General features: G+C 33.2%; 6 protein-coding genes and 1 long non-coding RNA gene across 11 annotated transcripts; 3 read left to right on the top strand and 4 right to left on the bottom strand.

The window, feature by feature from the left end:
* Window positions 1-11,662: 11,662 nt before the first annotated feature.
* On the bottom strand, window positions 11,663-13,587 carry LOC120165820 (ankyrin repeat-containing protein At5g02620-like). The gene is made up of 3 exons (XM_039175257.1): window positions 13,158-13,587; window positions 12,658-13,070; window positions 11,663-12,585 (listed from the first exon to the last, which is right to left on the bottom strand). Exons 1-3 carry the CDS (start codon window positions 13,498-13,500, stop codon window positions 11,710-11,712), a joined length of 1,632 nt encoding a protein of 543 aa, XP_039031188.1. The 5' UTR covers window positions 13,501-13,587; the 3' UTR covers window positions 11,663-11,709.
* Window positions 13,588-33,429: 19,842 nt separating this feature from the next.
* LOC120165758 lies at window positions 33,430-33,981 on the bottom strand. The gene is made up of 3 exons (XR_005519857.1): window positions 33,877-33,981; window positions 33,609-33,613; window positions 33,430-33,441 (listed from the first exon to the last, which is right to left on the bottom strand). It is a non-coding gene; the product is annotated as an uncharacterized LOC120165758 (long non-coding RNA).
* Window positions 33,982-41,341: 7,360 nt separating this feature from the next.
* On the top strand, window positions 41,342-44,045 carry LOC120165757 (histone H2A-like). Its single transcript, XM_039175203.1, has 3 exons — window positions 41,342-41,613; window positions 41,685-41,933; window positions 44,010-44,045. The coding sequence occupies exons 1-2, from the start codon at window positions 41,404-41,406 to the stop codon at window positions 41,922-41,924; spliced, it is 450 nt and encodes a 149-aa protein (XP_039031134.1). The 5' UTR covers window positions 41,342-41,403; the 3' UTR covers window positions 41,925-41,933; window positions 44,010-44,045.
* On the top strand, window positions 43,450-44,166 carry LOC120165756 (histone H2A-like). Its single transcript, XM_039175202.1, has 2 exons — window positions 43,450-43,674; window positions 43,757-44,166. Exons 1-2 carry the CDS (start codon window positions 43,465-43,467, stop codon window positions 44,018-44,020), a joined length of 474 nt encoding a protein of 157 aa, XP_039031133.1. The 5' UTR covers window positions 43,450-43,464; the 3' UTR covers window positions 44,021-44,166.
* Window positions 44,167-56,725: 12,559 nt separating this feature from the next.
* Window positions 56,726-59,902, top strand: LOC120165766 (THO complex subunit 4A-like). 2 transcript variants are annotated; one of them, XR_005519859.1, is made up of 6 exons: window positions 56,726-57,008; window positions 57,100-57,246; window positions 57,539-57,607; window positions 57,698-57,879; window positions 58,602-59,136; window positions 59,337-59,902. XR_005519859.1 is itself a non-coding variant. In XM_039175208.1 (5 exons), exons 1-5 carry the CDS (start codon window positions 56,847-56,849, stop codon window positions 58,759-58,761), a joined length of 720 nt encoding a protein of 239 aa, XP_039031139.1. In that variant the 5' UTR covers window positions 56,726-56,846; the 3' UTR covers window positions 58,762-59,902. The 2 variants fall into 2 exon arrangements, 1 of the variants encoding a protein (XP_039031139.1); XM_039175208.1 differs by having other exon boundaries at window positions 58,602-59,902.
* Window positions 59,903-67,541: 7,639 nt separating this feature from the next.
* On the bottom strand, window positions 67,542-69,052 carry LOC120165770. Of its 4 annotated transcripts, XM_039175215.1 has the most exons (6): window positions 68,723-69,052; window positions 68,591-68,645; window positions 68,396-68,480; window positions 68,243-68,306; window positions 67,972-68,105; window positions 67,542-67,848 (listed from the first exon to the last, which is right to left on the bottom strand). In XM_039175215.1, the coding sequence occupies exons 3-6, from the start codon at window positions 68,441-68,443 to the stop codon at window positions 67,831-67,833; spliced, it is 264 nt and encodes an 87-aa protein (XP_039031146.1). In that variant the 5' UTR covers window positions 68,444-68,480; window positions 68,591-68,645; window positions 68,723-69,052; the 3' UTR covers window positions 67,542-67,830. The 4 variants fall into 4 exon arrangements, 3 of the variants coding, with proteins under 3 accessions (XP_039031146.1, XP_039031144.1, XP_039031143.1); XM_039175213.1 differs by having other exon boundaries at window positions 68,396-68,645; XM_039175212.1 differs by having other exon boundaries at window positions 68,396-68,779; window positions 68,880-69,052.
* An 86-nt stretch (window positions 69,053-69,138) lies between these two features.
* On the bottom strand, window positions 69,139-70,500 carry LOC120165798. Its single transcript, XM_039175239.1, has 3 exons — window positions 70,443-70,500; window positions 69,979-70,154; window positions 69,139-69,282 (listed from the first exon to the last, which is right to left on the bottom strand). The coding sequence occupies exons 1-3, from the start codon at window positions 70,498-70,500 to the stop codon at window positions 69,196-69,198; spliced, it is 321 nt and encodes a 106-aa protein (XP_039031170.1). The 3' UTR covers window positions 69,139-69,195.
* Window positions 70,501-72,089: the final 1,589 nt, after the last annotated feature.

Genomic DNA, 72,089 nt, shown 5'->3' with positions numbered 1-72,089 from the left:
TTAATAATACAGATATATCCAAAACGATAGCAAATACATGTCACCAAATATAACCGAAAAACATATAGAGCTATATGTGCGTACAAAATAAGTAGTTGATCTCTCCTGATGCCAAATCTGTTAGTTTACGGTATGTTGTTATCTGAAAAAAGTAAAAACTACAGAATGAGCTAAAAAGCCCAGTGTGCTCCATATAGTGTATAAAAACATATTAACAAAATATTTTAATAAAATTTGTTTATGCAACATGTTTTGAAAACATGAACACTACCCCCAACCTTTCACAATCTGTTTGTGTAGGTTCACCAGAACCATACACCCCGCACAACCAGTAAGGCCCTGAGCACACAGCCGAGGAGCCTACAGATAATCTTCCTCCAATAATATCTCCCCCAATGATTGTAATTAACATGAATGTATTCGCGTAAAATAATGAATAATTCTTTTAAAAACATAAGAATGTTTCAAGCTTAAAAACCATAAACAGAAATACAAAAATCAAAAATCAAATCAGTAATGTATGGTAATTCAGATGTTGGGTAATCAGTATTCATAAAACGGTATAAAATACCGTAACCAGAAATCATATCAGAAATATGCATTAAATCAGAAATCAGATACACGATATTCATATATTTATATACTTTAAAACAATAATATAACACTATCAGGAAACACACATGTAACAGTCTGAGAAATCATATAGGGAAGCCTATTACTGCTTTTGTCGATCACGCTCTGCTGTAGCGTTAGATCCTACAAATTGAAAAAAAAAATCCATATTGGAATCCTAATATAACTAATCTAAATAATATTTAAATAATTTACGGAAACCTACGGGTAATTCTCGTAGTACGCAGTTCAGGCTGATCTAACGAACGAACATCTCCGGACCTAACTGATTCTCGCTCAGGTGAAACACGAGTACCTTTATAAAATATTTTTATTGAATCAATTCCTTAACCAAAACTCAAATAAATAATCAAAATACTAAAATACTAAGCCTTTTTGGGTTCACGTGCTCTATTTGGGAATTTTTTGTCAGAATTTGGCAAAACGGACTTCGGAATCAGATTCAGGACGTCAAAAAACATAAAGTATGACCTTCCGGATATTTAAATTATTGGTCAAAGTCAAAGGGTTTGACTGACAATTTGGAGACTTTCGGATTCAAATTTGGTGAAACGGACCCCAAAAACGGATTCAGGACATCGAAAAATGTTAGGATAAGTATTCTCGGAAAAGATTAACGGCCGTCCAATAGCCGGTCAAAGTTCGGGTCAAATGAGGTCAACAAACTGTCAACCATTTTACAGAAATATCACCCTTTTTAAATTAATTACTAAAATAGTACCTATTTCGAATTAATTACTAAAATAGCACCGGTCAACGGTCAACGGTCGGGTCGGGTCGGGTCGGAACCGGTCAAACCAGTTATTTTTGCCTTCCCCACGTGCAGTGGGGGCATGTGCGGCGTCGATAAGTGTCAGAATATTTATAGAAAAATTTCTAAAAATTATTTTGAGTGATTTCGAGATACTTACAAAGCTCGGTTCAAATTTTTGAATGGCGGAGAGCTCGATTTCAACAAATCGAAAACTTTGACCGCTTCACCTCCCCACGAACCGCCGTCGACGGAGACCAAGGTTGACACCGGCGGACTCGGAACAGCACAAGGAACACGATAGATAATAGAATTTTGATGTTAAAGAGGTGATTAATGAATAGGAATGAGTTTAAATATGAGTATGTAAGTTAAAAATAAGAAAGGGGATGATATATGAAGTATTAAGCTGAAAATAGTGGATTTTCGGGCATAAAAGAGGATTCTGGGCAGAGTGCATCGATGCACATTCATAGTGCATCGATGCATCAAGGTTAAAACCCAGAAATTACTTGAAGGTGTATCGATGCATTGGTAATGCATCGATGCACTCTTTTAAAATAGAAACATCGAATGCAATTAGTGCATCGATGCATAAGGCATGCATCGATGCATCCCAGTAATAATACAACATCGAATGCATTTTATGCACCGATGCATCAGTAGTGCATCGATGCATACCTTCATTAAAAGATGAAATTGGCTTTTCTCTGAGCCTAAGGAGTGATAGTTTCGAATATATCAATCAGTATACTGATAAGTATTAATGTATTATTATGTAGATATAGAATGAAAGCTTATTCCGGAACAAACTAAGGATTAGGACTGATTCAAACAACGAGGCCCAGGTGAGTGCAATTTAAATTGTACTTATGTATCAAATAAACATTGGCTTGCGATGAGCGAGTGATGGAGTCACTATGGTAAGAAGGGACTCCTAAAAATGTTATTTGAATTTTGATTCTTATGTTTGCATGAGTGCATGAAAATGGGTACATATGTTATATGTATTGCATATGTTACATGAATTGAATGAATATATGTTAGTGTGATAAGCTATATGAACGGGTTTAAATAGTATATGTGATTATATAAGTTTATAATATAAATATGTGATATAGGACATAAGTTAAAGAACTATATGATATTAGATAAGATAAGCATATGCTATTATAATTGACTATAGGATCACGAACTATGTAAAAATAGCAAGGACTTATGTGATAGCAAGAGAAAATGATATAAAATAGATGATATTGATATAAATGATAAGTTAAACGACATAGACATATGTGATTATATGAAAAAGAATATAAGTTATGTGATTATGAACATGTGGATATAGGTCTAGTTGAAGATATAATACAAGATATAAATTACACGAGTTAAATATATGAAATTAGTATAACCAACTTATGAAATGAATGAAAAGTGAGACAAGTTAAATAACATTGACCTATAGGACAATATGAAAATAATATATAAATTAGGAGACATTGACAGAAGTGATTATATGAACATGTAAGATAAGCTATATGGGAAGAGTTATGGGCTTAAATGAACATATAATATATGAGTCATATAGTAAAGATCTATGAAGCTATAGGAAGATGTTATGGGAGTTATGTGATGATAAGTTATAAGAATATATAGGTAACAAGTTATGTGAAATTGAATTAAGTAAATATATGAAACTAGGATATAAATAATGTGAGATAAGTTATAGGGCATTGATATACGAACTATATGAAAGTATGTACATGAATATTTGTATAAGTTTATATGTTATTCTATGTGATATATGATGTATATATGAACATATGTGAATAAGATATGACATGTGTGTTTAGAGGAAAAATGAGAAATGATATAATCCATATGAAATGATCTACGTGATTACATGTAATACGTGATTACATACACTTGACATAAAGGTTATATGATATGAAATGTACGTTCACACATACATATGGTATGTGACAGAAGAAAAGGAACAAGTGATATGAAACATAAGAATAATGCCCATAGTATATGATATGAGAGCTATAGGTATAGTTGGCATGCCAAGAGTCGAGGGTTCTACGCGGTCCTTCGGGATATATATATATTCTGTGGAACATGTGTGAAGTCTTGTAAGACACATACTTGATCCCTAGTATATGTATATTATTCTTAAGGAATAATATGTGGTCCTTATGGACATTATTATATGGCACTACGGTGCAATTCTACGCGGTCCTTCGGGATATATATATATTCTGTGGAACATGTGTGAAGTCTTGTAAGACACATACTTGATCCCTAGTATATGTATATGATTCTTAAGGAATAATATGTGGTCCTTATGGACATTATTATATGGCACTACGGTGCAATTCTACGTGGCACTTCGGTGCAATTATACGAGCTGTGGTGACAGCATTAGTGCACAACCTCAATGTACTCACATACCTCTATTCTCAATAATATACATGGGCAATTGAAATACAAACTTTAAAGTGAAAGTGGTACAAGAAGGTAAGTTTCGTATGTGCATGATATGATTATATATGTTATCATGTAATAGATACATGCATATTGAAATGTCATGATCAAATATTTAGAATACATATTCATCTGATGAAATGGGTATTGATTGGAAAAATGTATGATATTATATGATAGATATGTTAATGATAATGATAGTATTTGTACAGGTATGTGTTTTGTTATATGAAATGTTCTATGGTTTTTATTATATGTTTATATGCCTCACTAAGTCAACGACTTAGCGTGTGATTGTTTCACACGTAGGTTTCGAGAAGAGTAAAGAGCAATATGGAGCAAGACCGGTCAGTTCTCCTTACCAAATGTCAGATCAGAAAAGAGGTGAATAATACGTATTTTAATAAATAAAGTTTTAGTTGGCATGTAATCAAAAGAATATATATTGTATAAGCTCTAAATAGTTTTGTAAACGTTTTGAATAAGTTCAATGTTATAAAAGTTTTTAAATTACTCACTATTTTATATGAATAAATGTTTGAAAAGACAATGTGATACATCGGACTCGTATCCGGGTCGGATACGGGTTGGGGGTGTTACATTTAATGGTATCAGAGCTAAGGTTTAGCCGATTCTAGGCTTAAACCGAAGTCAAAGGAGGTTTAAAAATGTGTACATGCCAACTAAAGGTGAAAATTTCTGATCTGATAGTATAAGGAGTATATTGTCTTGCTAATAGAATAAGATTTGTATGAGATAGTAAGAATTGATTATAGAAAAATTCAAAGTAAAGTAAATTGATAACTGACAAATCTGATGCTGATAGCAATTCACCTGCCCTGGCCAGGCAGGATGAAGAGCAGAAACCTCAGAAAGTGTCTTATAAGATTAAAGGTTGATTTCAGAAAGTTGAAATCATATTAGAATAGTGATAGAAGATCTTTATTGTTTTGAATCGGAAAAGTTATATGAATTAGTTTTGTTAGTATGTGGATAAGATAGAATATGGTGAACAAGTGTCACCATAAGAGTGTTAAAAGATCAAATGATGCAGTGAGAATTGCAAAAGAGTTCCAGGATAAGTGCATCAGTGACAAGTGTATAAGGTATATGAAGCTAGAGTTTATGATTTTGATACAGGGGGAAATCGTAATGTGTATGGACAAGAGTACAGTTTGATGAGTAGAGTGAAAGGTTGTGAAGCTAATTTAAATGAAATGATGCATGCAAGTGATGTGTAGAGGGCTGGTGCCTGGATTAAAAGGAGTGTTGTAGGTGTTGAAATGGGTCCCTTTTCAAAAAGTGGTTATTGTGTTAAGGTTTTGGAGAAAACTCAGAATGATTAAGGGAACTAGTATTTCATAAATTAGCACTACCAAAGAGAGATAGAGATTATGATTTTCAACTACAAACTTGATTGGAATTGGTGGTATTTGAAGATAAAAGATCAATTGGAGGAAAGTCAGACTCATTTAAGTAGTAGAGTCTGGTTATGGATAATTGAATGAAAAGTTAAAGATATATATATGAAATTGGAGGAATGAATTCAGAGTTTTGCTAGAAATTATATAAAGTGAAGAATAAGAAGTATTTTAAATGGATCAAGTGATGTAGATACTGTTTTGCATTCTAAAAGGAAAAAGTTAGCGTTGGCTAACAAGAATATGTGATGGGAATGTACGGGAAGTATAAGAATGTAAGATATTGTCGGGATATGATAATCAAATATGGAATGGATCTGGATACAATTGTATATTTGAGTAAAGCTGGGAATTGATAAGAAGAGTTTGAGAATGTGTATATCGATAATTAGTTTATAAGACAAAGAAAGTCATAATGTTGAGTTTGAACAACGGAAATTTCGGGATTTATATGATTGGATGATTAGGACTTGTGCCCTAGATTGAACAGATGTTATTGAATAGTTGTCATAGTAAAGGTGATAGAGTTATAAGATTGAAATGAAAGATAAAGTTGAGTTAATTGATTATGATGTGAATTTGAATATAGTTGTATATTCTGAGCAGATAGCTATGATGTAGAAACAGAGATAAGTATTTGCATGGAACCTTCAGGAAGGAAAATACAAGTATAAGAAATGATAAAGAATGAAGTTATGTATAAGAAATGGGTTATCAGAGTAATGAGGATGCAATGAACATTGGTACATAAAGATGAGTATAAGTGATAAGATAAGAGTATGTGAATATGAAAAGAAATATATGATTTGTGTATAAGGAATAAATAAAGGAAAAATGGAATAAAGAAAGGAAATGGATTGAGGTTATAAGTTACTGTGTTTATGATAAGTAACAGAAAATAAATGTATAAAGGAAAAAGACAATTGAAGAAATACAGGAAGGAAAAAGTAAGTAAATGAGGTAACATGAGAACAATAGAAGATATGTTCTTATTGATTTGTTCAGTGAAAATTCGAGGACGAATTTTCTTTAAAGGAGGGGAGATTTGTAACATCCTCAATACCGGGTTAGTGACCAAATTATAAAATTTTAGAAATTGGTGATTAAAGTAGGATAATTGAATAGTTCAATGACTTATTGGAAATATGATGAAGGTTATTCAATAATTATTAAAGGAAATAAAGGGTAAATTGGTCATTTGACCAGAAATATTTTTTTTATCTTTCTTTTAGGGTTATAAAACACGTGGGAAAGGAGAGAATTATCCAGAGTCTTCTTCTCCAACTTCTTCTTCTCCCCGTAAGCCTCATTTAAAGGTGAGTTTAATTTCAACTGTTTAATTCTTGGATTTATAAGTTGATTTTTATTCTTGGAGTATTATATAAGCTTAAGGAAAGCTTATATAAGCTTTAAACATCAAGAATAGAGAATTAGAAAGGAAATGATATGAAGGGTGTAGAAATGAAATTTTGTTATAGAAAGGTTTTTGTAGTTCTAAAGATGGATTTGACTTGTCAAGGGTATAATTAAAAAGCTAGAAGCAATAGAATTGAATTTGGAACATGTTGAAAATTTAGTGTAATTCTTGAATTACATATGGAGAATAGAATTTTGATGTTAAAGAGGTGATTAATGAATAGGAATGAGTTTGAATATGAGTATGTAAGTTAAAAATAAGAAAGGGGATGATATATGAAGTATTAAGCTGAAAAGAGTGGATTTTCGGGCATAAAAGAGGATTCTGGGCAGAGTGCATCGATGCATATTCATAGTGCATCGATGCATCAAGGTTAAAACCCAGAAATTACTTGAAGGTGTATCGATGCATTGGTAATGCATCGATGCACTCTTTTAAAATAGAAACATCGAATGCAATTAGTGCATCGATGCATAAGGCATGCATCGATGCATCCCAGTAATAATACAACATCGAATGCATTTTATGCACCGATGCATCAGTAGTGCATCGATGCATACCTTCATTAAAAGATGAAATTGGCTTTTCTCTTAGCCTAAGGAGTGATAGTTTCGAATATATCAATCAGTATACTGATAAGTATTAATGTATTATTATGTAGATATAGAATGAAAGCTTGTTCCGGAACAAACTAAGGATTAGGATTGATTCAAACAACGAGGCCCAGGTGAGTGCAATTTAAATTGTACTTATGTATCAAATAAACATTGGCTTGCGATGAGCCAGTGATGGAGTCACTATGGTAAGAAGGGACTCCTAAAATGTTATTTGAATTGTGATTCTTATGTTTGCATGAGTGCATGAAAATGGGTACATATGTTATATGTATTGCATATGTTACATGAATTGAATGAATATATGTTAGTGTGATAAGTTATGTGAACGGGTTTAAATAGTATATGTGATTATATAAGTTTATAATAAATATGTGATATAGGACATAAGTTAAAGAACTATATGATTAGATAAGATAAGCATATGCTATTATAATTGACTATAGGATCACGAACTATGTAAAAATAGCAAGGACTTATGTGATAGCAAGAGAAAATGATATAAAATAGATGATATTGATATAAATGATAAGTTAAACGACATAGACATATGTGATTATATGAAAAAGAATATAAGTTATGTGATTATGAACATATGGATATAGGTCTAGTTGAAGATATAATAACAAGATATAAATTACACGAGTTAAATATATGAGAATTAGTATAACCAACTTATGAGATGAAATGAAAAGTGAGACAAGTTAAATAACATTGACCTATAGGACAATATGAAAATAATATATAAATTAGGAGACATTGACAGAAGTGATTATATGAACATGTAAGATAAGCTATATGGGAAGAGTTATGGGCTTAAATGAACATATAATATATGAGTCATATAGTAAAGATCTATGAAGCTATAGGAAGATGTTATGGGAGTTATGTGATGATAAGTTATAAGAATATATATAGGTAACAAGTTATGTGAAATTGAATTAAGTAAATATATGAAACTAGGATATAAATAATGTGAGATAAGTTATAGGGCATTGATATACGAACTATATGAAAGTATGTACATGAATATTTGTATAAGTTTATATGTTATTCTATGTGATATATGATGTATATATGAACATATGTGAATAAGATAAGACATGTGTGTTTACAGGAAAAATGAGAAATGATATAATCCATATGAAATGATCTACGTGATTACATGTAATACGTGATTACATGCACTTGAGATAAAGGTTATATGATATGAAATGTACGTTCACACATACATATGGTATGTGACAGAAGAAAAGGAACAAGTGATATGAAACATAAGAATAATGCCCATAGTATATGATATGAGAGCTATAGGTATAGTTGGCATGCCAAGAGTCGAGGGTTCTATGCGGTCCTTCGGGATATATATATATTATGTGGAACATGTGTGAAGTCTTGTAAGACACATACTTGATCCCTAGTATATGTATATTATTCTTAAGGAATAATATGTGGTCCTTATGGACATTATTATATGGCACTACGGTGCAATTCTACGCGGTCCTTCGGGATATATATATATTTTGTGGAACATGTGTGAAGTCTTGTAAGACACATACTTGATCCCTAGTATATGTATATGATTCTTAAGGAATAATATGTGGTCCTTATGGACATTATTATATGGCACTACGGTGTAATTCTACGTGGCACTTCGGTGCAATTATACGAGCTGTGGTGACAGCATTAGTGCACAACCTCAATGTACTCACATACCTCTATTCTCAATAATATACATGGGCAATTGAAATACAAACTTTAAAGTGAAAGTGGTACAATAAGGTAAGTTTCGTACGTGCATGATATGATTATATATGTTATCATGTAATAGATACATGCATATTGAAATGTCATGATCAAATATTTAGAATACATATTCATCGGATGAAATGGGTATTGATTGGAAAAATGTATGATATTATATGATAGATATGTTAATGATAATGATAGTATTTGTACAGGTATGTGTTTTGTTATATGAAATGTTCTATGGTTTTTATTATATGTTTATATGCCTCACTAAGTCAACGACTTAGCGTGTGATTGTTTCACACGTAGGTTTCGAGAAGAGTAAAGAGCAATATGGAGCAAGACCGGTCAGTTCTCCTTACCAAATGTCAGATCAGAAAAGAGGTGAATAATACGTATTTTAATAAATAAAGTTTTAGTTGGCATGTAATCAAAAGAATATATATTGTATAAGCTCTGAATAGTTTTGTAAACGTTTTGAATAAGTTCAATGTTATAAAAGTTTTTAAATTACTCACTATTTTATATGAATAAATGTTTGAAAAGACAATGTGACACTTCGGACTCGTATCCGGGTCGGATACGGGTTAGGGGTGTTACAAAAACTAGTTGTAGTTTTCTGTCTTTTACTCCTCCTAGGTTCATTAACAAGATTAGTATCTCTAACATGTTTATGTGACGATGAAGGAGTAAGATTGTCATGCACCGAAATAGATTTCTTCAAAGGAAATATTTTCAAAGAAGACATTATCTCTAGATTCACAGATTAAATAATCATGCAAAGACATAAATCAATAAGCTACACTATTCAAGGCATAACCAATGAAAACAACTTCAAAAGTTTTAGAACAAATAGAAGTCTTTTTAAAAGATGGCAAACCTACTTTAGCTAAACACCCTCACACTTTCAAGTAATTCAAATTAGGGTCATAACCTTTTCATAATTCAAAAGAGGTACATTCTAGTTTTTTTTATAAGGTACTCTATTAAGAATATGATTTGCACTAAGAACAGTCTCATCCCACATATTATTCGATAAGCCTGAGTTTAATAAAAGAGCATTCATCATTTCTTTTAATCTTTTATTTTTCCTTTCAGGTATAGCATTTTGTTGTGGGAAATAGAGGGCAAAAAAAACTCTTGAATAATTCCATGTTTTTCACATATTTCTTTAAGAAAGTTAGAACCGTATTCTACTTCTGTCTTGCTTTAGTATTTTCACTGTCATTTTCTTACTAGAGATAGCTTAGAAACGACTTAATAAACTCTGACGAACAACGTATTAAGGGAAGGTGTTAAACATTTCTTTAGGAGAAGTCGTAGGATTCCATAATAAACTCAACATTTTATCCTTCTTAAGTATTTAACATATGTGAGGTCTTGTTGAGTTGTCGTATCTTGTAAATTCAGTTATCAACATTCTTTTGCTGCAACATTTATTATTTACTTCAAAATAATATACACTCGAAATATAATCGGCTCTAATCGTCCATAACTTTTCTCCCACAGATTTCATCTCTGAACGACAGCTTGTAAAGGGCACTACACATTGAAATGTCAATGCAAACATCTTTCTTAATATCTTTGTATCTACGACTTCTTTCATCCTCCGATCCACCAGTTCCGCTACCTATCCTTCATTATACTTCTGGAATCCCTGCATTGACAGTAAAATAATGAATTCCAAGATGCAAATACGAGCTAGTTATTGTTTTTGAAGACCGAATATCTTAAGCTTTGAGTGACTTAAAACCCCAAGAACTCAACTTCACTATCTGTATGGGAATCCTATTTCGTAAACATGAGAAAAATCATTTAACATGGAACTAGTTAGACTCTAATATATGCTCATACTGAAACCCATTTCAAGACTTCATGTGGGGTTGGCCTGTGTGTTTTCGCATGTTTAGGGTTTGTTAACAATTATGATGAGAGCTTGTTTAAATGTGATTTTCGTTTGTTTAAGGAAGGTGGTTCGAATATGGTGGAAGTGGTGGGTGTTTAGAAAAAATAAAAATTAGAAAGTTTTAAGAGATATATTTAGATATAAAATCATCATTCATGGATTATTTGATGTTCTAGCCGTAGTTTTGGAGTAAAACTAGAAATTGGAGACTAAGTCATAACATATAGGATATGTGCAGCAGCCTCAGGAAAAATATATTGGCGCGCGCGGCATTCAGAGACTGAATTCTACCCAGGAATGAGATGATCTTCAAATATAAACCAGTTTCGACTGTTCAACAAAACCCATAATAATACCACAAGATTTGTGAACTCAGCAATAAACATTAAAGGAAGCAAGGAAGCAAGATTTCCAAATCATTTGTTAGAAATTTGGAAATGAAAAAATTATCGGTTATAATTTTAGTTAAAAAATAACAATTTTTATTCAAGTATTTATATTAGGTCATGAAGAACCTTCAACTACATGGAAAACAGGAAAAAACTTTTTTTAAAAAAGGAAGAAAAAAAAGTACAGAGCATACACGAACTAGTGCGGCATTGGTTCAAACCATAAATTTGGGATTGAGAGCAAGTAATCTTGTGTTGCCTAAGAATAACAGTTAGTGGTTAAGTTATAGCCAGGAGGAGACGAACTGTAATGCCATAGGTAATGTGGGTGAGCATCGAGTCTTATTAGATGGCATACATTTTGTTGAGCTCATCGTTTAGTATTTCACTATCTGACATCATAGACAATGGATAGGATCGTGACACGCTCTCCATTGACGATCTTCGATTATTTCGTTTGTTTGAAGCCTCGATCCGATGCCTAATCACCCAATAGCACATAGTGCCTAAAGTCGTGAGCATTATACCTGCTCCGATAATGGTAACTCCGATAGCTAGCCATCTTTGGTCTCCGACCACGACAAAACACAAGGCTAAGTATGCCACCGAAACAAGCACACAAGCCAACCACATCAACTTGTTGATAACAGCCATCATCTGCTTCTTTGCCTTGCTCTCAATGACTACAACCGAGGTTTGAACCACCACAACTGCCAGGGAAATGAAGAGGGAAATGGAATCGAAGATGAAGAATATTAAGAAAGCAGGGTTTTCACCGATATTTGCTTCTCCGAGGGAGAATCCAGGAGGGATGTCTTCTTCATCGTCCACAAACTGACCGGGGACTTGGAAAATGGCAGCAAAGGCAACTGTGGCAATTAAGACGGCAACAACAGTGGTGGAGTTTATTGCATTGTTGAGGCCTTCGGAATGCATTTTGTGGAGCCTTTTGGCAATGCCTTGGACATGTTTTCGAGTTTGTCGGGTGTGTTCTAGTTGATTGTGCACTTCATGCTTTATGTCGCTCACCGTCTGTTTCAACTCCCGGGCAGGATTTTGTGGTGCAGGCTTGATCGATCGAGCACTTTGAACCCCATGCTGCTGCAGCGTCGCAGCTATCTCAGGTTGCCCGGTTTTCTCAGCTGTGTCGAAAGCAGTTTCATTACTCTTATTAACAGCTTTCGTGTCGGTTTCTTTGTATCCAAGCAGAAACTTAACAATCTGCACTAAGAAAAAGATTGCTTTATTTGCTAATCAAACATGAATGGATGAAGGCAAAAAGGGGGTGATTACCTCAGCTCTTCCCTTCCTGGAAGCTATATGCAAGGCCGTATTTCCTTTGGTATCGACCATGTTTATCATCAATGAAGGATTCACTTTGATCAGTTCTTCCACCACCACAAGATTTTGGCCTTTCACCGCCATGTGAAGCGCAGTCTGACCTTTTTTATCCGTCCTCGGTGCAATCCCGGGTTCACTAGCCAAAAGGGCCCTCACAACTTCCACGTGCCCATTTCTTGCTGCGGAATGTAAAGCTGTTTTGCCATTACTCCTGGCTATGGTAGCCAGCCCACTACCTGCCTCCAATAAGAACTTCACAATCTCTATATGGCCTTGTGTTGCTGCCGTGTGCAATGCGGTGGTGTTCGATAAATCAACGGTCATTGCCAACTCTGGATGGACTGCCAGAAGCACTTTCAATATCTCTGCAACAATGCCACAATAAAACATCATATTCACCTCCAAAAACCAAACATTTTCAGACACAGCCTCCTCTTAATTGGAAAACCTACCTAAATCGCCTTGTTTAGCAGCAATGTGGAATGCATCAAAGCCACTTCTAGCTTTCATCCCAGCGTCTGCAAGATCATAATACTTGATCATCTCCTCAACCAATTCGACATAACCGTATTCGGCTGCGACATAGAGGGCGGTTTCACCGGATGAATTCTGTTTAGGCAACAGTTTCTTCAGCTCATCCTCCTCGGTATTTGTTAAGATTTCTGACACCACGGCAAGGTTCCCAGCTCTTGCCGCAGCATGAAGGGACGTATCATCACGTTTTCCCGTTAATTGTTTGGTCATCTTTTTCCTACGAGCAGGAACAGATGGCTGCTCGCTTGAAGGTCCCTCCATTGTAATCGAAATCAAGATTTCTTCTTAGATTATCTTTATATATGAATTGAAAGGTTGTTTTTCATCTGGAATAAAAGAAAACCCGGATCAAAAGTTAAAAAATAAGAACATCATTCATCAAAAACCAACTAGTGAAATGAGATTCTAAACAAGTCTTGAATCCAATGGAGCTTGATTCCTTCCTATAGTGTAGTGTTTTACAACAACAACACCCAACACGAGCTTTCCAAAAGCACAAAATGAGGTTCTCTTTGAATGAAAAGGAAAAGAAAACAGGTTTAGAAACCAATCTAAAGCATAAAAGTAAACAACCCCAGAAACCAAAAGGAAAAGAAAAAGGAAACCTTTTTCATCCATTTTGCAAAGAGAACAAGCATGATAAATAACAATTACCCTAGTTTGAATGAAGGAGCTATTTTTTCTCCCGTTCGTTAAAAAACAAAGCACCCATTTAAGTTAGAAAAAACTAGAACAAGAAAAGAATGTTGAAGCTTTGGCTCTTCGACTTATGCGAATCTAAAACTCGTCCACCCCACAAACTATTCCAATCTAACCAATAAAATGGAGACTTATGTAACGGTGATGATCGAAAGAAATATATGGAAAATGATTCCTTTTTCTTCTTCTGGAAAACAAAAACAGCTAAAGCCTAAATGGAGCCATGTTGGCTTATGAGACCAACGGAATTAACAGAAGCCACGCGCCTCTCCAATCGTTTGAATTAGCTATGCCATTTTAAGATGCTTTTCTAGAGGCAGAATTGTAAAAAATAAAAATAAAAATAATTCCACCCTTAGACTTTTTTTCTTTTATAATTTAAACTTCAAATTATCAATTTTCTTTTAAAAATACCAATTTATGGGCGTTTTTATTGAATATCACCCCAGCAAAATTATTTTAGAGATTAACATTCATTCTACATAATTTCTTGAATCGACACTCTTTTAGCAAAGATGCACCACGTTCTATGTGCTTTTCAGGAGACGCTTTTGATATTCAATACCTTTTGTTGACACTTTAAATAATATCATGGAGTAGACACTTTGAAAGGTGTCCATCTCAAGCTTATAACTTGATGCCATACTTGCTCATTGGAAGTGCAACGACTTGCAGCTAGGAAGGTTGAACAACATTACATAGTGTAGGAGAGTAATATAATTGGAAACACAAACATGCATGGATCTGCTCTTCTTGGGTCGGATTGCCAAAACACTAGTGTGAATTGGACTTCCATTTTTCTTGGGCTGCAGTTATGAAGCTCTTTGAGTATTGTTCTGAGCTTTATGAAAGCCTATCTCTGTGCCGAATTTAAATGTCCCAATTGGTCAAAAGGACACGAATTGAAGAACCCAGAATTTAGATTGAAGTTAAAATGGAGTTAAGCACATCATAAAGCTGCAGTAAAGTATATTATAAATTATTAAATCATGCTCAAATAATTGTTTCCGTTATTCGTTTCAAAAAATTATAAAATAATCATTAAATTTTAATAAACGGTTATAAAATAATCATTGAATTATTATAAATTGATCATTAAATTTATCAAAATTTTACAATTAATATAACACCGCCATGGCCCCCAAAAATATCTAAGAAATAACATATATATATATGCACGAATCAATTTATCTCAATGGTTAAAAGAATTGTTGTTCTTAGGAGTCATGAGTTTGAGCACCAGTTGGTGCATCATGGTGATTAGACATTCATTGTCAAATGGTTTAAAGTATTTAGAACAAATACTACTTCGTAATCACTATATATATATAGGGATGGCAGACGGGTACAATTTTGTGGATTTCGCACCTTACCCGCTCCAATTGGGGCGAGGATGGGTATAACTTTAGCGGGTAGTGGGCGGGTGTGGATTTAGAAAGTGGCACCCGTCACGGGTAGTGGGCGGGTGATGGGTTTGAGACCTTACCCGCCCCACATCCACCCGCCCACTAAATACCCATTAAATTTGAGAATGTACCCGCTTGGACGGGTGTGAATTTGAAAAATTTTACCCATCATGGGTGGTGGGCGGTTGATGGGTTTGAGACCTTACCCGCCCCACATCCACCCGCCCACTAAATACCTATTAAATTTGAGAATGTACCAGCTTGGACGGGTGTGAATTTGAAAAATTTTACCCATCATGGGTAGTGGGCGGTTGATGGATTTGAAAATATTAGGTGGGTATGGGGATGGTGGAGGAGTTATCCGCACCCGATCCACCCGTTTGCCATCCATATATATATATATATATATATATAAGTTAATTGCATTATATGTCCTCAAATTATATTTCTTATTTTAAATTCAACTTTAAACTTTTAAATATTCAAAATTCATTCCCAAACTATGAGTCTCAATTTTAAATTATTCCTTAAACTTTTGTACATTCTAATTCCACCCCTAAATTATGACTCTCTTTCTAAATTTATCACTAAACTTTTGAATACTTCAATTTTATCTCTAGTTTTATCCAAATATCTAATTAGTTTCAACCATAGTTTAAAATAAATTTTATTTTTTTCAAATGTATAATAATAGAACTTGGATTATAACAAGGGATGTGATTAGTATATGCATATAGTTTGGGATGAAATTGGAATGTTTAAAAAGTTCAGGGATCAATCTATAATGAATGTCATATTTTGTTGATGAAATTGAAATGTCCAAAAGTTTGAGGATTAACTTAGAATGATAGTCATAATTTAAGAATAAAATTTTATTGTATTAGTATGATATTTTGATGTATAATTGACATCGACAAAAATATTAAGCTATTTTAATTAATGTATACAATTTTTTTTTTAAAAAGACCACCTCAAAATATAATATTAAGTTCCATCACTGAAAATAATTACGGACCTCAAATATATTCTACTCACAAATCTAATATTTAACTAGTCATTAGTCAATGGTAATAACGTGAGGCACATACATATTTTAACCCCTTTTGTAAACAAAACACACAAAAAAGAAAGAGGCGCGAGGTGGAGAAATAGACTTGGTGTGCTTTAACTGATGTGCACAGTTCATAATTCGTATCCATTCACAACAATATAACTCTCGAAGTTCCAATTCCATCATATTAGTTTGATATGTTGAGATCATTTTCACCCCCTAAATTCTAATCGCAGAAGAAGCAACCGGTGCGAATTCAGACCTGAAGATATCAAGCCATCTCTTTCACATCCATTTTGTAGTCGTTGCATAACTCTCATAGACAGTAGTTCATGCAAAACTAACTTACCATTACAGGTATCAATTTTGCACACTTACCAAGGGTTTGAACTGGAAAGCTGACATACTTGAGGCCTGCATCACAGTGATGTCGGTATTAAAATCAACATTCAAGCACAGCATCTAAATCTGCTTCTTCAGAAAATTTATGTTCAAATACAAATATTGCGGTGATTAAAAATTGTGTGTATGAAACATGATTGTATTATAAGCTGATGTAAGGATACTGGTATATAGTTTACCTCGTACTCACATGTTGCGATTAGGATGTTTGACACTGATATGAGGCAGTACTTGTAGACTGGTGCAACAAGATCCATAGCTTTTTTACTTGCATATGACCCAAAAAGAACATCAATATGTTAGCCAATCTTGCCATCTGTTAGAATATGAATAGAATTAGTTAATATTTATTATTTTGTTATTAGGTAGTTACACTTTGGTTAGTTTGTTAACAAGTCTTAATGGACTATATAAACCTCCTATAGATCCGTTGTAATTCATTTTTACAATTAGTGAAAAAAGCATAATACTCCCCATTTACTTGTTATCGCCTATTACCTTTCTCTTCTTCAATAAGTACTGCCGTGTAGCAATGTTTGGCCGTTGTACCGGAGTATCAACATTTCATCACCATCTATTATGCAACATAGTACATCTCTAGCCTATTTTATATGGACAAGGCATGCAACTTGCAATATTTCGGTCGAAAAATGAAACATGTAGAATCTTCATTAAAGGATGGATGATCATGCAGCTTGAAGATACTAAATTTTTTTACTAATTTTATTATTATTATTATTATTATTATTATTATTATTATTATTATAATAATTATTATTATTAAAAAATAATTACAAACATGCCCAGATTGGACCGGCCCAATTACAAAGGACCCAACTGGCCCAAATCAGAAACCCTAAAACCCAATTAGGGTTTTCTATCCAGCTGCCGTCGCTTTGCTTCTCCACCGTTGGATCTAGCATTGATCCAACGGTCCAAATGGCGCCAGACGAAACCCTAGGGTTATGATACCCTAGGGACTACACCAGCTGTCGCCGCTCCACGTCGCTCCAGCCACTGCCACGCCCCAACCGAAGGCTCCAGAAGCTCCAACGCCAGCCGTCCACGTTATGGCTATGGGGTGAGTCACCACTGGGAGTCCGGTGACTCACCGAAGGGTATTCTTTTACCCGGTCCGATGGCCATACCGGTGATGGCTATAAAGCCATCACCCCATCTGCGAACAAGAAAAAAACAACAGAGACGGAGAGAGACAGAAACAGAGAGCAAAGATACAAAAACAAAGAACAAACAACCCACAACCAGCAGTAAACCAAAACAGAAACAAAAAGAAAGGAAATAAGCTTACCGAGGAAGCCACCAGACCTTTCAAACGTCACCAAAACCTTCGGAAACCGAAGGTATTTCTTTAGATTTGCTCCGATCAAGAGCTATTTAGGAGAAAAAAGCACCGGAACCGTCCTTAGGACGGTCCGATCTACATAATGATAAAAAATAAAATTTTCCGGCCACCGGATGCGGTGGCCGGCGGTGAGGGTCACGGCGGCAGACGGCTGCCGTCTGGTGACCAGCTTCCCTCCGATGAGGGAAGCTAGAGAGAGGGGAGAACGTTTATTTCTCTCTCAGTTAGAGAGAGAAATAAAAAAAAGAAATGAAATATGGCCCGAAGGGCCAGCTGAATTCGGCTTTAAATAGCCCTTCTCGAACGACGTCGTTTCGGGGAGGGCTATTCGTGTAATTAAATAATAGTTAAATCCTTTCCGCAATCAGCCTAATTTGTAAACTTTACATTTTAGTCACTAAATCGAGTTTATAATCCTTTTAATTCAGATCTTTAATTTTAATTTTATTTATTTTAGTCCTTTATATTAAAATAATATATTTAGGGTAAATAACAGATTTAGTCTGTTAATTTTAATAATTAATATTTTAATCCCGAGTTTATATTTTTAATTTATTTTAACCTGATATTCGAATTTTATATAATTTTAGTTTAGTCACTAAATTAATAAATAAAAAATAGCATGTTTAATTCCTATAATTTTGATTAATTATGAATTAGGTTTTTAATTTTAATTTTACTATAATTTAGTCACTAATTTTAAATGTTTTCATTTATTTTACTGCTTTTAAATATATCGTTCTAATTGTATTTTTATTGTTTTAATTTTACTTGTTTATATATTTAAATATTTTTATTATTATTATGTAGTCATAAATATATATAATAAATAATAATTTATATTTTTCAATAAATTATTTTAATATTTATTTTTCAATATCGAAGAAAAGGGCAGTCTTAATACAACTGGATGTCCTATTCTGGTATTTTAAAATTAAATATTATAAAAAAATTATTATTTAATTTTATTTAAATTAATATTTATTAATATCAAAGAAAAGAGCTGTCTTAAGGCACCTAGAAGTCCTTTTCCGATATTTTTAAATAAATAAATATTTTTTATATAATTTTGAAATAATAGGATTATAAATTAAATATATTTTGAATTTTTTTAAATTTTAATAATAGAGACAATTTATAATTAAAAAGTACCAATTTTGGGCGTTGTTGGGGTGCTAATCCTTCCCTAAACGTAACCGACCACGAATCCCTTTTTACTATTAAAAAGAACGAATTTTTGGTTAAAACGCAGATCAGTTTATCTTTTAACTGATGTTTTCTTAAAAACTCTTTTAAAAGATAAATTTTTTAGGTATTCAACCTACCTGACCCAAAAGGCCGATGGCGACTCCCAAATTATTTTCAAAACCATTTATTCACATCAATTTTCCCGCCAAATAAATATTTTCGTGCCCGGACGAAATCCGGTTACGACAGCTTGGCGACTCCGCTGGGGACCAGTCAAACTTTAAAACCAATTATTAATTGTCTCTATCAATTAAAAAATTAAAAATTCATATATTTAATTTTTAATTATTTCTTTTCAAAAAATTTTTATATATACTTATTATTTTCATAGTATTTATATATTTTCTTATTAATATTTCATTTTATTTGCAAGTATTTTATTTCATTATTTTTTCTGTTAGAGGTTTGAACATTTCTCCTCACACACAACACTTGCATTGCATAACATAAAGCTCTATAATTGAGTTTGTCCCTTTTAAGTGGGAGTGAAAGCGACGTCTTCGTGAGAATTTATTCTCCGTGTCAGACCTAGCAAGTAACTTTTGGGGTTCATATACTTTATGTCTTCGTGAGAATTTATTCTCCGTGTCAGGCATAGAGAAATGTATCCCCTCGAATTGAACTCGATCCACTTTAGTCTGTGATGGATTAGGATTGAGGGTTAACAGCCCAAGGGGGCATTAACAAGGACAATTCGGGTACCTTTATTCTTAGATCTAAAACCCTGCATATAATAAACCCTAGAAACTCTTCCGATCTGAAGCCATGCTGAAATTTTGTCCAAAATAGATGTACACACAGGAGAAATGAATTCTATCTTTCCTTTGTTTATTTTTCTTACTTATTAAGTTACATGTGATTTTAAATTATGTAAATAATTATGAAAAAGCATGTTTAAATAAAGATATTTAGGTAGATATTATTGTTAAATTCTTTATTATGTAAACTAATTCATTTCTTTTTGTGTGTTCTTTATTTTTTTATTTTGCATAGCATCATACAGGATAAAAGGAATTGATCCTCGTGTTAATTGTCTCATTGGAAAGCCTTCATCCATGGATAAAAAGTGTTCAAATCAAATAATTCTAAACTCAGAAGTAAGACAGTGGGCTGAGGACTTACAAAGACAAGAAGGAGACAGTCTGCAGGATGATTATGTATCTGACTTGGCCAGTTATGCTCCAGTTTCGCTAAAAAGAAATGATATGCAAGATTTGCGAAGCATTTGGAAAAGTTGGGATTCAAACAAAAAATTGCAGTTTTATCAGACTTATGGAGACATCCCATATTTACTCTATGTTGAAGTTGATGATGAATTACTCAGAGCCCTAATTCAATTTTGAAATCCAGGGTACAATTGCTTCACTCTCAATAAGGAGGACTTGGTCCCTACTATTGAAGAGTACACAACTTTGCTACATATAGAAGGGGCTTTGGAGAATCGAATCTATTCAAAGTCAATTAAAACTCAACCCTTTCGAGTTAAATTAGCAAAGATTACCGGGGTACGAGAAGAATGGGTGGCATCCCGTACAAAACAAAAAGGCGAAAGCGAAGGCATTGCTTGGACCAACATTAAAGAACTTATTCAGAGTCATCCAGACACTAAAGTACGATTCGATCTATTTGCTCTGGGTATATATGGTATGGTCATCTTCCCAAAAGTATTGGGATATGTTGAAGCTGCAGTGGTAGATTTGTTTGAACAGCTACCGAAAAATATTAATCCTGCTTCTGCAATTCTAGCAGAGACCTTCAGATCGTTAAATGCTTGTAGAAAGCTAGGAGGTGGACGATTCTCAGGATGTACCCAGTTGTTATATGTTTGGGTCCGTAGCCATTTCTGGAAGACAGAAAAGGTTTCATACCGACGCTTTAATACGGATTACTCACCATTAAAAGAATTTCTGGAGCAAGAATGGCCGAAAGAAATTAAGAAAGATATGTGGATTAATGCCTTTCGAAATCTGCAAAGCAATGACATAGTTTGGCGAGCCCCGTGGAAAATCCAAAGGGAATTCTTTTACAAATGTGGAGATTACAATTGGATAATGCTGCTCGGATTATGGGGAGGAATTGGATATGCACCACTTCTGGTCATAAGACAGTATGAAGGTCGTCAATTTGTACCTGTCACCGCTGGATTACATTCATCTGAGTTCGCATTCCATAGCAAAAATTATAAAAGAAATATCATGGAAGCCGTTACAGCTTGGAAAACAACTTTTTGTATCTGAGCTAAAGCAGCAAAAGAAATGCTAACTCCTGATTATGAGGAATGGAGATCTGTCAGGAAAAATGAAAATATTCCTCTACCAGATCAAAATGAGGATATCTCTATGGAAGATCGCATTAAGGTGGTTCCATCAGAAATTGAAATCCTGAGAGCTGAGTTTGAAGCAGAAAGAGAAGGCTGGTCAAGAGAATTAGAGCAAATGAGACGAGATAAAGCTATGTTGGGTGTTGATATTGACTTTCATTCATCACAATGTGCGATGTTGAGAGAAAACAAAGAAAAAGTTGATGGTGAATTTAGAACATTAAAGAAAAATTACCAAGAGTTATATAAATCCCGGAAAGCATCAGGACCAAGCCAATCAACAGTACAGATGACCAGAGAATTGAACATCGAGAAAAGTCGAGTTGAAGATCTGAAAGGAAAGAATAGCCGTCTACTCAAAAGCCTTGAGAAAGGAAAGCAAAAAATGGAAGATTTTGAGGTTGACAGAAGAGAGCGAATTATAAAACACAAAGCTGAACACCGTGAAATCATGAATGAAATGCAAAGAGAAAGGGATTGAGCCAAAGATTTAGAAGAGATGAAAAATGACATCTTTGATAAATTTGAAGGTGAGAAAAATATCATGTTCAAGGGATTTGAATCTGAAATGAACCAGTTGATTGCCGAACTTGAAACCAGAGGCCAAAAGATTGAAGAGTTCAATATAGAAAAAGAAAAATGGGAGTTGGAAAGAAAGAATTTCAACACCAAAATTGAGGTAGAGCAAGAAGTGGCTAGCAATTGGATGCAAAGATGCAGAAACAAGAATGTTCAAATCCAGAAGATTAATCAAAGAACGCAAGAAGCACGAACAAAACTTGAAGAAGATCTGGATCAGTCTAGAAACAAAAACTCAGAGTTTAACGCTTACATTTTGCAACTTGAAGAATCATTATTTCAAGAAAAGGTTCGTCTAGGACCTAATGATCTCAAAGAAAGTAATGAGGAAAGTGCTTCACTGCGAAGACGCATTAGAGATCTTGAAAAAATTCTGCACAATTGTCAAGTCAGAATCACTGAGTTGGAGCAAACTCTTGAAGGAACTAATGAACAATGGCAAAAGTCAACTGATTTTTATGTTGAAAGAAGTGAAGAAAGAAGTAATATGGTGTTCGAGGCCATTGTACAAATGAGCGAAGTTGCTAGATATGTTGGGGAATTAGCTGTTGAAGCTAAAATAATTGAGCATCACGTTGATCCAGTTTCTAAGTTTGGAAAGAATGTGTCATGGTTAGTAAAAGAAATTATAGAGCTTAATAGGAAAGCTACGCCTTATCTGTAGTTATGAAATATTATAAAGAAACTTTTGTATGCCGATGAAAGTTGTTCTATGACAGTTAACTTTTTGGGATCAATACATTTTTGCATACATGCATTTTGCATACATTCATTATTCATTTCATGATTTTCTTTATGTATAATTTTTATTATTAAGATAAAATTCATTAATTAAAATTTGGAAAAAATAATATCAAAAGATTTTTCAATCGCAGTTATTCTGGCCAAAAGAGAAATACAACATCACTACGGTACTAGACAAGCTACTAAGAGAATTATGGAGGATAAAATACAACGTATTGAGGAACATCATAATAAAGAACATGCAGAAATGAGAATGAAGCTGGAGAAAATTGAAGCCAGTATTACAAATTCACAAGACAGCATGATACAGAAAATAGAAGACATGTTTAAAAGGCAGGCTATCATTGGAAAAATGCATGAAAATCCTGTATCTTTCGACCAAGAACCTATGTATCCTCTAGGTTTTCCACCAGAACCAATTTATCATTATGGTACTACACCTATACAAATAAATGCTCGTACATCAGCATTTCAAGAAGCCAAACCACATGAAAATCGACAAGAGGATCCTGCATCTTCAAGAAAAAATCCACTTATATCAGATATGAAAATAGGGGATTTTCCTTTGGGAACACATGTTTTTCCCACAGTTGAAGACCACATTCAGATCAGGGGGAACAATTAATGTAGAACAACATCTTGTTGAGGCCTTTAAAGAAGAAAAGTTGATGAAAGATCAAAGCATATTTGAAGAAGCTATGAATGGATTATTTATTAACATGATCATGAATGACAACAAGACTGGCAAATACTTGGATAGGATTCGCCCATGTTTTCCTGGAGAAACACTCAACAATTGGACCACTGAAGATCTTCCTATAGTTTTTAATATTAACGCAGAGTAATATTCAGATCTAATCTTTATGTTTAGCTCAAAAGTATGAAAACTTTTTGTTATCTTGTAAAGGAAATTAGGTTAAATATAAGAAATTTTCTTTAAAATTTTCAGATAGCAATCATTCTTTACATTTTCTTACATTTTTTACATTTATTTATTTCATAAATTTACTATATTCTTTCAGAAATGTGTCCGACTTAAATTTGCAGGTGTCACCATGTTAATAGCATGTTTATTCCTAAATTTAATCAAGAGATAAATTTAGAGCAGCCCATATGTCTGGAAGAAATCAATGGGTGTGAGGATGAACTGGAATGTGATGTTCCTACTGAATTATTAAGACTGGTAGAAAAAGAAGATAAACAAATTCTACCCCACAAAGAAGAGATTGAGACTGTGAATCTAGGAACAGATGAAGAAAGTAAAGAGGTGAAAATTGGTACTACTCTGACAATCCAGATAAAACAAGAATTGATAAATCTCCTTCAAGAGTTCAAGGATATCTTCGCCTGGTCTTATCAAGATATGCCTGGTTTGAGCACAGATATAGTAATGCACAAACTTCCAATCAATCCAGAATATAAACCGGTCCAACAAAAGCTCAGACGAATGAGGCCAGAAATGTTGTTGCAGATCAAAGAGGAAGTGATGAAACAGATCAATGCAGGCTTCCTACAGGCAGCTAAATACCCAGAATGGGTATCCAACATTGTTCCCGTACCAAAGAAAAATGGGAAAGTTCGAATGTGTGTGGATTACAGAGATCTCAACAAAGCTAGTATGAAAGATAGCTTTCCATTACCCCACATAGACACATTGGTAGACAATACTGCAGGACACGCATGGTTTTCATTCATGGATGGCTTTTCAGGATATAATCAGATAAAAATGAATCCTGAAGACATGGAAAAAACAACATTTGTAACCATGTGGGGCACATTCTGCTATAAAGTAATGCCATTTGGATTGAAAAATGCAGGGGCAACATATCAAAGAGCCATGGTAACTTTGTTTCATGACATGATGCACAAAGAGATTGAAGTATATGTAGACGACATGATTGTCAAATCCCGAACTGAAGAAGAACATATTCAAAATCTGAGAAAGCTTTTCCAGAGATTGAGAAAATATCAATTAAAGCTCAACCCCGCTAAATGCACTTTTGGGGTAACTTCCGGAAAACTTTTGGGATTTGTGGTCAGTAAAAAAGGAATCGAGATTGATCCAGATAAAGTAAAAGCAATTCAAGATCTTCCACCACCCAATACAAAAAAAGAAGTTCGGGGTTTTTTGGGAAGATTAAATTATATATCTCGGTTCATCTCTCAATTAACTGACAAATGTGATCCAGTGTTCAAATTACTTCGAAAAAACAATCCTGAAGTCTGGAATGAAGAATGTCAAGAAACTTTGGATATTATTAAGAAATATTTATCCAATGCCCTAATTTTAGTATCACCAATACCTGATAGACCATTAATTCTTTACTTGACGGTCTTCGAAAATTCGATGGGATGTGTACTAGGACAGCATGATGAATCTGGAAGAAAAGAAAAAGCTATTTATTATCTGAGCAAGAAATTTACCGATTGTGAAATTCGATATCCACCAATACAAAAATTATGTTGTGCTTTGGTATGGGCTACTCGAAGACTCAGACAATATATGCTATACCATACTACTTGGTTGATATCAAAACTTGATCCTTTGAAATTCTTAATGGAATCACCAGCTTTGACAGGCAGAATGGCTAGATGGCAGATGTTATTATCTGAATTTGATATTGTATATGTCAACCAAAAAGCGATAAAAGGAAGTGTTATAGCTGATTTTCTGGCCAGTCGTGTATCAAATGATTATCAGCCTTTGAGTTTCAATTTTCCTGATGAAGATTTGTTGTGCATATCCATGAATGAAGAAGTCAAAACAAATGATGCATCTGCATCTTGGAAGCTTTACTTTGACGGAGCATCCAATGCTTTGGGACGAGGAATCGGGGTAGTGTTAATTTCTCCAGAAAATATTTATTATCCCTTTACAAGTAGACTGGAGTTCTTTTGCACCAATAACATGGCGGAATACGAAGCTTGTGTTATGGGATTGAAAGCAGCTATAGAAAGAAAAATCAAATGTCTCAAAAAATATATGGAGATTCATCGTTAGTGGTGTATCAATTGCGAGGAGAATGGGAAACAAAAGATCCTAAATTATTGGAATACCAAAATTTTACCCTCGAATTAGTGAAAGAATTTGAGAGAGTTACCTTCAATTATCTCCCTCGAGAAGAAAATCAAATGGCAGATGCTTTGGCTACATTAGCTGCTATGTTTCAGGCAACTAAGAAAGTTGATATGATGCCAATCAAAATGAAAGTATACGAAATTCCTGCATATTGTTATAGTGTGGAAGAAGAGGTAGATGGTAAACCATGGTATCATGATATTCTGCAATATATCAAAAATCAAAGTTATCCACAAAATGCATCTGAAATTGATAAAAGAACCTTGAGAAGAATGGCTGCTGGATATTTTCTTGATGGAGAGATTATGTATAGAAGAAGAAATGATCAAATGCTATTGAGATGTTTAAATACCAGCGAAGCTAGAAGCATCATTAAAGAAGTATACAGTGGAATATGTGGAACACATGCAAATGGTCTTTCCATGGCCAGAAAAATAATGAGATATGGATACTATTGGGCTACCATGCACACAGATTGCATTGATTATGCAAGGAAATGTCATAAATGCCAGATATAAGCAGATAAGATTCATGTACCCCCATCTCCTTTACATGTAATGACAGCACCCTGGCCATTTTCTATGTGGGGAATAGATGTCATTGGAGCAATCACACCAAAAGCATCGAATGGACATTGCTTCATCCTTGTGGCAATTGATTATTTTACCAAATGGGTTGAAGCTGCTTCATATGCCAATATTAAGAGGTCCACAGTCTGCAAATTCATAAAGAAAGAGATAGTTTGCTGGTATGGCCTACTAGAAAGGATCATTACAGATAATGCTCTGAACTTGAACAACAAAATGATGACCGAACTTTGTGCACAGTTTAAGATCAAACATGCAAACTCAGTGGCATATCGTCCAAAGATGAATGGGGCAGTTGAAGCAGCAAATAAGAACATCAAGAGAATCATTACAAAGACCACTGAAACTTACAAAGATTGGCACGAGAAGTTACCTTTTGCTCTATACGCATACCAAACTACTGTTCGAACATCTACTGGGGCAACGCCTTTTTCTTTAGTCTATGGGATGGAAGCAGTCTTACCAATTGAAGTTGAGATTCCATCGCTTCGAATTTTGAGAGAAACAAAATTGGATGAATCTGAATGGATCTAAGCTAGATTTGATCAATTGAACCTTATTGAGGAGAAAAGATTGAAAGCTATTTGCCATGGATAGATGTATTAGAAACGGATGATGAAGTCTCATGACAAAAAAGTACATCCAAGAGAATTCCAAGAGGGTGATCTAGTACTAAAAAAGATTTTTTCCTATACATAAAGATTTCCGTGGGAAATGGATGCCTAATTGGGAAGGGCCATACGTTGTGAAAAAGGCCTTTTCCGGAGGAGCGTTGATCTTGGCAGAAATGGATGGAAAAATTTTGAGAAATCCAATAAACTCGGATTCTGTCAAGAAATATTATGCTTGAAGAAGAAGAAAAAAAAAGAGAGAAAAAAGAAAAGAAAAAAAAAAGAAAAAAAGAAAAAATAGGGTCAAGGTGAAAACCCGCAAAGGGCATCTTGTAACCAAATGAAGGATTTGAGTTGAAAACCTGAAAAGGCGGCTCAAATGCATGTTGATATTAGGCATCTGGCAATTGAACCCTCTTAAGATTTTGACAGTTTGGGAGAAACTTCACATCTACAAGCATTTTGACAACGTTTGAGATCTTCCAGACAAAAGCTTACATCATTAATCTAAATTGTGTCAATTTGATTAATTTAGAAATACTTATGCTAATAATTTATTGAGACATTTGAATTTTTATCAATCTTATGCTTGTCATAACTTTGAATACAATTCTATCTATTTTAAGTTCAATTTATTTGAGATTCAATTTATTTTCGAAAATTCAATTTATTCTTCTATGAATTAACATAATTTTGAAATAAGTTAAAGATTTCTGAATATCACTTTATGTTAATACTTTTAAATACATGGAATACAAAGTAAGCCAATCATCATCATCATAAATCCATGAACAAGTCATTATTTGCACTCTGGATATATAGGGTAACATTGGTTACAGTATTCTAAAAGTTGAGGATGACCAGTTTTACTGTTAACTAAATCCTTCCATGATTTGAAAAGAATGGGATATATTGGAACAACAGAAGAGACAGCTGTCGTAACAGTCATTGCAAGAAAATGCACCAATAAAAATCTTCTAGTTCATCATGATGATGTTTATTGCTTCCATCAAGATTGTTACACGGGATGCTACCGACAAAAAGGTCGAATCAGCCAAATCTACTCATCAATTGCTCCAACCGATCATCATTCAGTTCTTGCACATCTGTTTTCAAAGATATACTAAGACAGTAGAAGGCGACCTCCGCAGCACTAATTCCAGCAAAAAGAAACAGGACATTGATATCACTGGGTAACATATCTCTAGCAGATCCTCCTCCTCGTGTATGGTTTTTAATGAAACCTAGAAGCATATCCGCCTCATCAGGTTCAAATGGAGCAACTTTATTCCTTCCAACCCATACTAGATTCCATTTTCAGCACTCATCAAGAACATACTTCTGGACACTCGAATGTGGCTCATTGTCATAAGCTTCAAGATCCTTACAGATCCTTTCTGTCAATTTGGCACTTCCTGTACATGTTTATAAACAGTTCAACTTTGTTCTTGGATCCCAGGAAGGCCATCATTTCTTTGTCAATGGAAAAGCATCAGCACATGGAGAAAGCAGAATAAAGAGAAAATCTGTTCTTAATTAGCAAAATTATGAATATAGCCCTTTTTAGTGTAGTAGCATGAAAATGCTTCGAATCTACAAATTCTGGCTCTACATCGAATAAGTACTGTGATATCCCAGTCCAAACATTAACTGGAACAAATGCAATGTGCTCATAGCATCTTCTGGAAGTGTTCTTTGAGTTATCTGATCTGGTTTGGTAAAACCAATCATTGAATTTGAAAGATGAATGTGCTCATAGCATCTTCTGGAAGTGTTCTTTGAGTTATCTGATCTGGTTTGGTAAAACCAATCATTGAATTTGAAAGATGAATGTGCTCATAGCATCTTCTGGAAGTGTTCTTTGAGTTATCTGATCTGGTTTGGTATGAACCCTAAAAACCAATCATTAAATTTAGAAGATGAATGTGCTCATAGCATCTTCTGGAAGTGTTCTTTGAGTTATCTGATCTAGTTTGGTATGAACCACAGAACCAGTCATTGAATTTGGAAGAAGAATATGCCCATAGCATCTTCTGGAAGTGTTCTTTGAGTTATCTGATTTGGTTTGATATAAAACCCAGAACCAATCATTGAAATTAAAAGATGAACTGCATAATCATCTTCATTAAGAAGTTTCTTTTCAAGTTTCTTTTGCTTATTCCTTTCCCAAAAATCATAGCCCAAGTTTCGCCTTTTCTTGTAATTGGGATCATCGCATAATGGCTTCCCATCTTTTACCGGAAGAAATGTGTCAGTAACCTTAGCCATTTGAGCAGCACATATAAAATTTGTCAATTCTGCAATTGATGAATCTGGACCACATTTCTCCAGGGCTATTGAAGCTTCAACCTCTGAGAATCCCATTTTTGTCAAGTATAACAGTTTATTCTCCTCATCAGAATCAGAATTCAAGATTTCTCGGTATTAAAAGAACTATCGATATCTATGAAATCATCTGAAAAGGTCACTTCATAATCAGATGAGTTGTTATCAGAATCAACATGTTGCATGAATGCAAGCTTTTCAAGAGCCTATACTATTGAGTTTTATTCTCAAGAGGTTTTGTGACATTATATCTACATTTACATTTGTCAAAGATGATAGATTCTCTGATTTGAAGAAGAAAGATCTATTGGGTTTTTACAATTGAAGAAATACTCAATTCACCAATCTGAAATCAAATAACTTAACATTCATGCATCATATTTAGGTGTTTGCAAAAATAGGTGCATTTTCATTCATTTTCATCCATGTTTAATTTTTAACAGGAATTTCAAAGATTTTAGCAAAGATTTAAATCCATCATTCAATGGATCAACAGTGTCCGTTAGTGTTCATAATGAGAAGAACTCATCTGAAGAAGGAAGAAGAAATTCATAATGAGAAGAATTTGTTCAACCTTTTGCTCAAATCCATCACTTGATGGATTAGCTTTGTCAGAGAAAGTTCATAATGAGAAGAACTCATCTGAAGAAGGAAGAAGAAATTCATAATGAGAAGAATTTGTTCAACCTTTTGCTCAAATCCATCACTTGATAGATTAGCTTTGCCAGAGAAAGTTCATAATGAGAAGAACTCATCTGAAGAATGAAGAAGAAGTTCATAATGAGAAGAACTCATCTGAAGAAGGAAGAAGAAATTCATAATGAGAAGAATTTGTTCAACCTTTTGCTCAAATCCATCACTTGATGGATTAGCTTTGCCAGAGAAAGTTCATAATGAGAAGAACTCATCTGAAGAAGGAAGAAGAAATTCATAATGAGAAGAATTTGTTCAACCTTTTGCTCAAATCCATCATTTGATGGATCAGCTCTCCAGAAAAAGTTCATAATGAGAAGAACTCATCTGAAGAAGGAAGAAGAAGTTCATAATGAGAAGAACTTGTTCAACTTTTCGCTCGAATTCATCACTCGATAGATCAACTTTTCAGAGAGAGTTCATAATGAGAAGAACTCATCTGAAGAAAGAAGAAGAAGTTCATAATAAGAAGAGCTTATTCAACCTTTTGAATGACTCTATCACAGAAAGAAAGAGGTCAACATCATCCCCAGCGGAAAGTTCATAATGAGAAGAAATCATCTGAAAGAAAAAGAAGAATTTATTCAACATCTCCATACTAATCAAGTGAAGCCAAATGGATAAAAAAAATTTTATCTTTTCGTCTTTGCCCTATTCTTGTTAACACAAGAATGAGCAAAGAGGGGCAACTGAAGTTACTAAATTTTTTTACTAATTTTATTATTATTATTATTATTATTATTATTATTATTATTAAAAAATAATTACAAACAGGCCCAGATTGGACCGGCCCAATTACAAAGGACCCAACTGGCCCAAATCAAAAACCCTAAAACCCAATTAGGGTTTTCTATCCAGCTGACGCCGCTTTGCTTCTCCACCGTTGGATCTAGCATTGATCCAACGGTCCAGATGGCGCCAGACGAAACCCTAGGGTTATGATACCCTAGGGACTACACCAGCTGCCGCCGCTCCACGTCGCTCCAGCCACTGCCACGCCCCAACCGAAGGCTCCAGAAGCTCCAACGCCAGCCGTCCACGTTATGGCTATGGGGTGAGTCACCACTGGGAGTCCGGTGACTCACCGAAGGGTATTCTTTTACCCGGTCCGATGGCCACACCGGTGATGGCTATAAAGCCATCACCCCATCTGCGAACAAGAAAAAAACAACAGAGACGGAGAGAGACAGAAATAGAGAGCAAAGATACAAAAACAAAGAATAAACAACCCACAACCAGCAGTAAACCAAAACAGAAACAAAAAGAAAGGAAATAAGCTTACCGAGGAAGCCACCAGACCTTTCAAACGTCACCAAAACCTTCGGAAACCGAAGGTATTTCTTTAGATTTGCTCCGATCAAGAGCTATTTAGGAGAAAAAAGCACCGGAACCGTCCTTAGGACGGTCCGATCTACATAATGATAAAAAATAAAATTTTTCGGCCACCGGATGCGGTGGCTGGCGGTGAGGGTCACGGCGGCAGACGGCTGCCGTCTGGTGACCGGCTTCCCTCCGATGAGGGAAGCTAGAGAGAGGGGAGAGCGTTTATTTCTCTCTCAGTTAGAGAGAGAAATAAAAAAAATGAAATGAAATATGGCCCGAAGGGCCAGCTGAATTAGGCTTTAAATAGCCCTTCCCGAACGACGTCGTTTCGGGGAGGGCTATTCGTGTAATTAAATAATAGTTAAATCTTTTCCGCAGTCAGCCTAATTTTTAAACTTTACATTTTAGTCACTAAATCGAGTTTATAATCCTTTTAATTCAGATCTTTAATTTTAATTTTATTTATTTTAGTCATTTATATTAAAATAATATATTTAGGGTAAATAACAGATTTAGTCCATTAATTTTAATAATTAATATTTTAATTCCGAGTTTATATTTTTAATTTATTTTAATCTGATATTCGAATTTTATATAATTTTATTTTAGTCACTAAATTAATAAATAAAAAATAGCATGTTTAATTCCTATAATTTTGATTAATTATGAATTAGGTTTTTAATTTTAATTTTACTATAATTTAGTCACTAATTTTAAATGTTTTCATTTATTTTACTGCTTTTAAATATAGCGTTCTAATTGTATTTTTATTGTTTTAATTTTACTTGTTTATATATTTAAATATTTTTATTATTATTATGTAGTCATAAATATATATAATAAATAATAATTTATATTTTTTCAATAAATTATTTTAATATTTATTTTTCAATATCGAAGAAAAGGGCAGTCTTAATACAACTGGATGTCCTATTCTGGTATTTTAAAATTAAATATTATAAAAAATTATTATTTAATTTTATTTAAATTAATATTTATTAATATCAAAGAAAAGAGCTGTCTTAAGGCACCTAGAAGTCCTTTTCTGATATTTTTAAATAAATAAATATTTTTATATAATTTTGAAATAATAGGATTATAAATTAAATATATTTTGAATTTTTTTAAATTTTAATAATAGAGACAATTTATAATTAAAAAGTATCAATTTTGGGCGTTGTAGGGGTGCTAATCCTTCCCTAAACGTAACCGACCACGAATCCCTTTTTACTATTAAAAAGAACGAATTTTTGGTTAAAACGCAGATCAGTTTTTCTTTTAACTGATGTTTTCTTAAAAACTCTTTTAAAAGATGCATTTTTTAGGTATTCGACCTACCTGACCCAAAAGGCCGATGGCGACTCCCAAATTATTTTCAAAACCATTTATTCACATCAATTTTCTCGCCAAATAAATATTTTGTGTCCGGACGAAATCCGATTACGACACAGCTAATGACAATTTATCATATTTCTTGAATATTAATAAAGAAAGATATTAATAGCATAATTAACATTGTCTATATTTAGTACTCCTATTTGTTTTAGGCATAGCCCTTAGGAATGCAAACCTACATGCAGCTGAAATTAATATTCGACTTCAATTCTAGCATATATTTACTCATCAAAATAAAAAAAATGGACATCCTAGTTTTTGATGAAATGTATGAGAACTGGTGTGATATATCCATCACCATAGCCAATTAAATTCCCTTTTATTTATCAAGTTTTTCTCTGCATTTTCCAAGTTCCCCAGCAAAAGAATTTCAATCCCTTTAGGTACAAAGATGCAATAAAAAATAGCAAGAGAAGCGTCTATCTGATGTCATCCACTTTCAGTATCCTACCACGTCAACCATCTCCGTCAATTTTATAAATAAAAAATAAATCTCATCCGTCAATCTCCCCTTCTCGTCAACCGTAATCCAAGGCGCGAAGACAACGCCTAATCGGCATTCCGCGCCCGAAAATGGATCCCAAAAATTCTAAACCACCTCTATCGTAAACTCACTGCCATAATTCAACTCCATCCAACGGTTCAAATCTATCACGTCATCGATCCTTCTCAATCTTAGAAGTCCAATACCCGCTTCAACTCCTACCTATATAATGACCGCCTAACTTCCATCACAAACATCTAATCTTTATTCCTGCGAATTAAAAAGTCTTATTCTTCTCTTTCCTAGAGACCAAACAATTCCCAACTACTGAAGAACAATGGCACCAAAAGCTGAGAAGAAGCCAGCTGAGAAGAAGCCCGCTGAGGAGAAGAAGACGATAGCCGAGAAGACCCCGGCGGAGAAGAAGCCGAAGACCGGGAAAAAGCTTCCCAATGAAGTGGAGTAGCGGCCGGAGATAAGAAGAAGAAGAGGGTTAAGAAGAGCACGGAGACTTAAAAGATCTATATCTTCAAGGTCTTGAAGCAGGTTCACCCAGATATCGGGATCTCAAGCAAGGCTATGGGTATCATGAACAGTTGTATCAATGATATCTTTGAAAAGCTTGCTCAAGAAGCCTCTAGGCTCGCCAGGTACAACAAGAAACCGACCATCACTTCCAGGGAAATCCAGACCGCTGTTAGACTTGTACTTCCTGGTGAGCTAGCAAAGCACGCCGTTTCTGAAGGGACTAAGGCCGTCACTAAGTTTACATCTTCTTGAACAATGTAATTTGGGGATATCTAGTTAGGAATAGTGGTTTAAACTTTCTCTAGATACTATGTTTTAGGATTGCGTATGTATTCTGAATATGTGTCTGCTCGATCCCTTTGCTAAACTTGAATGAGATCAATTACTACATTTTTTTTTTTGTGAATTATGGATTGAATTTCTGGCAATTCGGAAGCTAGAAAGAAAGAAAGAAAAGCACTTTAACCCATAAAACCTTGAAATCCGAATACAATAAACATGGAACAAGAGGACGCCTTTCTTATGAGCATCAAAAAGGGGGTCGGGGAAGAAGCTCAGACGATTTAAATCTTATAGAGAATTTCGAGGTTGAGTATGTTGTATTGATTTGATTGCAAATCGTTGGGATGTTGATGTATGGATAATGAAACATTTCATTATGTGGGGTGTAAGTCTACGATTAAGTTGTCCCTCTTAATAGTAATGGTGCAATAATCAACAAGAAGAAACATTAAGTCGGTGAAATAAGAGCATCAAGAGGGTAAATTATCGAAATTGAAACTTTTGTTTTACGAGTGTTTATTTTTTTATCAATAGTATTACAACAATTAATATCTATTTATATTTATATTATTGATTTAAAAAGTTTTTGAATACTTATGTTGTCGATTTATGATAATTTAATTACTAAAATTTTAAATATCAACAATACACCTTATTAGTATAGTAGTATACTTCCTAATTTGATGTTTCAATTTTAAATAAAATATTAATTTAATTTATTTATTTAATCAATACACTTTATCGTCAGTCACAATATGCCATCATTACTGCTAGTCCCATCATATACTGTTAGTCTACAATTTAAAATAAAGGAAAAGTTATGTCATAATCTCATTTGTTTTCGGTCTGACTTACTTTAGTCATTGATTTTTTTAATTAATTACATTTGATCTCTTATATTTAAATTTCTCAACCGTTAACTATTTATCGAAAGTATTACGTGGAAATTAAAAAAAAATTCACATGTAAAACTTACATTCTTCTTCTTCTCACTCTTTCAAGTTTAACTACAAAAATGAGACCAAGCACGAAGGTACAAAACGATTCACTAACTATTCCTCTAACCTAGACTATCCCATGGCTTAGAAGGTACTCCAACCATCTCTTACAATCGTTGGCTATTTTACCAATCAATGATGATATTATCAGAAATATAACTGTTATTTTAATATTTACACATGAAAATAATTATAAAAATTAATTATTTAATTATGATTAGCTTTTGGAGTACAACTCTAAATAGTGTAGATGTATTTAAGCTTCTATGTAGCTGTATTCTATAGTTGTTGTTCTATTTTTAAGATCTAAATAGTGTAATTGAAGATCTCTAGATACATCTACATCAACGAGACTTATCAATTACAAGGATCGATGAAATATATCATATTTGTAATAATTATATAATATACGTATAAACTCAGTTATAATGTAACTTTCTAAGTATACACCTCTAAATGTTTCAACCCTCATAAATAAAGATACATTAAAATCTTCGAGCATACTTGCATGTGTACAATTTAATGCTATTCCCTATAGTTAAATTTCAACTAACATTTTTTTATTAATTTAAGATAAGTATAAGACATTATTTATTTAAAAATAATTTTTAAACTATTAGACGCTCACACTTATGTGATTTCTGATATAATAACTCATTATCTAAAAAAAACAATCATTCATTTATCATTAAAATCATTCGGTTCGTACATTTCAACTAATACTTATGTATGTGTTTAGTGTTCAAAGATTCATAATTATCTTTAAACAATTATTGTATTTGTAACACCCCAATTTAGGGGTTAAATTTTAGAAAGTATAAATGGGTGAATTTAATTAGTATTTTGGAAGAAATTGAGGATTAAATTGTAAAATTTCAAAGTTTACAGAACATTTTAAGAAGTATAGGAAATTTAATGACTAAACTCATGGTTTACCTATTTTTTATGGGATGAATTATAAACCCTTTTCCCCGATTGTTTCTGCGTATTATTCCTAATTTCCCTCCCCCGTCGACCCCTCTTTGAACTCCGATCTACTCACCGTTCGACCTTCGATCGACGAACTGAAATCACCATCGTGTTCGTTGTCGACCGATAAACAAAACCCCTCAAACCTTTGTCGTGAATCCTCGTCGTTCGTCGTTAATTTCAGTCGAAAGTATTGTCGGTATTAACTTGATTTCAGTTGGTTTTTCGTTGATTCACGACGATCCGACCATCCGTTTTCGACACCTCTCGCACCATCGTGTTTCTTGCATCGTTCCGAGTCTGCCGGTGTCCTCCGTTTCTCCGTCGTCGCTGACGCGTGGAGGGGTGAGAAAGTTAAAGTTTTCGATGTTTCGGAATCGAGCTCTCCGTCTTTCAAAATTGTGAATCGAGCTCGATAAGTGTCTCGAAATGCCTAAAAATAATTATTAGGAATTTTTTCGGGAATTTCCCGACATTGTATCTTTGTTTACGTGTCGCAACTGATCGTAGGGGGTGCTAATTTTGTAATTAATTTATGTTACGGTGATATTTGTGTAAAATTCGGGTGTTAGTTTTGTAATATTTGTAGAAGGTGGCTACTTTTCTAATTAATTTCTGTTAGGGTGATATTTGTGTAAAACAGTCAACAGTTGACCATTGACCTGCGTTGACCGTTAACCGGGAGTTGAACGACATTTGACATTGACCGGGTATACATATCCTAACGTTTTTTGACGTTCTAAGTCCGATTCCGCATTCTGTTTTTCGAAATTTGGACCCGAAGGCCTCAAAATTACCGTCAAACCAGTTGACTTTGATTTTGACCAAAAAGTCAAAATTTTTGAAAAGTCATATTTTATGTTTTCGACGTCCCCGCCAAACTAAAAAACGGTAAGCTGTTTTTGACTGATTTATCACCCGATTCGATTTATTTTTCGGAACTAAGCTCCATTTTTTATGTAATTTATGTTGATATGGATCCGATGAAATATTGAAAGTTGAATTAAAGATCAAAGGCGTTCGAATGGAATTTATATGGTCGATCAGTATGGCACGAAAATCGAGATAATACTTTACTACCTCTTTATGTTTTATGGAACATGTGAATATTGGTAAATGCATGATTAAGATAATGCTGGTCTGATTTGTGTAGTTAATTAATTTCTACACTCGATCTGAATACGATAAAAAGGTTCAGTAATTGATTATGGTTCAGATGACTTTTATAAGAAATTTAGGGATTGTTATAATTAAATTACAAGTTTTGTGCTCAGTGATAAAGAAATCAACCTGGATCTATAACTTATAATTTATTTATTCAAAGGTTAAATGTTAAAGGTACTTGGATGAGAAATTATGAGAATACTCCGGTAGGGTAAAATTATGAAAATACCCTTATATTATAAAAAGACAAGATTTGACTATAGAAGTTGGATAAGAGGTTTTTAAAGACATGTTGATCTGATGAAACTACTGATGTGCATAAGAAATTATAGTTTTGCTTAGAAAATATAGATAACCGGTTTTTAACCCAAGAGGATTTGAGCAAGAATCTAGGAATCTGTTAAGGGAATCATTTCAAGATCAGAGAATGTTCGGGAAAGCGATTAATCATAGGATCTCTAAATTATATTATTTGGTTAAGAGTTAATACCGAAATTATCTGGTTAAGAAATTACGAAAATGCCCTTGAGAAGTAAAATAGTTCGAGTTGACCCTGAATGAGAAAGTACTTTAAGGATTCGTACTTAACTCGATTAAGTATGGATTTAAATTGTTAAGATCATGTCTTTGTACAGAAAAATTCATGATATTTCGTTTTTAAAATATGAGAAGGCACTTGACCCGAAAATATCCGAGTTATGAGAAAAAAACCTGAAGAACAATTTATCGGGAGTGTTCTTTTGACAGAATTGTTCGAAATGACTAAAATAAGTGATAAGTTTGAATTCGATAATAAGATCGGACGTAAGGAAATGATTGTAATACACTGGATCTGTAAAATGACCAGAATATCCTTAGAATGCAAATGACCAATAATATCACCAAGCTCAGGAATGATTGGATATCCTCGAGCTCTGAAATGAATGGAATATAACTGAGCACCAAAATGACCAAAATACCCTTATGGCCTAGAATAAGTAAATGTCTTGGATTAATTTAGAAATCCAAATAAACACGGATAAGTGGTCAACCAATGCTAGTGTTATATCATTATCTGAATGATATAAGTATCACTTGAATGTTGGTTTGTCTCATTAAGTTTGGATTGATGATAATTTTGGAAGTAACCAGCTCGGCTCAACTTTGGATCACATTCGGTACTCAGAAGTGGATATTCGTTAGACAAATCAACCAAGAAGAACAAATTGAACTGAACGGAAGTACAATACTTATCCGAAATTCAGAAACGTCCGAATTACTCTGAAAAACTCTGAAGTAACTGGGATACACTTGACTACTAAATAAATTAAGCAACCTCAAGGACTGAGGATTAAATAAGTGATTTGAATGGGTCTGGAAACGTTAATGAACATACATGGTGTAATGTCCTTATAGGACATGTACTACAAATCAAGCACGTCAATATATCATGATATCGTGAAAGCGTGGAAATGAAATAAAGAGCATTGAAATATATGTTAGTTTCCTTAAAATCTATTCAACGATGATTCCGAAGATAATCTATGGATAAGAATTTTTGGTATTAAAAAGTAAATACCCTGGAAGGATATTGTATTTACCAGTCGACAAGCATTAATTATGGGAAATATTCATCTAGAGTTGTTTGATAATGAAATCAACCGACAAAGACTGTAAATGTCATGAACCTTCATTTCTTCCCTATCATCTCAAGTTTCATTTTTGAATAATTGTTGATTCCATCAGTTATTGATCTATTCCAATAGTGATTCAAAATACCAACATTCTATCGACATACTGAAGATTTGTGTTTTTCTGCTTGATAAGATTATCCAGTACATCTGAATAATATCTGTAAACTCTGGTGTGTTCCCTAATCATATAAATATTTTATCTGATTTTCGACTTGAATTATGTTATGATACATTACCTGAATTTTGTTATGATTTTTGATCTGGATTCTATTCTGATATATGATCTGAATTCTGTTTTGATTTCTGATAACTCCGTTTACCGACGGAGAAATGTTTTATCTGGGGGGCTTATTGTTGAAGGAAGATTATTTGCAGACTCATCGGCTTTGTGCTCAGGGTCTAAATGGCATGTGCAGTTGGGTGTATGGTTCTGGGGAACCTACACATTTATGATGTGAACGGATGGGGGTATATATATATATATATGTTTTTTTAAGATCTGTATCTTTTTACATGGTTTTGTGGGAATACACTAGAAAACTTATTTTGATCTCCTGAACATAAACATCCCAAATATTTTTCCATCTGAAATGAATACTATATGCTATTACCTGAAATATCAATAGGATTTTTGCCCAACATAGAGATCTGTAGATATCTAAACCAATAAGGAAATACATGTTTATCTGTATCTGCACGTTCTTCAGCATCATCTGATAATTCGGTATTACTGAGCTTTTCGAAGCTCACTTTATTACTCACCATTGCAGGTTAAAAAGAATTGTACCAGTGCAGCTATCGACTTCAGTAAGGGAGTTCTTCTGGCGTTGTTTGCAGAGCATGGTACATGTGATTAGGGGACATGTAATTGTATTTTGTTTTATATACGAGTCTGAAAATCTGTTTTATTTCTTCGTACTGATAAATCATTTTATAATTTACACGTTTTAATAAAAGTTTTAAATTTTCCGCTATTTTTATATTGGGTCGCTCCGGTGGCCTTAATGTGACATTCCAGATCAGATCGGGTTACCCACATCGGTCTGGGGGTTACAGTATTGTACTTACGTAATATTAATAAAAAAAACTTATTGGTTTTATACAAAACAAATTGGATGGTTTCAATTAAATTAATTTCTTTTTGTTGCAAAAACAAATTCAAAACAAGTGAATTTACATTATTAATAGAGAGAAATCAATGCCTATTTATTTGGCTATGACAACACCAATCAAGTGATATTGGTGATAAATAAATTGTTGTTATTCCTTAAAGTTTCGAGTTCAACTATCAGGAACGTCAAGAGTGTGAGCCTTCAATGTGAAATGATTTAGAGTTATATTTGAATAGATATTATATTTAACTCAGTGACATCTAAACCTAGGCCTACCTAGGCCATACCCCATACAAAAATAGGGTAAATTACTCTTTAGTCACTGATTTATTATTTAATTTCTGTTTTGGTCATCAAACTATTATTTATATAAATCATACATAACGTTACATTTTGATTATGTTTTATCGCTTGTCTTTAAAAAATTAACGTGATGTTAGCGTGTTATCATATGATAATGTCACATAAGAAATGAAAAATACACATGACTAAAATAGAACCAAAACATAACATTTATGATTTAAAAAAATAATAGTTAAATGATCAAAATATAAATTAAGTAATAGATGAGTGACCAAATTGATAGTTTACCCTAAATAAAAATATATATGAATTATGTTAAGAAAATTAATATATATTTTTCAGATTTAACCCAAATACATTTTTTATTATATTTTTAAATTAAATATATATATGAATTATATTAGATGATTTTTTATTATATTTATGTTGACCTATCGCATTAATATATTTTAGATTTGCACTGCTTGTACTTGTCCATATTAATAAATTTTTTTTTTGCCATGACAAGGTTTAAGTGAGTTTAACAAACAATGTCTTTAAATTCCTGAAATCTAGAAGCGGGAAACCAAAAACTATATTTGTATTTCGGATCTGAAAAATACAAAAGCTAGTTTATCATTGGTTGGCTCAAAATTCACGCGGATCGCAAAAAATAATTTGGATCCGTCGATAAGTTAACATCTAATGGCAATTATTCCTCGCTCGCTCCAACACCACCATTTACAAATCCACCCCTATAAAATGCTCAAACCTCAACAGTCTGATTCATCACTCGTACTAATCACATTGCAAAGTTAAGAGTTTAATTTGTTGAATCGTTTGAGCAATGGATTCTACTGCAAAGGTAAAGAAGGGAGCCGGAGGAAGGAAAGGCGGTGGCCCCAAGAAGAAGCCTGTTTCAAGGTCCGTCAAAGCTGGACTCCAGTTCCCCGTTGGAAGGATTGGCCGTTATTTGAAGAAAGGAAGGTATTCGCAGCGGGTCGGAACCGGTGCCCCTGTTTACTTGGCTGCTGTTCTCGAGTATTTAGCCGCTGAGGTACTTGAGAGTTAAGTTAAATTGTTGAATGTGTTTTTTAATCTGTTATATGAGGCTTATCTTTAATTCAGGTTCTGGAATTGGCTGGAAACGCTGCACGTGATAACAAGAAGAACAGGATCATCCCAAGGCATTTGTTGCTGGCTGTGAGGAACGATGAAGAACTGGGGAAGCTTCTCGCCGGTGTCACCATCGCTCACGGTGGAGTGTTACCGAACATCAACCCGGTATTGTTGCCAAAGAAGACTGAAAAGGCTGCCAAAGAACCCAAATCTCCATCGAAGGCCACCAAGTCTCCCAAGAAAGCTTAGTTTGAATTGAGAAAAACCTGGTTTTTAGGTGCTTTAGTTTTCTTAGCTGTATGTTCTTTGTGCTTTGGTTTCGTAGAGGATCAATCTTTAAAGCAGAATGAAAGATTTGTAAAATTCCTAATGTCATTTGTATGTTACCTAAATGGAAATGGAACATCTTGTTTCAGAATATGTGCTCTTTTTGTCCTTGTATTTGTCAACATGGAACTTTGACTACTCAACTGATGAAAAAATATGCATTTATGTTCAAAATTAGATGGGGATTCTCATATTCTTGTCCTTCATAAATTTGATTGCGCAATCTGCACAGAGTTTAAGCACGTCAATACAAATTTCCTTGAGAATCTACGCTCGAAGAAGATATGGCTCTTACACTCACCATTACATCAACTCAAGTTCCACATACGATATCTATAGCTCCTTTAAAGTACACAATTAGACCTCCAGTTGCAGTTATTGGGAACATTGGTGTTTTGGTAATGCACGCTTTGATCCATTGAATCTACAATAAATCTCGCTGACATAAATTATATATAAAGACGCGTTAGTTATATATAATATCAACATATAATCGTAGTGAAGTAGATGATGTGTGATTTGTATTTAAAAGAATTTAAATTTAATGATAATGTTCCATTATTCGATTCATTAATAATACATATAATTATAGATTGTCAATATATCGAATATTAATCTATAAAATGATATTGATATATATAATATCAACATATAATCGTAGTGAGTAGATGATGTGTGATTTGTATTTAAAAGAATTTAAATTTAATGATAATGTTCCATTATTCGATTCATTAATAATACATATAATTATAGATTGTCAATATATCGAATATTAATCTATAAAATGATATTGACATGATAAATTTCAAGATTTCTTATTAGTTGTCATTACTTATATTGCAATTGAACGTGCAACGACTAATTACACCAATAATCCCTCACTTTGCTATTTTTTTTATAAAACTCCTTGTTAAATTTAAAAAATAAGGTATAAATTAGAAGTACATAACATTAATCATATTTGTCTTATTGTTGCTTAGAACAATTTCATTCCCAAATACAAAATTACTTAACCCTAAACAACTCTGCATTGTAAGCATTAAAATGACAACATGTAAACTAAAACATAACAGCAACTCAAACAATTACGTTTAGCTGCATTCAAAAATCCTAAACGACGTAGTTTTCTAAAATGCGTAACTGTGCCCATATTTGTCAGTCACTTTTAAAATCCTGAATTCCAGAAGCGGGAAAAAAATTGTAAATGGTGCCCAACTTATTTTTGAATGATAGAAAAAAGCTTAAAAAAACTCAAAGCTTGTTTCTCATTAGTTCATTAAAAACTCAAGCGGATCGCCAAACTATGATTTGAAACCGTCGATAAGTTCCCATCTAACGGCAGTAATTCCTTACCCATTTCGCTCCAACTCGTACATATCCACATCTAAAAAATTGTCGGACCTTGACTAGGTCCGAACCTTTTGTACCCATCAATATCTTCTCGTTTCGAAGCATAGGAGCAATGGACAGTTCAGCAAAAGTAAAGAAGGGAGCTGGAGGAAGGAAAGGTGGTGGCTCCAAGAAGAAGCCTGTTTCAAGGTCCGTCAAAGCTGGACTTCAGTTCCCCGTCGGAAGGATCGGCCGTTATTTGAAGAAAGGAAGGTATTCGCAGCGGGTCGGAACTGGAGCCCCGGTTTATTTGGCTGCTGTTCTCGAGTACTTAGCCGCTGAGGTAGCCGAAGTTTAAATTAAATGGTCAAACTTATTCACATCCTCTTTACTTTTATGATTCTTAATTTGGGATTTCAATTCAGGTCCTGGAATTGGCCGGAAACGCTGCACGTGATAACAAGAAGAACCGTATCATCCCAAGACACGTGCTGCTCGCCGTGAGGAATGACGATGAACTGGGCAAACTCCTCACTGGCGTCACCATTGCTCACGGTGGAGTGTTACCAAACATCAACACTGTTTTGTTGCCGAAGAAGACTGAAAAGGCCACGAAAGAACCCAAATCCCCATCAAAGGCCACCAAGTCCCCTAAAAAAGCTGAGTTCGGATTAAGAAACTCGGATTAGCAGGAGTTCTAATATTCTTAGCTGTGTCATTTTGGTTGGATATCTCTGGGCTTTTGTTGTTTAGGGTAGTATAATTTAGGCAACATCAATGTCATATGTATGATACTCTAATGGAAATGAAATATCTTGTTTCCGCTCTTCGCATACTTGGCAAACGAGAACTTTAAAAACCACTCTCCATGAAATTATGTTCTCATGATGCGTACATGTACACCTAGGTCATGATAATTCAAGCCATGCGTTCGGCAATCCTAGGATTGCCATATATTTTATGGGGAATGAGATTTATAGTAATTGCATACATAGTTACTCTTATTCATTTTCATACATTTATTTCAATCCCATAAAATTTAATGAAGCCGGTAACTTTTAAAATGAAAGAGAAGGTGGAGAAGGTTAAGGAGTTGTCTCAGGAAAGGCCCGTTAATATACGGCTAATATACAACGTTACCGGATACATTATAATATATTTAACAAATTTGGTTTAGCGCTACCGGAAATATTGAGTAATAACAATGTTGTAGGTGGAAATCATGAAGAAAATATTAAAAAATTTGGCAACCGACAAACTAAGCTTGTCGGTTTGTGTCGATACAAATGAAAAATGTATCGCTCTATAGCAATATAACAGGTAAAAATATGATAAAACCGGTTTCATTATGATAAAACCGGTAAACCGCTACTGGATATATCGAAAGTATCGATTAGATTTAAATAAGTATCGACACTTTTGGAATTTAAAAGAGAAGAAGTAATAGCGCCTATAAAGTGTCGATACTTTATAAAAATGTATCGATCCAAAACAATATAATAGGTATAAGTATGACAAAACCGGTCACGAAATGATAAAACCGGTAAAGAGCTACTGAGTATATTGAAAGTGTCGATACGTTAATATAAGTATCGACACTTTTTGAATTTAAAAGAGAAGAAGTTATAGCGCCTATAAAGTGTCGATACTTTATACAAATGTATCGATCCATAGCAATATAACAGGTAAGAATATGACAAAACAGGTCTTGAAATCATAAAACTGGTAAAAAGCTACCGGATATATTGAAAGTGTCGATAAATTAATATAAGTATCGACACTTTCGTAATTTAAAAGAGAATAAGTTATAGCGCCTAAAAAATGTCGATACTTTATGAAAATGTATCGATCCATAACAATATAATAGGTAAAAATATGACAAAACCGATATCGAAATGACAAACCCGGTAAAGTGCTACCAGTTATGTTGAAAGTGTCGGTACTTTAATAAGTACGCGTAAAAAAGTATCGACACTTTCAAAGAAATAGGTAAATATTCTATAAAAAGTATCGACACTTCACATAAAAGTATCGACACTTATGTAATTGTATCGATTAAATATAAATAACATATCCGGTGTAAATATAAATGCATAGCTAAATTTCTTCTGAAAATAGATAGAGTTTTTGAAATCGAAGCGTAATTGTTGCTGCATTTCAGAAGGCGTTTCTACTTTGAAGTTTGTTTGTTTGTTGCTGCATTTCAAATCGAAATGTACGTTGTTGAAACTCTAGTTTTTTATTATTACAGTAATTAGGGTTTTTATATGTTGTTGTTTGGGGTTTTCAAAGTAAAGAAGCATTTGGGACCGATTACATGTAGAAAGTGATCTTCTAGGTAGATGATAAATATCGATAATTTTATTTAATATTAAAATAAGGGTTTTGGGACCGGATTATTATATATTATAGGTAGAAAATAAACATGGATACCTGTATATATATTATAGGTAGAAAATAATATTTTAGGTTGTATAAATATGTCGACACTTGTTGTAGTGGCCATTCAAATTCTTTTGAAGACCAACCGTTTTACCACAAGAGTGGTTATCGATTTTTGTATACAAGTATTGATTTGATTTGCGTAAAATGATATATGAAAATGAAGTCAATGGGTGGAAAGCAACCAAATGGTGGATATATGTACTTCTAGAAAGTATCAATTTCTTTTTGTTATTATTGTTGAAATGGTAATTGGATTAAAGTATTTAGGAACTTTAAATTGATTACAAATTTTAAATGTTGACAGTATGTCGAATGCAAAAGGATGAAGGAAGATGGCACACACAGCGGGTTCGGTATGTAAAATGAAATTGACATTGAGTATTATTTAGCGTTAATGTATTGATTAAGAAACATTTATGCTTAATATTAGGTGACAAAAGATGTGAGGTCGAAATAGAATTCGATGAGTGATGGTCAAAAGGAACCTTACATCACACAGTCAATGAATGATAGTAAAGAATACAAAGAACCGAGGAAAGCACATGAAAAGAAGGTATTCATTAAACTTGTAAATACGTTGATACAAGATATATAAGAACAATAACATTATATATTGTTAAAAAATGTAGGATGTGTCGACAAGGTGCAGCATAAAAAGGGTGTATTCATTAATTGAACACCTTAAAAAGAATGATCAGTTGAATGTGCTGAGTGAAATGGGGTTTGGATCATTGATAGGAGAAAAGGATCGACTAATTCGGAGGGAATTATGTCGATCCTTGATGGAGCAATTTGATGTCAAACAATGTATTGCTAAATATGGCGATTATTCATTCCCTCTGGGGGTATCGACTGTTGCAGCCGTCTTGGGGGTACAAAACAAAGGCAAAAGTGTTGTAGAAGTCTGTAGGAGTAAGAACTGGAAGACACTTGTCTCCAAATATGGTTTGAATCATAAGGTGACATATGCTTGCTTGTTACTCAAAATTATGATGGTCAAGATTTCCCTCGTGTTTCATTTAGGTTGATTGTAACATCCCAAACTATGGGTTAATGATCAAATTGTAAAGTTTCAGAATTTGGTGACTAAAGTAGAAGAATGGATTAGTTCAGTGATTTATTTGGAAGTATTTCCTAAAAGTTGTTAGTAATTATTAAAGGAACTAAAGGGTAAAATGGTCATTTGATCATTTAAGGAATTAAAAATGTGATAGTGGGGATATATATATTTTTACACGTGGGAGTGTAGGAAACCAAAAAGCAATGTTTCCAGAATTCTCTTCTCCTCCTTTCTTCTTTGTGCGTGAAGCTCCAGCTCAAACGTGAGTTTCTTAATTAGTTGGGGTTATTTGTTGAATTAAAAGTTGGGTTTTGATCATTAGATGATAACTAAGCTTAGGGAAAGCTTAAGTTATCTTAAGATCAAAAGATAAAGGAGATAGAGAAGATTAAAGATTAGAGGTTCTTGAATGAAATATTGGAATAGAGTTCATAACAAGAATTGAAAGTTGGATTTGAGTTGTTATCAATCTAAGTAAGAGATATGAAGTAATATAATTGGATTTGTAACATGTTACAAAATTGATGTAATTATTGAATCACATATGGAATATATGATTTTGAGGTTTAAGATGAAATAATTGAGTATAGATTGGTTTAAGTATGTGTACTAGAGTTAAGAATGAAAAAGATGATCAAATATGAAGGATTTAATCCAAAATGAATGAATTTTCGGGTTCAAAAAGAAGATTCTGGGTAGAGTGCATCGATGCATATTCATTGTGCATCGATGCATCAAGGTTAAAACCCAGAAATTATTTGAAGGTGTATCGATGCACAGGTAGTGCATCGATGCACTCTTTTAATTTAAATACATCGAATGCAAGTAGTGCATCGAATGCAAGTAGTGCATCGATGCATAAGTAGTGCATCGATGCATCCCAGTAATAATACAACATCAAATACATTTTATGCACCGATGTATCAGTAGTGCATCGATGCATACCTTAATTAAAAGATGAAATGGGCTTTTCTTTAGCCTAAGAAGTGACAATTTAGAAGATATCAATTAGTATACTGATATGTATTAATGTATTATTATGATGTATATATAGAATAAAGCTTGTTCCGGAATAATCTAAGGATTAAGATTGATTCAAAGCAAACAAGGCTAAGGTGAGTGCACATTTTCTAGTATATGAGGTTCAAGGGAAAATAAGACTTGTGATAAGTCTATTTCAAATAGTGAAAAACATGAATTCATAGAAGTATGTATTTGTTATGATTTATATTTGTGCATGAGTATATGTGTTATTGATATGAATATGGTAAGTAAAAGGGATTAATGGTGATGATAAGAATAATAATAAGGATAATAAAATGATAGGTATATATGAATATAGGTATTGATGTGTTTTTGTATGTATTGTAAGATGATATGTTTATGTGATAACATGATAAGACGACAATGATTTACATGTCATATGAACACATGAGAAATGTTATGAGCCATATGAAAGAGAAAGTATATGTGATACATGAGGGTGAATCCTATGTTTATATGAATATGAACTTATATAATAATTGACATGAACTACATGATTACATGTATATGTGAATGAAACCATGAGCTTATATGAATATATGATACGGTTACATGAATATGTAAAAGGATATAAAAGATAATGCCCATGTTATGTGTCATGAGAGCTAGGGGTATAGTTGGCATGCCAAGAGTCGAGGGTCTATGTGGTCCTTCGAGATATATATGTATTATTTGGAACATGTGTGAAGTCTGGTGAGACACATATTTGATCCTTGGCATATGTATATGATTCTTAAGGAATGATATGTGGTCCTTCGGGACATATATGTATTCTTTGGAACATGTGTGAAGTCTGGTGAGACACATACTTGATCCCTAGTATATGTATATGATTCTTAAGGAATGATATGTGGTCCTTATGGACATTATTATATGGCACTACAGTGCAATTCTACGCGGTACTCCGGTGCAATTATATGTGGCACTTCGGTGCAATTATATGAGCTGTGGTGACAACATTAGTGCACAACCTCTATGTACTCGCATATCTTTAGTTCTCACATGTATATCATGGGCTATTAAATAGATAATATTAATAAAGTGACATGATAATATATTTGTTTCCTTGTGGAATTTCATGTGTGATATTGATTGTACAAATGGTAACTTATAAGACCATATGATGAAAGGAATCAATGATAGTGATAAAATAGAATAAATGAAGATGATAATATAGTTGCTTGAGTGTACGTGTTTTATGATAGTATATATATGGTTACATGACATGATATGTATATGTGCAATTGGTTATGGTATATGTTTATATGATGGAAATAAGATATCATAGGAACATGAGAAGAGATATGAATGATAATGACATATATGTATGCATATATTGTTACATGTAAAAGTATGAGTGATATGAAATGATAGTAGTAATTGTTTAGGTGATTATTAGTTACCATTTACCTTATATGTTTATATGCCTCACTAAGTCTTTGACTTAGCGTGTAAGTGATTTACACGTAGGTTTCGAGAAGAGTAAGAGCAATGTGGAGCAAGACAGGTCGTTCTCCTTACTAAAGGTCAGATCAGAAAAAATGTGAATATGTATTTTAGTATATAAAGTTCTAGTTGGCATGTTTTCAAAAGAATATATTGTTTAAGCTATGAACAATTTTATAAATGTTTTGAATAGTTATATGTAAATAAATAAGTGAAATATACACGCTCTGATTGGTTTTGTATTAATGAAAATGTCTTTATGTAAATTAGTCATTTATATGTTATAAAAGTTTTAAATTACTCACTATTTTATACAAGTACATGTTTTAAAAAGGTCAATGTGACACCTCAGATTCGTATCCGGGTTGGGGTGTTACATTGATTGCTCCGAATATATAACGACATTTGATCTCCAAATCATTGCTGGTTGATTGGTCGGGCTTTTATATCCATATTTGCTTCTTTGTACATCGATACATTTGAGGATTGTTGAAATATCAACACTAATTATAATGTGCATAATGAATTTGCTTTATTCATTCGTGTCGATACATGTAGTCCAGAATGTATTTCCAAACCAAGTGCACGAACAAAGTGTCGATACATTTATAAAAAGTATCGATCCCAAAAAATATCGAGACCCATAATTATAATGTAATAGGTAAAATAACAATGTAATCGGTCTAAATATATCAGTTTATGAGAAAAGATGTATACATAAAGTATCGACACTTTATACATTTGTGTCGATACTTTGTGTCCATAATGTATTTTCTAACCAAAACAAGTTCACAAATAAGTATCGATACATTTATATCAAGTGTCGATCCTAAAAACATCGAAACTCGTAACTATAATGTAATAGGTCACTTTACAATGTAACCGATTTTAATTTACCGATTTTATGAGAAAATAGGTCTACAATATGTATCGACACTTTATTCATTTGTGTCGATACATGTTGTCTAGAATGTATTTCCAAACCAAGTGCACGAAAAAAATGTCGATACATTTATAACAAGTGTCGATCCCAAAAACATCGAAACACATAATTATAATGTAATAGGTAACATAACAATGTAACCGGTCTAAATATACCGGTTATTAAAAAAAAGGTATACATAATGTATCGATACTTTATACATTTGTGTCGACACTTTATGTCCATAATAAATTTTCGAAACAAGTTCACGAAAAAGTGTCGATACATTTAGAAAAAGTGTTGATCCTGAAAACATCGAAACTCGTAATTATAATGTAATAGGTCACTTTATAATGTAACCGGTTTAAATTTATCGGTTTTATGAGAAAATAGGTCTACATAATGTATCGACACTAATTTAGTGTCGATACTTTTTAAAATTACGCGTATTTTTTTTCTTATATATACAAAACCCAAATCAAAAAACCCTAAAGGCAAAGAACTCTTCCACTCCGACGGTGATGACCTTCAAATGGAGCCTCAGCGTATCAACATTGAAGAAAATCGAAAGCGACCAGTAAGTATCAATGTATTCATGTAATTGTTCTTGAAATGGTAATTGGATTCAAGTGTTTAAGATCTTTTAATTGATTACAAATTTCAAATCTCTACAGTCTGACTGAATGCAAAATGATAAAGGAAGCTCATAATCATGTTGATTGTATAGCTAATAAAACACCCTTTCAGGGTCCAAATGGTAAGCTATGAATTGGTAAGACAAGTTTTTTTTAGGGTTTAGGGACTAAATCCCTACAACGTAAGGAGTACATGATTGAACACTACATATAATAGTTGTATCCAGTTGTTAAAGAATTATTTTTAATTTTATACTAATATAGTTGTAATGTTCAAACATGATTGAATGATGTGGTTTATTTGCAATAACAATAGGTTGTTGTACATGTTTCTTATACACAGTAGGAGTCATGTTGATACTTAGGATATATGGAGATCGTTGTATGCATTATTCCAAATGTCTCTAACATCATGTGCGGGACTGAATGACCAGTCCATTCCGTCTTCAAAAAAATCAATTGAAGTAGGCTACGTGCTTGTATTCAAACCCAGTTTGACTTGATGACATGTTAGTGTTTTATGTCCCTTACCGTTGCAGAACCCACATCGCCTAATTTTCTTCTCGACCTTGTTCTTTGTTACTTCTTTTCGCTTGCGTTGTTTTCATTGAGGGTCAAGAACGTTGTTTAATACACTGCTCCGATTGACTGAATCATTCAAACCAAACGAGTTCTCAAATTCTTCTGTTAATCTTTTCATCTAATCTCTTGCGATTTTGAAAGACGCATCTGTCTTTGATGCAGCATAGCATAACATACTTACTGTTGCACGTAGAGAAGCAAACATTTCCATTTGCATTATTTCTGGAGGCACATTCAAATCAACAAAACTGGGTGCAGAAGCCTTCGCATCCTTATTCCACCTACTTTTAATCAAAGACCCGAGCAAATATGTGTAATCCAAGTGCTTCAAAATGTGAAGTTGATGGCGACATGGAAGTCCAACTGTCTCGAATTTTCTGTATGAGTAAATTTAGGGTTTCTGTACGAGAATCAAAACTAATTTCAAATGTCCTATTTTTTTCTTTGTACTTTTTCAAATAAAAATATTGACATTCATCTGATAAGGACTGAATCTCTTCCTGAATCCGATACAATGTCTCCCATTGAAGTTTTTCTTGGAACGCACGAAAAGATTTGTGCGTATAAATCTCTGAAGCATGACTTTCAAATTCAACCAGTTTTGTGATATGGAAGGGCTTCGTTTGGGAACTTAAGTAATCCGCTTTTAACTCGTTCAGACGCATTCTACTAATTCCATCTTCAATTGCACGAACAACATCTAAATATGTCTTCTTGTTTTTTAGTGCAATTGCGAGTGAAACAATCATACTCGCACCTTTGTGTTGAGCGAATATTAGCAAATAAATGACATGTTAGATATGCTTGTGCCTATAAGTGCTGAGTATTTCCCTTCTCAATCACCCATAGATGCTTTTCGACGTTGAACTCTGAAACAACTGAACGCCATTGAATATCAAATTCGTCGGTTATCCACCAGGAAACCATGCATTTTGAGAATGATGCTGTAAATTTTGGGTCACCAATGTTAGCTTGTGCATTGCGAGAAAGATGCCAAAAACATAATATATGCTTAGCATTAGGGATAAGAGATTTTATAGCCCTCTGCATTGCCCTATCCCCATCGGTGACAACTGAAATAGGCGATTTGTTCATCATGGCTTCTAAAAACTTCTATAGCAGCCACTCAAAAGATTGGGACGTCTCGTCAGCGATTATGGCAGTAGTAAACACAATTGTGTTATAGTGATGATTGGCACCGACAATAGGCATAATTGGTCGACCATACAAATTATCTTTGTACTTTGTGTCGAACGCAATTACATCACCGAAGCATATGTAATCTGATCTCGATGTAGAATCCGACCAAATAAGATTATGCAACACCCCTGATTCATCTACCGAGTATGTCACAAAAAACCCAGGATCATCATGTTTCTTATAATCAAAGTAAGCAATAAGCGCATTCACATCCCCATCAACGATTTCCTTTGCTTTGCCTCTTTGAAGTGCATTGTAGAGGTCTTTATGTGTAAATCCAACATTATGATAGCCCCATGCTTGCTGTGTTAAATAGTTCATTACTTGTAACGTGCCAACACCGACCTCTTTCAATGTTGTTGCCTCATCGATATCAGCCTTACTTACAGCTCTGTTAGAACGCATAAATGGTGTCATAGCAGGTGTGCACAATACATGATTATGTTTCAGATAAGACTTACTTATAACCCACTGATCATTTGTATTTGTCGATTCTAGCTGCATCATGTTCTTGATTGGCGTATGAGCACGTTGACGATCAACGGTATTGACTTTTGATCCTCGAAACCCTTCTTTGGAACAAAAAAATTCTTGTGTCTTCACATTCCCTTCCATGTCAAGCCGTGTTGTTCACCGACGTGCACTAAACCCATGTTCCCGTGCGAATTCCTTGTAAAAGTACCAAGCTTGATCACGTGAAGAGAAGAGCTTACCAACCAATATGTCAGATTCATCAACATTATGTACTTTATGGCATTCCTCGGTTGGCTTAACATTGTCTGCATCAGTATGATCCATGACAAAAATTTTGTTGTGCAATTTCAGTGGTGCCAACAGTAGTTGATGGAGATGTATATAAGTAAAGGTTCATTAAACAACATGTTTCAGTGGTGCTTTCAATAGGATGTGGTATTGGTGGTAGTTGAAGGGTGGGTACAACATGTACAATAACTACATAATTCAATAACTTTAAAGTAATAGGTAAAATTACAATGTAGGTGGTAAAATTAGACTATTTTAATGACAAATAATTAAAACGTAATAGGTAAATTGACAATGTAACCAGTATACATATACCGTTTAATTATAAAACAAGTTAACATAAAGTATTGACACTGTTAGATTTTGTGTCGATACATTTATAACAATTATTGATCCCAAAATCAAAGAGACCGATAATTATAATGTAATAGGTAAATTTCCAATGTAACCGGTAGAAATATACCGGGTTCATGAGAGAATAGATCAACATAAAGTATCGACACTTTTTTAATTTGTGTCGATACCACTCTTTAAATATGTGTCGATAATTTTTTCCAAAATAAAGCACAAACGAGTTGCACGCATAAAATGTCGATATATTTAAAATTGTATCGATCCCGAAAACATCAAAACCGATATTTATAATGTAATAGGTCAATTTATAATGTAACCGATTTAAATTTACCGGTTTTATGAGAAAATGGGTCAATATAAGCGCTACCTATTACATTATATAAGCGCTACCTAATTTGTTATTGTACTTGATAATATTTTCGGTTAAATGCCTATTTTATTATATAAGCGCTACCTAATATGTTATTGTGTTTGATAATATTTCCGGTTAAATAATATAACATAATCGGCCACTTGTTTAACCGATCACGTCATTTTTAGCCTTTTTTAGGCGCCGCACAGCAGAACTTCCCGAAGGTTAATTATATCCATTCTCAGACTCATTTGATTCTGTAATAATGAAACGTCTTCTTCAAATCACAACGGTAGAAAAGTGGAGGAAAACAATATATTCCAATTCCATACTAATAGGATATACATTGTAATTCAAAATATTTTTTATTTAAAATTACAGATTAAAGTTATATAAAATTTTAACGAATAATCAATAACGATAAAAGTGATAAAATATGAAGAGATGATCTCATGAATTTTTAGTGTTAAAAAAGATATGAAAATAATGGTTTTATTTGTAGCAAAATAGGTTAAAATTTTTATTAGAAAAGAAAAGAAAACAAGAAAAGCAAATAAAAGTAAATGCCAAACCAAAGAATACAAAACAAATGTTTTTTACTTCACACATGAATAAGAAAACGTCGTGTCATCAAGCTGTTATAGACCCAATGAAATGCTAAAAATACAGTGATAAAATTAAATTTTTTTATAATTAGGTGACTAAGATAAACATATACTAAACGTCTAGTGACTAAAGCTAAATTTACCCTATCAGTTATATAAAGACTAATATAACCCCATTGGTTCATACATTTATGGACTCAAGCCCCGTCGCTTTTTATTTTGAAACGAATCTTTTAGTAGCTTATTAAAAATGGGTAAATTATATAAATGATCACTGAACTTTTCATATGCCTACATTTAGGTCTCCAAACTTTTAAAACTTGTAATACAGTCACCAAACATTTAGTTCGTTTATAATATGATCCCAAAGTAACGGCCGTTTCACTTCTGTTAGGGTAAATTATATAATTCACTGAACTTTTCAGGCGCTTGCATTTAGGTCCCCCAACTTTTAAAACTTGCAACACAGTCATCAATTATATTCTAAACAACAAATTCTAAAATGCTTTAATTACATTCTAAACATTAAATTCCAAAACACTTCAATTACATGCCCAACCCCAAATTCATAATTCATTCTCAAAATATGCCATAACAAATTGAACTTGAAGCAACAACCCTAAACCCCCTAAAAACATAACCCTTAATTCTAAATTTCCCCACCAAGTAACCCAACATAATCAACAACATTTAGTTTATTTTGGGTCCATAACAATAAGCGATTATGTTGGGTTTAGGGTTTAAAAGTTAGATTTAACCAACTATAAGTGAACAATACTCAGTTCAATTCGAGAGAAAAAAATTCGACTTGAATTGATTCAAAAAATTTGATACACATTGACTTTGATTTTTAATTTCATAAACTCAACTTAAAAACATTTCAAGTTAAAATCGAGTTGTAAAATACAAGTCGAATATCTCAAAATTTATAGTAATTAGTGGATTAATTTTTAAGTTTGAGTCAAATGCCTTGACTCTGTATGATATATGTATATCATATATGGAAAAAATATGAAGAAATATATGTATTGTATATGGTTAAAAAACTATTTAAATTAGAATCAAATAATATTATAGTATTAAAAATATTTATAATTAAATTTAAACATAAACTCTAAAATTCAGTTCAATTCAACTTGATTTAAATTTTATAAACTCAAATCGAAAAAATTTCGAGTCAACTATTTTATAAACGGAACTGAATTAGAATCAAATAATATTATAGTATTATAAATATTTATAATTACATTTAAATAGAAACTCAAAAATTCAATTCAATTCAACTTGATTTAAATTTTATAAACTCAAATCAAAAAAATTTCGAGTCAACTATTTTATAAACGAACTGAATTAGAATAAAATAATATTATAATATGATAAATATTTATAATTAAATTTAAATAGAAATCAAAAATTCAATTTAATTCGACTTGATTTAAATTTTATAAACTCAAATCGAAAAATTTTTGAGTCAAATATTTTGTAAACTGAATTGAGTATTTATGTTCAACATAACCCTAAACCCAACATAATCACTTATTATTCACTTATAGTTGGTTAATTTTTTTAAATGGGTATGTTTTAAGGGTTTAGGGTTGCTGTTTAAAGTTCAATTTGTTATGGTAGATTTTGAGAATGGATTATGAGTTTGGGGTTCGGCATGTAATTGAAGTATTTTAGAATTTGAGATTTAGAATGTAATTGAAGTATTTTAGAATTTGGGGTTTATAATGTAATTGATGATTGTGTTATAAGTTTTAAAAGTTGAGGGACCTAAATACAAGTTCCTAAAATGTTCAGTGACCATTTATATAATTTATCCTAACGGCAGTGAAACGACCGTTACGTTGGGAATATATTGCAAACGAACTAAATATTTTGTGACTGTATTGCATATTTTAAAAGTTAGAAGACTTAAATGCAAGCATCTGAAAAGTATAGTGACCATTTATATACTTTACTAAAAAAATATAAATTCTTAGTTCTCTATTTGGCGGAAGCCTTATCTCCCCTTCGATCTGTTCTTCCTTTATTCCTATCTCTCTCTCTCCATTTATCTTTTGGTTTTCTAGGGTTTTTTCTTTGCTCCTAATCAAAGATTTTAAAAAATGTCAAGTGCTTTAGAGATGTCGCTAGATGATCTCATCAAGCGCAACCGTAAGTCCGGATCCGGAAACTCCCGAGGTCGAGGCCGTGGATCCGGGCCAGGACCTGCCCACCGCCTTCCTAACCGTAGAGCAAATCGCTCGGCACCTTATACCACAACTAAGGTAAATAGCCAAAAACATAGATCTGGTTATAACTTTTTGTTTTTTGATTGAATCTTTTTTATCAATTAAGCGAGTTTTCTCTTTGATTTAGGCACCAGAGACTTCCTGGCAGCACGATATGTATTCGGATAAGGGATCTGCTTTCCAGGGACAAGTAGGTCGAGCCCCCGCTATTGAAACCGGAACGAAACTCTACATCTCAAATTTAGATTACGGTGTTTCCAACAACGACGTTAAGGTCTTTCTTTATTTTAAAAAAAATTCTCCTATTTTCTAATTATATTCTTAATATAAGATTTACTGTTCTGTCTCGATCTGTTATTATTTTAACGGTGGTATTCATTTCAATTTTTGTTTAAGATATGCTCATGCTCCTGATGATTCTTCTGGCTTAGCTATTTGAAAATTTGTTGAAATTATAAAGTTTAGCAGTGAATAATAGAACATGTAGAAACCTGTTGATAAAGACCGATGTCGTGTTGTTGGTAGTTTTTGCTTTTGTTTTTTTAATCAATTTTTCCTGCATACAGGAATTATTTTCTGAGGTTGGTGATCTAAAACGGTGTACAATCCATTACGATAGGAGTGGAAGATCGAAGGTATCTAATCGAGTTTGGCATAAACTGGTCCTTCCGATGAAATTCTTTGTAACATGCAGTAGTTTAGAACAAAAAAGCTCTTTTTCTTAGGGAACAGCAGAAGTTGTCTTCTCTCGCCGAACAGATGCTTTTGCTGCAGTCAAGAGATACAACAATGTTCAGCTCGATGGGAAGCCAATGAAAATTGAGATTGTTGGAACGAATGTTTCTACTCCTGCTGCACCTCCAGCTTCTAATGACACTTTTGGAAATTCAAACGGAGCCCCTAGAAGGTATGCCTAATCATATATTTGTTTAACTCCTTGTTTTCTTCAAAAGTTTAGGTTTTGTTATTTGTCACCTTGATGTTTTACACTTTCTGAGTGCATACACGTTTTGTCTATATTTTTCAGTTCGGTTGTGTGCTGAACATTTCTAGAGTTGCCTAACATATATTGGTTTAAATCCTTGTTTTCTTCAAAAGTTTAGGTTCTGTTATTTGTCACCTTGGTGTTTTTGATGTTTTACACTTGCAGAGTGCATACACGTTTTGTCTATATTTTCCAGTTAGGTTGTGTGCTGAACATTTCTATAGTTGCATTAAATCTCCATGAGATGTTAATTTTAACGTTAATTATTGGTTGATCTTTCTCCTTAATTATCAATTTATTTGAAATTTAAGTATGATAGCTGGAGAAAATAATTGAATGTTTGGCTGCAATGGTCATTCAAAAATTATATCTTCTGTTATGATGTATGTTCAGACAAGCATTTTGGGTGATTGTTCTGTGTATTCTATATTTTTACTTAACAGGACATGCTACAATTCGTATTTTCATGTGCTTGTTACCTTTCCTTTATATCAAATTGGTATAGCACTAATATGTTTGTTATCATGTAAATGGATCTGTGTGGGAATGTGTTTCATGACATTTGTTTTCTCTTATTCGTCGATGAGTTTTGGTTTATCATAGGCTTGACTTACAAATCTAATCTTGTTATGGTTATTGTGCAGTGGCCAACGCAGGGGATCTGGCCGGCAACGTGGTGGTATTGGGGGTCGTGGTTTTGGAAGAGGCCGTGGAAGGGTAAAGGGCCCTGAGGAAAAGGTTTCTGCAGAAGATCTCGATGCTGATCTAGAGAAGTATCATTCCGAAGCAATGCAGACAAATTGAAGCATTTCTCATGTTCTATCGGTCGGTTTTAAGTCTTTTCTACTGTGGACTTTATGTGCTTGATACCTGACAATATTGTGTATCTCTACCAAATTCTCACTATTTAGAGGAACTAGTCATGAAGAGAACTATTGGTTTCTTGATTTACGGATTTTGGGCTTTTACTAGTCCCAAAGAATGTGGTTAGTGGAAACCTCTTTGTAGTCTCAGTTCTTTTGGTTTCATTGTGGCTGCCTCGTCCCACAAGTTGGGAACAAAAGGCAACCTTGTCTCTCGGTTTTCCATATGCTAAGGAAACTTTGGATGCATGCTGTGGGAGGTTAATCTAGCTGTTGCCCTGAGCTGCATTGCAAAACCAGGGAGATTGCAAGTGAGGTAGATTTCTTTATGTTCTTTCTCTAACGGATCCTGTTTTAGCTGTTTTTATCCTTCTGCAAGTGATGCAATTGCTTTTCCTATTTAGGAGTTTATGGTTTTAAACTATCTCATGCTATTATATTATCTGTGGATGGAATATACTTTCCCCGTTTTCTGTCGTGGCTGCTGATGTGGCTTATTTTAGTCAATTGTTGTAGAATCTCTCTGCTTCTCTTAATCCATTTGGCTTCTTGATGGAGAAAAAAAAGAGAGACCAAAGTCTCATCCTCTTGGCATATGACTGCTGCTTTTTGGGTCAGCTGGAATTTGTAGCCTCACTTTCTTAAACCTGTTTACTTCCAAAAATTTTGGTTCTTTGCTGCAATGCCAACCCCCTAAATGTTGTTTTGAAGAAAAGCTCAGGCTATCATGTTGGTTCAAAACTTTGATTTGAGGAAGTCATAGTTTGAATGGTATTAAAACCAATAGCGAGTAGTTAAGGCATGAACATACACGATCAGGAGCAAAGATTGAAAAATGTTTGAATTTACGAGTTCCGTGTAACTTGGGGAGCTTCCTATGTACTATTGTTTGGAGCAAATGGTTTTAATTCCACTCTAGGGTGAGAGAATGCACCTATTTGTGTTGGTGTTGGTTCATCTAATGGTATCCGTTGCCTTACGAGCATCAGGCTGGTGAGTTGCCGGTTACCTATATTTTACTGATTTGCGTAGTTTTGACCTATTGTTGTGCTGTGCTCTTAATGTACTTCCACATATTTTTTGGCGTATGGATTTCTTTGTTACCATTTTATAAATGCGTCTCATCCCTTTTGTTTAATTTGGAGTTAAATTTGTTGTTTTTGGATATGTGTTCAATATCTACTTGGAAGTCCCCGCTTAAAGCAATTATTATATCCTTGTCTTGCCAACTTATATATATATATAAAATAATCGGGGAGGGACAAGGCTCTGGATAAAAAGGAGGATTCTATTCACTAGTCCAGAAGGGCTATCGTCTATAATTTGAACTTGTAGGAGCTTTTAAGTTTGCTGAATTGAATAGTGTTGTCCATTGATCAAGTTGGGCCAGGTTCAAATAGAATAAGTTTTAGTTTTGTTATCCTGTTTATTTGAGCTATTAATTTTAGTGTTTTCTCATTACATCAATAATTTATTTTTTTAATAACACTATCTATATTTTACGTTTTCGAAATATAAACATGTTTCATAATATTAAAATAATGAAGACGATTTTTGTTATGTTTATATTATTTTTCAAATATTTTTGTAAATATAATTTAAAATTATAATCTAAAAGTTTATATTAATAAATTATGATCAAAATCAACTAACAATTAATGATTAAACGATCAATAATTTAAATTTTATAGGTCGATAGTCAACAATCAATGATTTGAATCATGGGTCAATGATCAACAATTAATCGTCAACTAGGGGTGTAAATGAACCGAGTTTGAATGAATAAGGTTATGTTTGTGTTCATTTATTCTTTTTTGAAGGTTTTTGTGTTCGATTCGTGTTCGTTTAAATTTTCAATATCGTGTTCATGTTCGTTTATTTATTTTTGATGTGTTCGTGTTTGTTTATTTATTGTTCACGAATATGTTCATTTAATGTTCGAGAACATGTTCGTTTATACGTAAACGAACACGTTCATGAACATGTTCGTTTATCGTTCGTTTAATGTTCACAAACTTATTTGTTTATATGTTAACGAACGTGTTCATGAATATGTTCGTTAAGTGTTCATTTAGTGATCGTCTAGCTTTGTTTTATTGTTTGTTTATCGTTAATTTATATATTCGATTTTTAGTTTCATTTGCAAGCTAAAGAAAAATTATAAAAATTACGCCACTAATGCTTAAACTCATTAAAATTCTTAGTTTAAAAGGAAACTTTTATTATGTGTTATATTTAATTCGTATCTTCACCAATATTTAAACTGTAAAAAAATAAAAGGAAAATGAGAATCGGGTTAAAGGGTTTGTTCATTAATATAAATGAACGAGCTCATAAACAAGCTTATAACGAGTTTATAAACGAAGTTGTTTGTGAACATAAACAAACCAAAAACACCTTTGTCCACGTTTGTTCGTTTATTAAATGAACATAATTTTTTTTGTTCATGTTCGTTTATTTAGCTTAACAAACAAACATAAACAAACGTTATATGAATGATTCACAAACAACTCACAGAACGCTATGTTCATTTACACTCCTATCGTCAGGGTCAATGGTTAATGATTAACTATAAATTAAGGTTAATTTATTTTTTTCGTATTTTTTTATTTTAATTATTAATCTAAAACATTCATTTTTACTCATCTAAATTTTAAAAAACCATTAAAAGTATCAATCAATCCTAATCCATGTATGATTTTGCTCTTTAAAAATACCTTGTTTTTAGCAATTATACTAACAAGGACAAAAATATATATATATATATATGTTATTTTCTCATAGTTAAAATCCTTTCTTTAACTACACGGAGTAAACCTTAGTCACTCTCCTTCCTTTTTTTTTTATAGAGTTTATGACGTTCTCTACATATTAAATTAATTTTTCTATTTGACTTTATTTAATCGACGGTGATAGTCGTGTTAATGTTAATTGTACTTCACCGTTTCTTTTTTTCTTTTTTTCTTTTTAATTTTTAATAAGAATAATTTTGCTTTTGTGTCACATTTTTATCTACTTTTGTGGCATATTTTTTGTTTTTGTTATCAGTCATTTGGTCATTCTTTTATTTATATTTTCTCAAGGTGAAATTTGACAACACCATCAAGATGACATTTATAATCCTATTGATCTTCCTTGCTATGGACTTTAAAATTGAATTTGGATACGCAATTTTGTGTTATGGATATTTTCTCACAATGCTCAACTCTAATTTGTAGTTTTTGATGGTTTTTCATTAATTTAATCCCTTTTGTGGTTCATTTGGTGGTGCAGTCAAATTTCTTCGTATCTATTTTATGTTCAAGTTTTTAGTTAAGTTTTTAACATTTTCCATATATAGTCTTATATGATCTAAAGTAACTAGTTTCATTGTTACAAGAAAATGTCTAAATTATGTATTTAGTTTACGATGATAATTATAAACCCTTATTACTACAAATTTGAGAGCAAAAAAACAATCAAAGCAATATTAACATAAAATAAGATATTTACAAGAGACATGATTTAACGTGGTTCGACCTTGCTTACCTAAACGGGCGAGATAAATAATAATCCACTATAAATATAAAGAACACGAATAATAAAATACATGATATTGCATGTATCCTAAAACCCAACATAGATACCCAAAACCGGTATATCTCAAAATACTCTTCACATCTCTATAAAATTATCTCTGCAACATAAACTTAAAATGTTATAGAGATCTAAAAAAAAGATTGCATTTCTCCAAAGCAATTCTCTCTCATCATTCTAAAGTCTAAGACATAATTTTTATTTTTAGAATTAAATATACTTAGTAACCAAGAATTCTTATTTCATAAGAAAATAAGAATTTTTTACTAAAATAAATAATTACTCTACTAAATAAACATAATTGCCAAGTAATCTTTAACCACTATAATTATAATAAAATTTAATTTAATCACCAAATATAATTTAAATCAAAATATAAAATTTATTATAATCTTAAATATTTATACTTTTTAATAATATTAACCGCTTCTACTAAAAAGAAGGTCTTTCTTTGAAACGTTGGGGGTTCTTTGTCCTTATATGTAACATAATTTTTGGAATAAAAATATCTATAGTAGATCTACTTGAAAACCCCACCTTTTATAAACACCCAAAACTATGATGCTAAAATATTTAGGCGGTTTCTGTTGTGGAATACGACTATCGAATAGAGTAAAATCGTAACTAATACTTTAAGAAAATAAAAAATGAAGATAAGGAAGAAACAAATTTTACGTAGAATTCCCCTAAATAATATAGAGTAAAAACAACGAGCAAAGGTAGAAGAATTTTACTATAAGAAAATAGGAATTACAACTTCTATCGATTTAACAAGGAGAAAACAATGACAATTCTCTCTTGATAAAAATGAGAAAATAACTCTCAATAAAACTCTCTAAATTCTATAGTATTGGGAGAAAACTAGAATGATTTTGATGATTTTAAAGCTAAATGGATTAGTATATTTATAGTTGAAGCTTAAGGATTAATCTTATAAATATCCTAAAGTACATAAACTAAACAAACAATTTTCTTATTTCACTTTTTCAACCAAAAATCAGCTACCAATTCTGAAAATCTAATTTGTAGCAGAATTGGACTATTGTAAGCTGAAAATTTTGACCATTGTAAGCTGAAATTTTTGACTTTTCATAAGTTTCTCCCTTTTTTTCTTCTTTCAAATATTAGTAGTGGGATTTATATCGACAGAAACTCCGACGATTCAAGCAAGAGTAACGGCTGTGCATGGTACAGATGGCGTCAAACTCAACAGTGCGCTGCTCATTGAAATTCTATGAAGCAAACAATGTATATCCCACTGCCACCGACGACGCCATGATCCAGTTACGTATCGAATTATGCTATCAGCTTCTCGTTAAAGCCTACGGCGCTGAGTTTCTGGTCGATGAAATCTTCACCCCGGAATTTGTGACTTCCTTCTCCATTCCGTTAGCCTTTTTGTTTTCCGGCTGCAGTGTAATGTTCGTCTCCAACGAGCTTGCTGGCCTCAACGTGGACACCGGTGTTCGTGACTTCTCGAGTCCGAGGATTGCAATGTTTGCCTTTGATATGGCCAAACGCCACGGCGTAGCTGTTTCCAGTTTCATGACGGTGGCCAAAGTTTCGATCAATAAAGTCGATTATATTCGGGAGGAGGAGTTTAATAGGATTTCAACAGCATTAAAGCCGGAACACATTGTGTTGGAATAGTCGAGCCCCATTAAACAATAATTGGTTGGGTCTACGGTAATTTGCTGCATTTGATCATAGAATTTCATATGTGAACTTTGTATTAATGAATTTAAAGATGTTTTTTTGAGTGGCCAAAGATTCAAATGATTCTTTGTGTTCACGATCAACACTTTGGTGCATATATGCACCGAAGGAGTGGAGAGAAAGAAGAGATGAATACAAGAGGAGTGTCGGCCGCTGCATCAGAGGGTCACAAGAAATGTTACGATGATGCTAGCGCCTAGTGGTGCTTCTCTACCCCCATGTAATGCATTGAAATATATAATATGCGGTAGATATACATTGCAGTGTCCTTGTACAATGTCATTTGTCTGTTGTTAGATGTTATTAGTAGGTTTATATCATCTAAATTTGGATCAGAACAAATAAACAACTGGCTTTATGTTCGTTTGGTGTAGATGCTCGTTTTGTCCGGACCATAGTCATTAACCTGTCAAACAGCACCTGCAAATAGCACCCAAATCAGCCAAAATCCAACCAAATACACTATCTATTTTTAAATGACACTAAAAAAAATAAATACAAAAAATTAGGTATTTTACCTACTCCACTCAACAAACTTACCCTACCACTAAACATACTCCATCACAGCAAATCAAGCCGCAATTGAAAGACCAGAGCCTTATTAGCACCTATAAAATAGAAAGAAAAAAATCCTTATAGTCGGCAAATCAAGCCGTAATTGAAAGACCATGGCCTTATTAGCACCGATAAAATAGGGGGGAAAATCCTTATAGTCAGCAAATCAAGCCGTAATTGAAAGACCAGGGCCTTATTAGCACCGATAAAATAGGGGGGAAAATCCTTATAGTCAGCAAATCAAGCCGTAATTGAAAGACCAGGGCCTTATTAGCACCGATAAAATAGGGGGGAAAATCCTTATAGTCAGCAAATCAAGCCGTAATTGAAAGACCAGGGCCTTATTAGCACCGATAAAATAGAAAAAAACTAAAAATTGAAACCTTAGTAAAGAGCTTTGTGACTGCTGAGATTCGAGCTCAGGCCTCCATGGCCCCAAAGTAAAATTCTTACCAATAAACTATAACCACAACTTTACATTATTAATGAAAACATTTATATAACATATTAAAAAGAAGGGTAAAGTACACAAATGGTCCTCGACCATAGGGTGTTACTTTGTTGAGTCTCTTGACTAATAAAAGTTACAAAATGATCCCCTAATTATATAATATTACTTTGTTGGGTCATCTTAATATTCATATGTTCCAAACTCGTTTTTTTCATTAAAATTTGGTGATCGTCTAAGATGGACATTAATTTGTTTACTGAGATGATAAAATATGATTCAACAACCGTTTGAGTTGTATTTATGGATCGAATTTTCGTTTACATTATATCATCAAACCAATGCTCGAAATATTATGTCGGTGAGCTAGTACTTGAAAGTAACGACAGTACTAGTGGACATCATTAAAACATGATTTTATCAAATCATGGTCAACATGTTAACGTTCAGCTTAGACAACCATCAACTTTTTAATGCAAAAGGATAAGTTTGGAACATATGAATAGTCAAGTGACCATTTTATAACTTTTTATAGTCGATGTATCGTTTTCTAACTTTTAATAATCAAAGGCTCAACATAACAATGTCTTATACTCGAGGACCATTTGTATACTTTACCCTAAAAAGAAATTATTAGACATGTTTATGGCTATGGCAAGAATTATGGTTGTAAACAAGTTGAGTCTAGCTTGAGTAGTGCTCAGTTCGACTAGACTTGAAAGTTCGCAAATTTAAAATTTTTAAGCTAGATTCGGAATAAAAAAAAAAATAAAACTTAAGCTTAAAAAAATTTGAACTTGAAACATTCTCAAACTTAGCTCGATTGAAACTCAAACTCAATGTTGGTTTAAGCTCAAACTAAAGTTTGAACTTCAACCTTAACTACGTGAAAGTTTTATAGTGTTTCATTTGATTCGAGTGTTGATGGAATTTTGACTAAGTCAAAATCGAATAACTCTAGATTTGTTTTGTCTCATTTACAGCCTTAAACAAAAATAATTCTACGAAAAAAATATAGAGATAAAAATATAATATAATATAACAAATATTATCTAAATATATCAATTTGTTAAAAATTGTAATATTTTAATATATTTAAAATGTTATAATTTTACTTGTATATACATTATTAAAAATAATGTAACATTTCAATAGCAGTAAGCATGTATTTAAAATATTATGAAATCTTTTCAACCATTAGAATTCAAAAATTCAAGAACATTTGTTTTGTTGAGTTTCGACTATTAAAAGTTATAAAACAGTCATTTCATTATTTATTGTGTCCCAAACTCAACCTTTTTTGTTAAAAAATGATGACAGTTTAAATTGAACATTAACATGTTGGCTGAGATATGATAAAATTTGATCATAGAATCTCAAACATCTATCATATCTCAATCAGTAGGTTAACGACTAGCTCAAATTATCATCATTTTTTTAATATAAAATGACAAGTTTGAAACACAATGATTAATCGAATGACCATTTTGTAACTTTTAATAGTCGATGGACTCAATAAAATAACATCTTATAGTTTGGGGATCATTTTATAATTTTTAATAGTTGAGAGACTCAATAAAGCAACATCCTAGTTAGGGGGTCATTTGTGTATTTAACCCTTACCCTATATATTAGATTTTTAAGCTTTTTTAAGTATCCAACATTTTAGCTTACTCTACCAACTAAAATTAATATTTTTTTTGAATAGAACTAAAAGTAATATTTGAATGAACTGAATTTGGATGGTTTGTTGAATGAGCAGAATTTGAATTTGTTTGCCAAACTATTCGGTTTTGTGCATTAAATTTGAAATGGACGTTCCACACTTGGCAATTTTATTCCAAAATCATCCAAATAATTAAAAAAACATCATTTTGATACTTTTTTTCCTAATATTTATCAAACTAACACCTTTTTTAAAATCGAAATCGAGTTAAAGACACGTTTGGGGTAACACGTTTTGCACGTGTGGCAAAAAGATCATTTTCGTAGCATATTGTTTAAACTAAATCACGTTTCTAAAATTCAATAAATGATCATTTTCGAAGAAAAATTATCACTTGTTTAACGGGGGGATAGTACTATGTTTTCCAAAAGAAATTCACAAAAAATTCTTGCAAATGACTAATAAAAAATTTGTTAAAAGCCATTGAATAACGTCATTTTATGTATTTTCTTTATTTTTAGAAGAAAATACTTTCGTGACGCACTTTCTTCCACGAGCATCAGACTCCAAGTATGGATAGAAATAGGCTAAACCAATGTATATATAAGGCTGGGATCGGGTTAAAGCTTCTCGGTGTTCCATTTTTATCAATTTTTCAATGTAAATTACATAAGCTATAAGTGAATTTGATACATGAATGATGATTTACTTAACTGAAACTAATGAACATGATCTTAATTCATAACCCATGAAATCAATCAGTTAATGCATAATATGTTAATATTACCCAATCGTGTTTGTCATCTGGGCGATGGTTGGGCCCTTTTCGGCTTTCTAAGCTTCCCCCAACTAGAAAAGATAAACCTCAACACGCAATACAACAAAACATTGATATAATAGGTTATGAAGTACCAACATGAAGAAGGCCAATACCTGGGATATAATAGTCTAAAGAACAAACTTATAAGGTGTCGAGGGTGTCGTCCAACCAGCGAAGTTCAATCATCCATAATGAGTTACACGAAACACAATAGGCCCAAACCATCCAATCAGCTAGGATTGATTACCTTCCATTTAACAAAAGAATAATTTTAAATGAACTTCAAACGATTTTAAAATCAAATTAAGTCCAATTAGCCTTGAACGATATTGAATCGATTGTTATATGCAGTTATAAGTCGTGTACTCACAGGAAAAAGCAAATCTAGGGCATCCCGAGCTGCATGACGCACAGCACTTGTAGGATACATGGGACCACCAGGGGATGTAAAGCTATATAAACAGGTTTTCAGCCTCGTACTTGTTGCAATCCTCAGTTCCATACCTGCGGGAATAGTGAATCATTCAACTTCATTTTCAAGCAGCTGCATGTGTCACGTGTCGAGACGTAAGCTCCGCTAAAGTGCACATGCGGGCCATGGCACATACAACTCTAACTCTAGAAGGGGTTGATAGTAATACCTCGAAGAACTTTAATTTGACCAAGATCATGCAGTACGACAGGCTCCACTTTCAATTTTTGAAGCTGGCGCGTGAAAATTATCATTAATGTCAACTACAAAACAAGACATTACAATTTGTAGAATCCAATATGAAAATATCATGTAAGATCACCTGGTCTGCTAGTTCAATAATTAGTATATCTGCTGGTCCACCAACCATTGAAGCATTTGGAAATGTGGGACATAGCTTTATGAAGCTTTTGAGTTTTTCAACCGCATAGAGTAAAACATCATAAAAGGAATATCCATTTATATGTACATTATTGTTCAAAATCAAGGTTTCAAAGGGAAAAAGGACAAACCCAACCTGGGTTGTAAAAGAATATGACCCTTGACATGAAAAGGTACAGATCCCTCTAGGCCTGAAATTTACAACACATTTTTGAAGGTAAATGACAAAAATATGAAGGGTATAAACTATAAAGCGAAAATAGCTGACCTGTATTGGAATTTTATTTAACCTTGTAGGCTCCAATGCAACTTCATTGAGAAGGTACTGAGTCCATAGATGAAAGAAAATTCAACAATTAGATACTTCAAAAAGAATGATAAAAGCAAGAATTCATTTCAAATGATGATGTGTCATTTAAGTTTACCCAATAGAGAGACTGGAAACACCTCGTATTTGATTGGATATCAATCCTGCATAAAACCATAAAATTAATCGAACCTATAGGACATAATCAGGCAAAGAGTTGTGCCACTATTTTCATCATGCATGACCCTATATGATAATGGCTACTTCAAAAGCTAAAGGTGAGCATGTTCCGTATTTTGAGGATCTTTGAAACGTTATATCCCACTCGTGTTAAGATATGAGTTGGACTAGGATATTTCAAGAAAAAATAGTTGGAAACTAGGTTGAAACTGGACAAAAGAAAATTCCCACTCAAGCATTATAAATTTAATTTCCTACCAGAAAACATTTGCTGCACCCTGAACAAGTGCAGAAGCATAACGAAGCTGAACATCTGCATCATCCAGTTGAACTTCAAATAACTGCAGACAGAAGAAAATGCAAATCATTTACAGTTCAATATAAAGGACTTCACCAAAAAAAATCAAGATCCTTCACTGGTGAAAACATTTGTTCAGTCTCTAATGCTCTAAGATATCTGAATAATCGTTATCTACTACTGAGCACTGTCACATGAAAAATGTAACAAAAGGCCATAACCACTCTTTTAGACTTTAGTGGCCAGTTTCATCCAGAGAACCTTGATTTCTGCAACTCTGTATCACTAGTCAAATCTCCAATGATACTTAGAGACTGTAAATGGAAACTGCGCTTAAATAGGGAATAAAACCAAAATAAAAGTGAGAACAATGTAGAAGTTAAGAGTAAATTTTTCTTGACCAGAAAAAGTGTTTGCAGCTTGTCAGATCTGTTTCTTACTTTTTTTCTTTAACCAGTTCGGAACACTCAAAATTACTACATAGCGGAACAATCAGTACCAACTATTTGTTCACTTAACAGCACAATAATTAAACAGCAGCAACAGCCAAACAAATACCCTTCACAAAAACTACCATCATAAAAGCAATCTTTCAGGAAACTTGAGTTCCATTAAATGATCCATCAATTTGGAAATCAGGAAAGCCGTGCAGTTCAGAAATGATTCATATGATGATCTAAACTTCAAATTGGAATGGCGAAAGAACTTTGAACTTATGAGTTATGATGAGTTTGCTTACCCAATTATGGAATAGCAGGGCAAAAATGTGAGATGCAAATGACTGGCTCCACAGTTGAACAATCAAATCAATGATAGGCTTTCCACGAACGGGTACTCGAACATAATAATCGGCAAGAACATCATAAAAGTACAACCGACCATTAACGCCGTTAGCCGCGGAAGATATTTGGTCTTCTCAACTCAATATTATATCTGTTTACAATTTCAATGCAAAACAATATGAGAAATCCTCCAAATAGTTTAAACTTAATTTGATGTAAATTGTAAAAAGGGAGAGATGACGAATTTAAGCTGGCTCGCTCATCAATTTCTAAAGCTATATCTGCAAATAATTCTTCTAACAATTCTCTAAAGGCTCTAAACAGTACCAAAAAATAAGCAAAAGAGAAAAAATGAAGAAGAGGAAAACCGCTTTTATTATTATTTTTAATCAAGTCATGAGCAGTATTAAGAATAATATACTTTGCGGACGCCAGTCGAACTCAACATCGCCGAAAAATATAAGCGTACACGTAATCATTTCCGCTTTCAGAAAAAAATCTTTGAAAATGAAAGAAAGAAATAAAATAAGAAGCTAAAATCGTTTTGTCGTTCCACACATTTTCGCGATAAACAAACAGGGAAGCGGAAAAGGATACGAGAAAACGAACCCGCTTAAGCTTTTTCTGGATTTCTAGTGAGAGCGCGTTGAGATAAGCGGAGCTTCGAGGTCTGGAGGAAGCTTCTACTCGGTGCTGCATTTCTGTGTTAAGATCTTGACAGCATAAATCATAGAAGAAGAAATAAACGAAGGATCTGTTATTTGAGAGAGAGAAGGAATTTAGATTTCGAATTTGATCAAAACAAAAAGAAAGCAAAGGTTGATCGGCGTGGCAGAGAAGCAAGAGGGAGGAGTGGTTGGTGACAAGGATTTTGTTGTCCTGATGGTTGCGTTTTCTGGTTTTTTCCCTGGAAGGGTAGAGTAGAGTAGACAGTTTTTTTTGTTCAAATCCGGGTACCCGAACCGGTACCCGTAATATTCAGATCGGTGATTTTTCGGTCTGTATCCCAACCCGGATTATAACACTCATAATTCGTATAATTATACATATACAGGTTATAGATGTCACCTAAATTTCAAAAATCATTTTTAATTCAAAAATGATTTAAAATTTATTTTCTTAAAATGGTAAATAATATTATAAAAACATCATATCATATGAATTATGTTTCATTTTTTACAAATTTAAGGCAAAAGATTTTTTATGAATAGTACCGTGAACAGTGAACAATGAGGGTATCAGTACACTGTAGGAGGATATCGATAACCTTTTAGTATTCTGAAAATTTTTAACATCAGTACTGTTCATCACTATTCACTGCTATAGTAACGACTACAGTAATTTCTGCAAAATATATAAAACTCATAAAAATTTAACATTTCATCATTATAAAGTTACCATTTTGTTTCCAAATTTGTTCAACAAAACAAATAGAACATTAATAATTACATACCACTAATAAAGTCAACATTACATCTTAGGATGTCTTACTGATATTGAAATATACTCCTCGATGCTTGATGTCGCTTTGAACTTTTTATTCCACTATTGACTTTTTACATACGCGTGAAAATCATCACACGCTAAGTATATATACTTAGTAAGACAATTAAAACAATAAACAGTGCAATATAATTCATGCATGAATTTCATTGTAAAAAACAAATGTTATAAGATCATGCTACATACATGTCCAATATATTACCATGATCAAAATAATAATAAATTTCTTACCATTTATCCCATAAGCTCGTAAGCTTATTTTACAAATATACTTATCATTTAATCTCATAAGCTCTTAAGCTTATTTGCATGGTTACCATTTATTAACCAATAAACAATAATCCATAGCCCATAGCCTAATATAAAACCCTGAAGACTCTGGGTACACGAGTCAAATATAAACACCGTAGTGCTAACTTGTATGACACATAAGGTCGTGTCCAGCATCTGTATTAGGTATCCTTAAGTACAGTACCATATGACACATAAGATCGTGCCCACCATATACACTATGTATCCTTTAGTGTATCCAATATGCAGCCTGCTGCTGGACTCTATGACATGT

This window comes from Hibiscus syriacus, unplaced genomic scaffold (genome assembly GCF_006381635.1).
Source record: "Hibiscus syriacus cultivar Baekdansim isolate YM2019G1 unplaced genomic scaffold, ASM638163v2 tig00111614_pilon, whole genome shotgun sequence".
NCBI classification, from domain to species: domain Eukaryota; kingdom Viridiplantae; phylum Streptophyta; class Magnoliopsida; order Malvales; family Malvaceae; genus Hibiscus; species Hibiscus syriacus.
The sequence above is the reverse complement of the archived record's forward strand: the minus strand, read 5'-3'. Positions and strand labels throughout refer to the sequence as shown.

Bases quoted from the DNA above. Each gene is read 5' to 3' on its own strand.
- LOC120165820 (XM_039175257.1), bottom strand. From the start codon at position 13,500: ATGGAGGGACCTTCAAGCGAGCAGCCATCTGTTCCTGCTCGTAGGAAA. The intron at 13,071-13,157 runs GTAGGTTTTCCA...GCATTGTTGCAG, and splicing joins TGCTAAACAAGGCGATTTAG to AGATATTGAAAGTGCTTCTG. The intron at 12,586-12,657 runs GTAATCACCCCC...TTCTTAGTGCAG, and splicing joins CCAGGAAGGGAAGAGCTGAG to ATTGTTAAGTTTCTGCTTGG.
- LOC120165757 (XM_039175203.1), top strand. From the start codon at position 41,404: ATGGATTCTACTGCAAAGGTAAAGAAGGGAGCCGGAGGAAGGAAAGGC. The intron at 41,614-41,684 runs GTACTTGAGAGT...TCTTTAATTCAG, and splicing joins TCGAGTATTTAGCCGCTGAG to GTTCTGGAATTGGCTGGAAA.
- LOC120165756 (XM_039175202.1), top strand. From the start codon at position 43,465: ATGGACAGTTCAGCAAAAGTAAAGAAGGGAGCTGGAGGAAGGAAAGGT. The intron at 43,675-43,756 runs GTAGCCGAAGTT...ATTTCAATTCAG, and splicing joins TCGAGTACTTAGCCGCTGAG to GTCCTGGAATTGGCCGGAAA.
- LOC120165766 (XM_039175208.1), top strand. From the start codon at position 56,847: ATGTCAAGTGCTTTAGAGATGTCGCTAGATGATCTCATCAAGCGCAAC. The intron at 57,009-57,099 runs GTAAATAGCCAA...TCTTTGATTTAG, and splicing joins CACCTTATACCACAACTAAG to GCACCAGAGACTTCCTGGCA. The intron at 57,608-57,697 runs GTATCTAATCGA...TCTTTTTCTTAG, and splicing joins ATAGGAGTGGAAGATCGAAG to GGAACAGCAGAAGTTGTCTT.
- LOC120165770 (XM_039175212.1), bottom strand. From the start codon at position 68,939: ATGGTTTTATGCAGGATTGATATCCAATCAAATACGAGGTGTTTCCAG. The intron at 68,307-68,395 runs GTGATCTTACAT...TTCACGCGCCAG, and splicing joins TTATTGAACTAGCAGACCAG to CTTCAAAAATTGAAAGTGGA. The intron at 68,106-68,242 runs GTATTACTATCA...CTATTCCCGCAG, and splicing joins TCAAATTAAAGTTCTTCGAG to GTATGGAACTGAGGATTGCA.
- LOC120165798 (XM_039175239.1), bottom strand. From the start codon at position 70,500: ATGATTACGTGTACGCTTATATTTTTCGGCGATGTTGAGTTCGACTGG. The intron at 70,155-70,442 runs GTATATTATTCT...TATTGAGTTGAG, and splicing joins GTTCGACTGGCGTCCGCAAA to AAGACCAAATATCTTCCGCG. The intron at 69,283-69,978 runs GTAAGCAAACTC...TTCTGTCTGCAG, and splicing joins CCCTGCTATTCCATAATTGG to TTATTTGAAGTTCAACTGGA.